Source organism: Sander lucioperca, chromosome 22, assembly GCF_008315115.2.
Source record: "Sander lucioperca isolate FBNREF2018 chromosome 22, SLUC_FBN_1.2, whole genome shotgun sequence".
NCBI lineage: Eukaryota > Metazoa > Chordata > Actinopteri > Perciformes > Percidae > Sander > Sander lucioperca.
In genome coordinates this window covers 4,940,240-5,012,043 of record NC_050194.1, presented here as the reverse complement: position 1 = coordinate 5,012,043, position 71,804 = coordinate 4,940,240, and the positions used below count along the sequence as shown (strand labels likewise).

Genomic DNA, 71,804 nt, shown 5'->3' with positions numbered 1-71,804 from the left:
GTGTGTGTGTGTGTGCTGCTGTGCGTCCGTGTGTGTGTAAAAAGCATAGTGTGCGTGCTGTGCACGAGCCTAGGAGCATTTTACTAATGCTCTGTTAAAATAACAATGAAATGCTGCGTTATTGACTTTAGACCAGGTTTTTGTTGGTCAATGGTGCCATCACTTCCTGCTGCCTCAAGATAGCAATACTCCCAGAATGCACCTGAACACACCTCCCTGTAAGACCAGCATGCCCCGAATGCACCTGAACACACCTCCCTTAAGACCAGCAGGCCCAGAATGCACCTGAACACACCTCCCTGTAAGACCAGCAGGCCCAGAATGCACCTGAACACACCTCCCTGTAAGACCAGCAGGCCCAGAATGCACCTGAACACACCTCACTGTAAGAGCAGCACGCCCAGAATGCACCTGAACACACCTCCCTGTAAGACCAGCACGCCCAGAATGCACCTGAACACACCTCACTGTAAGACCAGCACGCCCAGAATGCACCTGAACACACCTCCCTGTAAGACCAGCACGCCCCGAATGCACCTAAACACACCTCCCTGAAAGACCAGCACTGTCAGGGTTTTGGTATTTTGTTCTGTTTTATTGTGTAGTCTTGTTTCTCTGTTTTGCTTGGTTTCCTGTTTTATTTTGTAGTCTGTCTTGTCTCCCTTGTCCTGTCTAGCTTTCTTCCTGTCTTTGTTTGTTTCCTGCCTTTTTTGATTTGTTCCACCTGTTGTGTCACCTGCCTCTCGTTCCCTCATTACCTTGTATTTAGCCTCTCTGTTTTCCTTTGTCTCTTGTCGGATTGTCTCGTTATTTTTGCTGTGCGTTCTGTTCTGTTTGAGTTCCCTGTCTTGGATTTCCTTGTTTTCTGGATTATTTGCTCCCAGTAAGTGTTGCTTTTGTTTAATTAAAGCTCTTTAAACTGCATTTGGGTCCCAACCTTGCCTGCCTTCGCACCAGCCGTGACAGAACGATCCGACCAGTTATGGACCCAGCAGTTTTTGAGCCTCTCATTCACCCGTTGGATTCTGATGGTGAATTCATGATTGAATTTTTTCGTGGCCTGTATGAGGAGGATCCTGCCCTTGCTAGGCACATCATGGAGGCTCGCTGGCAGGCTACTGAGAGAGAGTTTAGCTTTTCAGTCTCCAAGCCTGTCAGTCTTCCAGAGTTTCAGCAGCCAACTCGCCTCTCTGTCTTCAAGACTGACTGCCTTTCCGAGCCTCATGTGCAGCAGACAACCAGCCTGCCTGTTTCACGGCCTACTAGCTTCCTAGCTACTGGCTCTCTGTTCCTGACCCAGCCTGCCTCCTCGGAACTTTTTTCTGTTTGCTCTACTGCTGCCTGTCGGGCGGGCACCCCCAACAGCAAGCAGTCCTTTGAGGGGACCCGCCTGGCTGTGTTTTCTGGGACTCGTGGAGGCCGAAGACGGAGGAGGGGAAGACATGGCTCCCAGCGCCATGCCCTGCATCTACCTCTTGTCGAACTTGAGCTGACCAGTGTATCTGAGCCTGAGCTGACCTGTGTATCTGAGCCTGAGCTAACCTGTGTACCTGAGCTAACCTGTGTACCTGAGCCTGAGCTAACCTGTGTACCTGAGCCTGAGCTAACCTGTGTACCTGAGCCTGAGCTAACCTGTGTACCTGAGCCTGAGCTAACCTGTGTACCTGAGCCTGAGCTGACCTGTGTACCTGAGCTTGAGCTGACCTGTGTACCTGAGCCTGAGCTAACCTGTGTACCTGAGCCTGAGCTAACCTGTGTACCTGAGCCTGAGCTAACCTGTGTACCTGAGCCTGAGCTAACCTGTGTACCTGAGCCTGAGCTAACCTGTGTACCTGAGCCTGAGCTAACCTGTGTACCTGAGCCCGTGCTGTGCAGCAGACCTAAGCCCGTGTTCAGCGGACCTGAGCCCGTGCTGTCCAGCGGACCAGAGCCCGTGCTGTTCAGCGGACCTGAGCTCGTGCTGTCCAGCGGTCCTGAGTCCGTGCGGACCAGAGTTACTGTTCCTGAGTCTACCAGTGTTCCTGAGTCTGAGTTCACCATTGTTCCTCCGCTGACGTGCAGCCTTCCAGAAGCTTCGCTGACGTGCAGCCTTCCAGAAGCTTCGCTGACGTGCAGCCTTCCAGAAGCTTCGCTGATGTGCAGCCGCCCAGAACCGCTGCTGACGTGCAGCCTTCCAGAGTCTCCGATGACCACTCTGCTAGAGTCTTCCAGTCGTCCAGAGTCTCCGATGACCGCTCTGCTAGAGTCTTCCAGTCGTCCAGAATCTCCGATGACCGCTCAGCTAGAGTCTTCCAGTCGTCCAGAGTCTTCGATGACCGCTCTGCTAGAGTCTTCCAGTCGTCCAGAGTCTTCGATGACCGCTCTGCTAGAGTCATCCAGTCGTCCAGAGTCTTCGATGACCGCTCTGCTAGAGTCTTCCAGTCGTCCAGAGTCTCCGATGACCGCTCAGCTAGAGTCTTCCAGTCGTCCAGAGTCTCCGATGACCGCTCAGCTAGAGTCTTCCAGTCGTCCAGAGTCTTCGATGACCGCTCTGCTAGAGTCTTCCAGTCGTCCAGAGTCTCCGATGACCGCTCTGCTATAGTCTTCCAGTCGTCCAGAGTCTTCGATGACCACTCTCCCAGAGTCTACGTCGACAGATCTCCCAGAGTCTACGTCGACCGCTCTCCCAGGGGGTTCGTCTACAGGTAAGCCAGTGACTTCGCCAGTCACCGGCGCCCCAGAGACTGTCCCTGAGGCCTTGCCGGTCTCCGGCATCCCAGAGACTGCCCCTGAAGCCTTACCGGTCTCCGGCGTCCCAGAGACCTCCCTAGTGACTTTGCCTTTGTTCTGCACCCATGAGACTTTGCCTGTGGCGGTCAGGCCGACTCCGGCCCCTCGTGTCCTGTCGGCGGTCAGGCCGACTCCGGCCCCTTGTGTCCTGTCGGCAGTCAGGCTGACTCCGGCCCCTCGTGTCCTGTCGGCGGTCAGGCCGACTCCGGCCCCTAGTGTCCTGTCGGCAGTCAGGCCGACTCCGGCCCCTCGTGTCCTGTCGGCGGTCAGGGCGACTCCTGCTCCCCGTGTTTTGTCGGTGGTCCGGCCGACTCCTGCCCCCCGTGTTAGGTCGGGGGTCCGGCCAACTTCTGCTCCAGTTACCCTGCCGGTGGATTTGCCGACTTCTGATCCTATTGCCTTGATTCCTGTTCCTGATTCTGTTGCGTTGTTGGCAGACACTGGCCCCGCTGACTCATTGCCTGTCTCCAGCCCAGCTGACCCGTCGCCTGTCTCCAGCCCAGCTGACCCGTCGCCTGTCTTCTGCCCAGCTGACCCGTCGCCTGTCTTCTGCCCAGCTGACCCGTCGCCTGTCTTCTGCCCAGCTGACCCATCGCCTGTCTTCAGCCCAGCTGACCCATTGCCTGCCCGGCCCACAGAGGGGTGTAGCCTTCGCTGGCCCGCCAGGTCTCCAGAGGAATTCAGCCTTAGCTGTCCTGCTTGTCCGCCTGAGGGATGCTGCCTTCGCCGCCGGCCTCCAGAGGGGTTTCGCCTTCGCCGCCGGTCTCCGGAGGGGTTTCGCCTTCGCGGACGGCCTCCAGAGGGGATTTGCCTTCGTGGACAACCTCCAGAGGGGATTCGCCTTCGTGGACGACCTCCAGAAGGGATTCGCCTTCGTGGACGGCCTTCTGATGGGTTTCACCTTCGTGGCCGACCTCCAGAGGGGATTCGCCTTCGTGGATGGTCTGTTGATGGGTTTCGCCTTCGCCACCGGCCTCCAGAAGGATTCTGCTTTCGCCGTCGCCCTCCAGAGGGGTTTCGTCTTCACGGACGTCCTTCAGAGGGGCTCTACCTTCGCCGACCTGTTCGGCCGCCTGAAGGATTCAGCCTTCGCCGCCTGAAGGGTTCTGTCTTCGCTGCTGGTCCAGGTGCCCAAGGGTTACAGCTTGCCCAAGGGTCTTCCTGTCCCCTGTCCCGAGTGGCCTCTCCATTCCCTAGCCCCGTTTGACTTTTTTGTTATCTGTTTGGCCCTCCTCCGGTCCCCCTCCGCCCTCCCTGGGTTGTCTTTTGTTCTGTTTTTGTTTTTGGGTCATCTGGGATCTGTCCCTTGGGGCCCAGAATGCACCTGAACACACCTCCCTGTAAGACCAGCACGCCCAGAATGCACCTGAACACACCTCACTGTAAGACCAGCACGCCCAGAATGCACCTGAACACACCTCCCTGTAAGACCAGCACGCCCAGAATGCACCTGAACACACCTCACTGTAAGACCAGCACGCCCAGAATGCACCTGAACACACCTCCCTGTAAGACCAGCACGCCCCGAATGCACCTAAACACACCTCCCTGTAAGACCAGCACGCCCAGAATGCACCTGAACACACCTCACTGTAAGACCAGCACGCCCAGAATGCACCTGAACACACCTCCCTGTAAGACCAGCACGCCCCGAATGCACCTAAACACACCTCCCTGAAAGACCAGCACTGTCAGGGTTTTGGTATTTTGTTCTGTTTTATTGTGTAGTCTTGTTTCTCTGTTTTGCTTGGTTTCCTGTTTTATTTTGTAGTCTGTCTTGTCTCCCTTGTCTTGTCTAGCTTTCTTCCTGTCTTTGTTTGTTTCCCGCCTTTTTTGATTTGTTCCACCTGTTGTGTCACCTGCCTCTCGTTCCCTCATTACCTTGTGTATTTAGCCTCTCTGTTTTCCTTTGTCTCTTTTCGGATCGTCTCGTTATTTTTGCTGTGCGTTCTGTTCTGTTTGAGTTCCCTGTCTTGGATTTCCTTGTTTTCTGGATTATTTGCTCCCAGTAAGTGTTGCTTTTGTTAAATTAAAGCTCTTTAAACTGCATTTGGGTCCCAACCTTGCCTGCCTTCGCACCAGCCGTGACAAGCACGCCCAGAATGCACCTGAACACACCTCCCTGTAAGACCAGCACGCCCAGAATGCACCTGAACACACCTCCCTGTAAGACCAGCACGCCCAGAATGCACCTGAACACACCTCCCTGTAAGACCAGCACGCCCATGGGCCACAGATGGGCGCAGGTGCATTTGCAATTTAAACGACGCGGGCGCTGGACGGGAAACTGAAAACTGCGTTGGTCAGTTTCCTAACAACGTTGATCTTAAACTAGCAAAGACACTTGCATCAGGCTTTGCGCCGTGCTGCGCCGGGTGCAAGATAGGGCCCAGAGACACACACACACACACACACACACACACACACACACACACACACACACACACACACACAGAGAGAGAATTCTTCAAACGACCACATCGATCGCTTGTTTCTACCTTTCGACACATTGATTCATTTTGGTTTAAGCAACAGACGTTCTTGATTATGTAAATGTAACTATCATGTGACCGGTGGTCGCCGTATTTCGTACGAAACCAAACAACCACACAAAGTGTATCCAAACCAGGGAGCTGGGTGAAAGTGTAATGGAAACATACCAAGAATAGATTACAGGAGAATGGGGAAGTACCGAGAAGGGGAACCTGTCTTAAGACTGAACGGATGATCTGTTCAACCCAGATATGATCCGTTTGCACAAGTGTTTCCAAAGATACAATGAGTTGTTTTTCCTTTAAAATGACCAGATCATCCTTATACTTCATGCATTGCAATCTAACCGTGATGAACGTAAGTTACCCTTGGCAGATTACAGAAGTACAACTTTGAAACTCAACACATACTCACAAACTGGTTCATACAATATTGTACAAAATTTCATGCACACCAATTCGTATGAAATCCAATCAAACACACACACACACACACACACACACACACACAGAGACAGACACACACACACACACACACAGAGACACACACACACACACACAGAGACACACACAGACACACACACACACACACACACACACACACACACACACACACACACACACACACACACACAGAGACACATATACACACACACACACACACACAGAGACACATATACACACACACAGACACACACAGAGGGCCATATTTTAACGATCTAAGTGCACGGCGTGAAGCGCCTGGTGCAGGTGCGTTTAGGGCGTGTCCAAATCCACTTTTGCTAGTTTGACGACTGTTGGATCCAAACAAATGTGCATAAACTGATCTTGTACAAAAGAACACATGTGGCCAACCTGCACTCAGAGACAAAATACTCAGAGACCATGTGAGTAGTAATTACCGGGCGGCATTGGGGGGCAGGGGGGTAGGGGGTGCGCGCTCAGCTTTTTCTAGCGTTCTGATTGGTCGAAAAAAAAAATAAAATAAAATAAAATAAAAATAAAAAGTTGAAATAAATGAAATCGATATACCCCGGTTTGTTGTCCCCCCTGAGCGGAAAGTAAGTATGACGCAGGTGTTAGACCAATGGTTAGGGTTAAAAAGTTATGGGCCCCCTATTACTGTATCACGGTCATAGAGGAGGGGTATGCTGCCCTGCAAAGGCAAAAGACCTTAACTCGCTAGAGTGTGAAACTGAGAAAAATGACTTTAAAGTTTCTGTTTTGTCCAGACAAAAGTATTATAGGTAGGACTCCCAAAATTTGACAACTAGTTGCTATAATGAAGAAATGTTTGTATGCAAAAAATCTTGAGCTCAAAATTGACCTTTGACCCTTGTTTGGCAGTTACTGTACAAAGGCAAAAGGCAGTAACTGACATATAATCAATATTTGCTTGCTGTTCACCATACTTACATCCATTATAAGAACACCTAACCAAGGTCTAGTCATCATGGTATTAGTTTTAAATGATATAGAAGACCTTTGGTTGTTTCTATTTAGTGCAATAATGATCAGGATAGAGCGGCAACACTAACAGTTAAACAATATGACAGATAAGTTACTTTGCATTACAGTATACAATATGAATAAATACAATAAATATTTTCTCAATAAAGATAATTTAATTATAATTGAATACAAAGGTATATTTATTGTTTAACGATAAATATATTATGTTTAACACTAGGCACTGTATCCGTGTCATATTCTTATTAGGGGCTGAGCCCCCCTAAAGGTCTGATCCTAGAATTGCCCCTGGTTAAGGGTTAAGGGCCACCAAACTGCTCACGATGCAGTCAACAAACTCAACTTGGATTTCTACTTTTTAATTCTGAGATAACAAAAAACAGAGTTGACCGACCATTTAGGTTAGCTTACTTTGTACGGACGTTAGTGATAACTAGCTGCTATTATGGATTTGTGTAACATCTAACATGAACACCTGCAAGAAGGAAATATGGTTCAAACACGTATGGATTGTTGTGGATACAGCAATTGACGTGCATTGCTATGGATTATATCTTCCATGGATTATATTGGATTGCATGAAAAGGTAGGATGCCTGTGTATTTAATAATTGGTTTTCGGCGTCTGATGTGAGGCTCCGCCAAGTGAGGAGGTGTGTCAGCATCACCGTTAGCGCTACGTGACACAGATTAAATTTAGCTAGCTCTGGGCTGTCGCTGACGTTGACACATCTGAACCATCGCCACTTTATTTCAAAGATGTGTCGTGTGTATGTTACGTGGTTTGGTGACAATTAAAAGCGGCAAACTTTGACAGTATGACAAAGCCAGAGTACAGTAACATCACGGCGGCACAGTAACATCTCTCTTGATACCTGGCTAAACAAAGTCAGAACACCGTAACTCAACTTCAGCGTGCCGGAACAAAGGCAAAGAGCCGTAACGGCTGTTACGGCGTTCTGCTGTGGTTTCTCGTAGCGTTTTGGATGTTACGGTTGTCATAGCCGTTTATTTTCTCGTTAAAACAATCAAATTGACTCACGATATTTATTCACATGATAAAGGAGGTCTCAAATAACCCAAAAATGACATTAACTCATTTTTGACCAAACATGATGTTACGGCGTTTTGCCTTTGTAGGGCAGTATGTAGGGTCTATGTCTAGGCATGTCTGGTCACTTTTTTACCTACTGTTTTCAGCGAGCTAGCTAGCTTGTCAGTTCGGCTTGCCACCTTCGATCATTTCAAACAGCTCAACGTTGCATTTTTATTTTCAACTCCTTTGGGGAAAAAGCAAGAGGGAAAAACGTCTTACAGTCATGTCTACACGCCTATTTGGACACCAAGCTGGATCATCTGGTGAAGAAGGTACGCTTGATACACGCTCTACCAGTACATTTGAATTGAGACCCAGTACATTTGAATTGAGACCCAGTACATTTGAACTGAGACCCAGTACATTTGAACTGAATCGTGCACCCCGAAAGGGATCATCTAATACTGGAGAATCTGCTGATATTATAGATACCCCTGTTGCTTTGAATTGGGCACCTCAGAAAAAGAGATCCCGTCCAGAGATCTTTACGCCCAGCATGATAGAGTCGTGTACAGCTGATATGGAATGTGATGGTGTCAATGGATATTTCTACTCCATTCGATACAGTGAGGGGTATGTGACATTATCTGTGTACACTAGCGTTGTTGCGGAGTTACATAGCAACGCTAAAACAGAGTGTACAATGTCGGTGAAAGACTGGAAGCTTTTTAGGGATGTTGTCTGTAAGGATCTGGACAACCCTGGATTTCCTGAGATGGTGTATGTGTCCCAGTGGGATAGCAGCAGAGCAAGCAAAATCTACCGTGTGGAAGCAGACCGTTTCACAAGATCTGCTGAGGATTTTATCTTCCTAAGTGTATGCGAGGAAAAAGAGAAAGTTGTTGCAGCCAGAGGTCGTGAAGAATGGTTGTTAAAGCCATATCCTGTTTCTAATGCTGAATGCAACAAGTGGTTTAAAAACGGCTTCTTTATACAATGGTGTAACTGGGAGATTCTGAAGAAGCAGTTTGATTCGGTTGATTATATCATCAGAAGAGCCCAAATAAGGAGGTCTCATGAGACCATAAGAAAAAAGTTGATCTTTGATGACGGCGGACAACCCTCTCTGCCCCTCCCACGACCACTTTATAGACCTAAAATCGTCAGACACAAAGACTAGTAAAACGGTGGGTCTATTTGTATGTGCTATTTAATTTCAAAATAGTTAAAAAAGCTTTTTATTTTGTTAGTGTGTTTTTACTGGGACTGTAATGTGTGGATTTTTTTTCCTTCTCTAGAATGTATGGAGTGGAGCTGTGTATCACCAGGGACGCCTCCGAGCCAACACAGCATATTTGCACCGCTGACTGTCACCGGATCTCCGCAATCACTCTTGTCATCCTCATCATCATCATCATATATAACCCCTGAGCGCTTCCTGGCGCCACCACAGATATCCCCCCCTTTGCCCCCTGCTCTATTGATCTGCTCACCGCCACTACCCCCACACCCCTTTGGACAGGTGTTTTTCCCCAAATCGTCTGATGTTTTACAACTGCCAGATGGACATGTTTGCACAGACATTGTGGGGGATGATCAATCGGATGGAATGGTGTCAACATTGTTTATAGACAGTGTTAAAACAGTGTCTCTACATCTGCTCAATGTAGTACTTTACAAATATTGGGAGGAGGTGTGTCCAGGTTGTCAGATCAACCATCCTAGTCAGAAACAACACGAGTGTTTGGGTAGTATACCCGAGGGCTTCTACGTAAGACATTTTCAACAAATTATGAAAAGACTGTTAACGGATAAATTTATCCCTGTCGTACAGAGCTTTCTGGCTATGAAACAGCTCTGGGCTGATGGTGCAAGAATCCGTGGTGTAGCAGAAACTGTCTTGTATGAGTTGAAATCTGTGGAAGATGTCACAGTCAGAATACGAGAAATGTATGATACTATGATTGGCGAGGACGTCATCAAAGTTGCTGAAATTCGCGAGATTGGAGACTACTGGAGAGATTTATATGAGAGAAAAAAGTAACGTAGTGTGGATATGGGGAATTGTTTACGTGTAATGTATAACCATAGCAGTGAGCGATATATGATAGTTCGTTTATCCTGTATTGTAAATCAAGCCATAGCCAACAATGTGAATGATGTTAAAAAGTACCAGAGTATGTGTAGGGCCAATAGCCTCGATGTGTGTAGGCTGGAGAAAGTGATGGATCCTGTTAGAGGACAGTATAGCAGACCTCCTTGGGATGAGTTGATACAAATGTTGTTATCAATACTAATAACTCGTGAGAGTGTTGCAGACACCTTTTGTACAGTCATAACTAACATCACGCACAATTTCAAGATGCTGAAAGTATATCATATACTGGTTATGTACACTATGCTTATAGATGTGGTGAGTCTGTATGTCAAAGAAAAGCAATGTAACGAGGTCTTACATGATTTGCAAAAACTACATGTATTCATAATCAGTAAAACGGATGTATCCATTTTAGCCAAAACTCTATCTGCAATAGAGGGGGGTTCGTCGCCCGTATAATTGTCATGTGTGTTGTATAATAAAAAAGGATGGCATAAAACTAATGTGCTCACTTGTGTCCTAACTGCATCATGGAGAGGGTTATGCAAAAAATATATTATGACCCCGCACACCCTGGGGGGTTAGGGGGAGTGTATAAGTTGCGCAATGCAGTCAAAGAATGTACGGGAGTCACTCCCCCACTACCTACAGTTAAAAAGTTTCTGTCGTGTCAGGATGCGTATACTCTACACGCTCCGGCTTTGAGACATTTCCCCCGGAACCGGGTACTAGTTAATAGTATCGATAAACAATTTCAGGCCGATCTGGTCGATATGACTGAATATTCTGAGGAAAACTAAAATGTTCGGTATATATTAACCTGTATTGATGTGTTTTCTAAGTATGCATGGAAGATGTCTTAAAGACAAATCTGGCGCCACCGTCACAAGTGCCTTTAAAGAAATATTGTGTCAAGGGCGGGTGCCTACGAAACTTCAAACAGATGAGGGAAAAGAGTTCTATAATAAGGCCTTTCAAGGATTGATGACTAAATACAAAATACATCATTTCTCTACATCAAACGAGACAAAGGCAAGTGTAGTGGAACGTTGCAATCGATCTTTTAAGACTCGTATGTGGAGATATTTAACAGCTGTTAATGCACGTAGATATATTGATGTGGTGCAAGATCTGGTAAGTGCTTACAACGATTCATACCATAGGTCAATAAAAATGGCTCCTTCTGCAGTGAATAAAGACAATGAGAAAACAGTCTTTAACAACCTATACAAACTGAAACACCCCGGAATGGTTGCTTTTAAATTTCAGCAGGGTGACACCGTCAGGTTGTCAAAACATAGGGGGGTTTTTAGGAAAGGTTATGAGCAAACGTTTACAGATGAATTTTTTACCGTAGCTAAATGCATCGGAAGGACACTGGCGGGGAGTTATTGACTGGAACATTTTATGAGGCAGAGTTACAATCCATAACTGTAGACAAAAACAAAGTGTTTAAAATAGAGAAAATAATTGATAGCAAGAAAGTAGGTCGTAAAAAGATAGTACTGGTGAAATGGTTGGGATGGCCTGATAAATTCAATTCATGGATCGCTGAAAAAGACATATTGGATGTGAGATAAAGCTAGCATGACAAACACTTAAACTAGTCATTCTAACTCTGTAGTGAAAGGCGTAGGTACAATGAATAAGAATGGATTTTTTGTTACGCTCCCCAGTAATGCTTCAGCCTTAGTTTATCCAAACAATAAGATATGGCAGTTCAGAACAAAATTGGCAAAACCGTTAATATTTCAGCAGCCCTATGAGGTAGGCCTCATAGAGATTCAGTACCCACAGATATGGACCAGCTTTACCATAGACGATGCAGAGGTTGACATTTTTGACACGAAAACTAAACAGACATACCAAATAGAACTAGCGGTCGGGTGTTATAACTCAGTGGCTAGCATTGTTAAAGAGTATAATATGAGGTGCAAGGCTAGTCTAGGGACAGCAGACATAGCCATGAGCTACAAAAATATTACAAACAGGGTTTACTTTATCGGTGGGGCGGGGTATCATTTAGCCTTTACAGGTCGTTTGGCCGAGATTCTTGGCTTCATTCCTGACACCTCGTGTTAAATGCGTAGCCCCCAGGCCTGCAGACATCCACGCCGGTCGCTATAACATATTTATTTATAGCGACATAGTGGACTACCAGTTAGTTGGCGATAGTCATGTCCCACTACTCAGGTGTATAAATATCTCCGATGAGACCCGACGCATTCCCACTTTGAGTTACGATACGCCGCATTACACATCGTTGTCACACTCAACTATTAAGGACATTCAAATAGATTTACGCGACGACCAGAATAAACACATCCCCTTTTCATACGGAAAAGTCATTGTCAAACTACATTTTAGGCCTGTGAAGCAGCATTAAAAAATGATGCGCAAAGCATACACCTCAGATGATGGAAGATATATAGCCTACTATATAAACCAGGCCGGTGGAGAACTCACTGGCTATATAGGTTCCAGCACATAATACGGCAGTGGCTTAGGAGGACTATTCAGAAACCTGTTCCGAATTGCTGTTCCACTTTTAAAAAAGGGGTTTAATCTAGCCAAACCGCATCTGAAAACTGCTGCCACGGGTATTATTGGGGATGTTGTGTCTAATGTACGGGAGACCATAGTAAACAGACAACAGGGAAATGGTCTCATGGTGTACAGACGCAAACCGTTAAGAAGAAGCCCCCCAGGATGTGGGCGTAACCAGGCGGTGTCTAGAAAACGTAAAACCACCACCAAAAAACGAAGAGTCATCAAAAAGAAGACAGCTTCCATAAGGCGTAGAGCTCCGAGTCGACGCTCTCTGGTCCTGGCAAAAGACATATTCTAAAATAATAGCATGGTGTTCATTCATAATCAGTCGGAAGAGTGTGTTAAGACCGAACTAGATATGTTCACCGTGCCGTATACCCAGACATCTATTGAAAAATCAACTTTCCTAGAAATACCCCCTGTGTCTGCTCTAACAGACAGTGGCCCTATAGAGTTCTTCATATCTGCTAGTGGAGAAGATTATTTAGACCTTAACGATTCATATCTGTATACACATGTAAGGATTACAAATCCTGACGGCACATTGCTGGCTAATGGGGTCGATGTGCGATTTATAAACTACCCTGGATGCAGTCTTTTTTCTCAAGTAGATATAATGCTGGGCGATAGATTGATTACACAGTCTTCAAATACATACCCGTATAGAGGAATTATTGAATGTTTGCTGAACTATGGAAAAGAAACACTAGATACACAGTTTAGCACCGGACTATTCTGTAAAGATACGGGGGGGAAAATGGACGAGACATCCATTGCAGGCGATAATTTGGGGTTAGAGCAACGGGGGGCATACACTGGTGAAAGCCGTATTGTGGAATTAATTTCACCGGTACACGCCGACTTGTTTTTTCAGGAAAAGCTGATGTTAAACGGTGTAGACTTATCGCTTAAATTCATCCGGTCAAAAGATGACTTTGCCCTAATGACCCCAGGAAATGTTCAATTCACTGTGAAAATAATGTCCGCCAGTCTGTTTGTAAAGAAAATATCAGTGGCGCCAACTGTGAGATTAGCCCATAGTAGAGCATTACAGCACACTAATGCAAAATATTCTATTGACAGGGTAGCCATAAAAACATTCTCTATACCTGCTGGAACGAGAGTGTGTAATCAGGAGAATCTATTCATAGGGCAGGTACCTAAATTCGTAGTCTTAGGCTTTGTTGATAATGAAGCATATACTGGATCATACGCACGTAACCCATTTAATTTCGGACACTATGATACAGAATTTATAGGCCTATACGCTGATGGACAGCCTCACCCTGCACGCCCTTTTCAACCTCATTTTCAAAGAGGTCAGTATGTGCGAGAATATTATCAGATGGTTGAATCAACAGGACGCCATTTAAGGGACCGATCATTAGCCATAACACGATCAGATTTCGGGGGTGGTTACACGCTGTTTTGTTTCAATCTTGAGCCCGACGGCGGTGGGGCAGGAAATGTATCACTGATTAAGACAGGCAATGTGAGATTGGAAGCTCGTTTCCGTAACCCACTCCCACAGACGGTGACCCTGATCTGTTATTCTGTTTGTGATTCTGTAATCGAAATATCTAACCGGAGACAAGTCCTATTGGCTCATTACTAGCATGAATACAATAGAGATTACCAGTGTGCTTAGAAAAAGAATGAAAAGGGGCATAAATTTCTTAGGAGTCATGCCATGTGATCAACTTCCAAAAACAATCATTCATAAACTACCCGCAATGTTAGTGGTAAACACTGACACAAGTGATAAACCGGGTCAACATTGGTATACCTTACCGAAAACAAATAAGGCTTGTTCTTTGATAGCTTTGGACACAGCCCAGCTGTTTTTCCACCGGAGATCAGTAATTTCCTCTTAAAAAATTGTGTGGAGATATACCATTCAGGGGTACAAGTGCAAAAATAACTATTCTACAACCTGTGGCCAGCACTGTATCTTCTTTTTATGTAATATTCAGAAAAAAATGTCTTATACAAAAGTGTTGAACATGTACGGTTCTAATCTTATCTGTAACGATGCAATGGTGAGTCATTTTGTCGATAAAATACACCCCAATGTGTGCCACGAGCAGAAGTTTAAATGTGTACAATGCGCCTGTGCAACATATAGGTAGAAGTGTTTGTGTAATAGTGCTTGTTTAGTCAATAAAAAATATGTAAAAAAAAATAATTGTCTTACCCAATTTCTGTAATAGTTTTTTTATTTTTTTATTTAAACCTTTTCAAAAAGAGGGTTATACATTGAAAACAATTAGGGTTAAAACACATGAATAGTTTTGAAAAAACTAATAGAGAAATACAAACAATATTGTCACAGTTTTACATTCAATAATGGCTTTATAGGTTTTCACAGTATGGATAAACACTTTCTTGTGTCACTGCCATGTTTCAATGGGAGAATAATGTAAAAATGTATTAAAAATAAAAAAAACAAAACAAGAAATATGCGAAATAGAAAATAGATTAAAAAAAAAAGAAAAGAAATAAAATCAGAGTGTGCCACATTCAATATTGGCACAGTTACACATTCAATAATGTCTTTTTTAGGCTTTTCACAGTAAAACATTGAGTGTGTCACAACCACAGTCAATAGGAAAATAATGCAAAACTTAGCATTAACAAATAAAAACAATCAATATGTAAAATAGAAAATAGAAAATACAATCATTAAATGCCTAGGGCAACTTTTTGATGATAAAAAACTAGCCTGCATTTTAGGTGTACACAGTAAGTAGAAACATTCTCCTGTGTTACAGTCACAATCAATAGGAAAATAGTGTATAATTTAGCATTAAAAATAAAAAACAACCGATATGTGAAATAGAAAAATAGAAAATACAATCATTAAAGGTCTTTGGGCAACTTTGCCGATAAAAATCAAAAACTAGCCCACCGTGTACTGACCATGGGTGAAGCTATACGCCCTGATCTAGGGGTGAGCGGTGAGCTTGTCCCTGTCAATGAAGGCTGTCTAAGGGGTGTGACAGTACGTACAGACCTAGGTGTGAACATGAGTGGTGAGCGTGTATCAGTCACTGTGTGAGGTCTATTAGGAGTCACAGCGGCCCCTGCTTTAAATCCAGCAATAGCACGACGCAGAGCGCTGTTTGGAATTATGGATAGAGGTATGTTTAAGTGTGCTAATGTCTTTAAAAAACAGTCCACCCATTAGGCCTCAAACGGTCTGAAACATTATTGTGGGTTGTTACGCTTTTCAGTAGATCGTACAGATGACTTCCTGTCACAGTCTTATCTTCAACAATGATTTCCCCACTATTTGTCCACGAGATCTTATCATTATTACGGGCTAGAGAGGTGATTATGTATTCGGCATTGCGTTTATTCCTAGGAGGCATATGAGCCAATACTTCTGATCTCATCACATCGTCTTCTGCGATAGCGTCATGTGACTCAACATTTGAGGCTTCATCCTTTGATGCATCGCTGGGTAGGGATAGTGTAATTACATTTTTCTCACGTTCGCCCTGTTTTACCAGGGTTAGATACTTTTGCAAAACGATTGAATATTTTTTGGCTTTTTCATATACGTTAATGTCAGGCTGACTCAATATAACACTCATGGCCCGGTCCAACTCATTTTGGACAGACTGCCGCAAAGAGGTGTTTTGTGTGTCTGAGGATTGATGCTGCTGTAATGCTGCTAATTGTTGCTGTGGCACCAGAAACATTTTTCTGCGTATGTTCCATGCTAGTTCCTATTGATGAGACTAGCGATGAAGGGGATTGCAGGCCCCAATAGAGGTAACAGAAAACCACCGGTTTGAGTAATTGTTTTTTTTTTTTTTTTTAAATGTTTGACTTTTTTATCCGCAATTAGTCTGATAACCTTCCTCTTCTTTTTCAGCAACCTGTACTGAGTGGTAGACAACGGTATATTGCCTCTTAATACGTTCAGCGCTATTTCGCAAAGTGCATTAATAAAATCTGGGCTAGCATTCTTCACTATAACGCCCCTAGCTCGGGGTGGTGCCTTATGAAGAAGGTCAAGCAGTGTGAAATTACGTTGCATACGGATTGACATTATTAAACCCTTTGCTTTCTTGGGACATATACAACCTGTTGTGTCGATATCACAGCTGTTCTGAGTCGTAAATTATCTGGAGTTTTGGATTTATAATCTATCAGCAGATAGCCAAATGGCGAACTTGTGGCATCGTTAAACGCTTCTAGAAAAAATTGATTATTTCCTGGGAACATCTGACGGCCTATTAAACTCATCTGCATTCGATCTCGAGGATTTTTAAATAATATCATGTAGTTTGTGTTCAAACTGATTGTACGACTGGCCTTGCCTTGAATAAAGAGATTCTGCACCAGGTATATACAGCTAAGGTTTCTGTGGTGAACATACTTTGTGAAAACATTCTGTACCTCTAAATTACCGCTGGCCTGGTTCATAAGGTCATCAATTACTAGCAGATTATTCTAAGTAGGGGGGAGCAGGGTGTCATCACAAAGCGACTCAGGGATACCTTCCACAAAATTTATATTCACTGTTTTAAGCAACTGGTCATACAGGGGTTGCCAGCACAAATGAATGTATACGATGTTATCGATCTTGTGTGATATTACTGTTGATGAATTTTCAATAATATCTTTGACAAAATATGTTTTTCCGCAGTTTGAGGGTCCACTAATAACGGCGCTGAATGGATGTTGGAGCCGGCCATCAAATCCTACAATCAGCTGGTTATTATTATTAGTAGCCATAAGGCAGGGTGGTGTAGTCACGGAGTACGCGTCGTTTACTGTAAACGACTTGTAACTTTTTGGTCACTGTAGCGTTTTTGAGATGAAACTGCTTTTTGTCCCGTGTTATAGTGTCTGCAGTTGTGGACAGATGGATGGTGGCCTGCTGATTGGTCACAAATGATTGTACCAACCCTATTAATGACTGGTGTGTGACAATTTGGGCATTCTGTGCATTGAGAGTTATGCCTTTGCATTTCACCTGTGTATGTCCTTGGGCGGTCTGATATGCGTAGCATTTTGGCCCCCCAGAAACAAACTGAGTTATATAGTCCTCGGTAGGATCACCGCAGAGTTGTGAGGCGTTAATTTCATCGGTCAAATCCACCAAATAGGGTCCGAGCTCGGGTATCCACTCATCGCCTCTGGTGGTGAATATGACGCTATCTGTATCACAGTAGAGAACACGTTCCTGCAGTTTATCGAGCAGTTCATAAAGTTCGAGCTGGGCATAAGCGGTAGTCATAGCACCGATGAAGACATTAACGTCTTTTACACAGGAAGCTTGACTCTCAGTGTGTCGCCACTGCACTATTGCCACCTCTGGTGAAATAAATGAGAATTGTCGAACATCAAAAGCATCGCTGAACATGAGTTGTGTAAAGCGCGCTGGGTCTGTTATGAGTTCCGCATTTGCCATGTTACTGCGCATTGAAAAGCGACCCCAAAGACTATTAAGCAAAAGTTTCTGAATGCTTCTGACTGCCTTGTTAGGGCATATCTTGGCAGGGTCCAGACGTATACCCTCGCGGACATAGTAGTCCTCTACGTACTTTTGTTTCTCGTCTTCCGTTTTGATATGACCCGGGTATCCGGAAGCCTGCTGCTTGAGCTTGAGAAATGTCTTAACATAGCCTTTAAATAGCTGATCCGATTTTTCAGGGAAATGCCAGACTTCGGTGATGCTGACCACTCGATACCCCTTCTCCACGGCTTTCTGTAATTCAAATGACACCCACACACCCGACAATTGTCTCTCATGTTCGCTGTGGTTACATGGGGTTGTCTGATTCAGCTGCTCGGCACAGGTTCCACACAGGGGAAACATTAATTTACCGTGGCATCGATAGGGCAGAACCGGATGATACAGGCCTCTGGGGGGTGCCACAGTGCATTTTACAATACCAAAGTATGTATTTATGTCGTCAAAATCTGTGTGGATTATTTGAGGGTGCCCGAGGGGGTAGTCTCGTTTTGCTTGGACAGTGGGGTACAAACTTGTGAAATCGTAGTATCTGACTTTTTCACCACCTTCTGTCTTGTGATACAACTTCATTGCATTCGTTCTGCCTCCAAAGAGGGCTTGGTGAGACGTTCTGGTTTTTCATATGTGGCCATGAAAGTTTTAATGTCCTGATTATTGCAAACATCCCGTTTCCAATCACATTCCCACTTTACCACCACTGTTAGACCGTACACAGTTTTAGCGCGGCTATTTTGTCACAGAATGCTCTGCGTAATTCACCGTGTGTCTTTTTTTTGTGACAGGGTTGATTTCGGCTTGTGCATAGCACTTCTTACATCCATGAAAGAAGCAACCATTGAATTCATAACACGTATTTGTGGATGCACAGTATCCATCGACGAAGAATGACCCAAATCCTTTCTCCCCTCAGTTGACAGCGTGTTGAATTTCAATGCTCTCTCGGTTTGAAACATACTCCAACCATTGAATCGAAATGTCCGAATAGGCTTTGTTTTGCCTAATGTACGACCCCTCGTATGTCAACGCCACGGTGTCTTTGGGAATGAAAAGCGTTTTATACACGCCCATGCATGATGAGGCCAGTGTTGCGAATACAAAGGGGTCTAACGACGTGCATTCTTTGAAAGCATCTCTGTATATGGTGCAGGCTTTGTGCAATACAGCCACATCGTTAACACAATAGCGAATCAGTTCCGTGCGAAAGTCAAACGTAGTGTCAGAAACTGTCGCGTACCACTCCATGAACGCCTTCTTAGCGTCATCAGACATGGCGACATACCCATAGAGGGACGGATGTGGGTATGGACCGACGTATTGTTCATTCTGCCGTGTATTGAAACGATGGGGAAAATAGCCCTTGAGCACATCTGAAAAGCCCATAGCAGTGGGTGTTTTAGCTAGAGCCATCGGAAGAAAACTGAATGAGTCGATCCACCGTTGATTGCATGTAGCATCAAGCATCATGATCACCCTCGAACCGCGCATGGTAAGCGTTGGACATATGCTTTGATTCACCATGTACTTGAGCACAAGATAGCTATCAAAACCTGATGCATTGTGTGCTATAAAGGTAAAACCTTTATAGGCTGGCTGTCTGTAATGATTGATGAATAATTCCACACATTTTGTTGTTTCGAAGCAGTATTTTTGGCCCTCCATATTCATACTGCATACGAAATTAGCCTCATGACGACCCGCGTAGTATCTAGTCTCGAAATCGTAAAAGATATATTTGTCAGTATGTTTAGTGTTTTTTAGGGGTTGTATATAGCATTCATGCATTGTGTCGGTTTTCGGCTCTCTACAATGTGTGCATTTTGGAGCTTTACATACGTGAGGCTTTTTAGCCACCCTATATGTCATATGACATGCCTCACAATATTTACATCTGTCGCATGGAATGAGTCCATGTTTCACATCCAGCTTTTTATGTTGTTCAAAACAGTGCATCGATTTACATATGCGTTTACAAGTGGTGCACTTAATAGTATTACCTGGACGGCATACTGTGTGACACACATTGCAAAGCAGACTACAACTGTGATCCAACGGGGTGTTGTACGCACTGTAACACCAATCACACACATAGGCCGCTCCAAAAAAAGTTTTGTTTTCGATGAGGTAGTAATGTTCATTATGCAGATACAGCCATGCTGTCTTCACATGTCGTTCGTCGTGTGTTTTGAAGATCTGTGTCTTTTTATGACCGGCTCCGTGATGAAATATTACAATTTTTATGTTCAAATGTTTCTGAAATCTGTCAACATCTGCGAACGAAACCAAATGTGAATATTCAAGCCCTAGATCCTGGTGCAGTTGTTTTGCGTAGTCTATCTTCTCACTTTGAGCCAGCTGGGGATTTACATAGTGAGCCATACAGAGAGCAAAGCAAAGTTTGTCATTGGCATTGGTATTCAGGGGATTGTATAATGCATTACCCTTTGAGGACAATATTTTATCGTAGCATACACTTCCTAGCTTTAGCCGCGCCCTACCCCCTCCCGACATACTATGAGCTATTGTTACCAGTAATTCTAATGAATCCTCGGACAAAGAAGTATCATTACTCTGCATAGCTTGTGAGATTTGCTCCAGAAATGCATCTACATTATATCCATCGCTGGAGTTCAACACTGTCTGGATAGGGGCCGCCACAGATGGCCCCCTTAGCTCGACGCTTAAAACACTGTCCTGTGACGCTGTGTCTAATGCTCTCTCAATTAACCCTGTTAGGGTACTATGCACTCGTGCTGGCACACTGCCAATATCCGTCAAATCAATATTTCGAAAATCAATGGCTTGACGAAATTCTGCTGCATTAAAAACAGGTATCTCTCTGGACGATATTTCCGATGCCGCCCTAGACACCCGACCCTCCCCCCACTGTATTGGTTCCGGTGGATTTATAAGGGGTCCCGTGTATGTACTTGTGGATGGTTGGTGCGCTATATAATCATCTGTACGGATTGGCCCCGGAGGATTTATAGACGGACCCATGTATCTACTTGTGGATGGTTGGGGTTCTATATAATCATCTGTACGGTTTGGCCCCGGAGGATTTATAGATGGGCCCCTGTATGTACTTGTGGACGGTTGGGCACTAGCAACACATGGCTGCCTCGTGCAATTAGGTATTGTTGTCTGTGTGACCACGGTACATTCCACAGGCCTGTCTGGATATACTGATGTTGGAGCATGATTTGATGGCTGTATGGTGACAACGTTGGCTGTTTCTTGGGGAATTGTGCCACTAGGGCCCGCCGTACATATGTTGTCCAGTACATCTTGGAATATTTTTCTCTGTTTCTCACACAACTGCATATATGCATCGTGATTGCACGCAGCCCTGCTATAGTCATCTGCACACAAAACGTCTACATTGTCGTTACGGTCGTATACATGTATTTTATCTGATTTTTTACGTTTTTTGGTGGGTGTTTCCATTTTTGTTATTAACGTTTATTTTATTCTTACATACTCTGATGCCTGCTGTTTTACTTCATTTTTGTTATTGTCTTTTGAAATATGGCTATCAGGGGTGTCAGCAGTGTATTGAGGCCTACCGCTCGCTGAAGATGCTGGGCCTCGGTCCTTGCGAGGTCTCTGCCGTGACTGGCTAACGCCTCACCAAAGGTGGTAACTAGGTCACACAACCTTGTATTAGTGGTCTGCAAGGCGCCCACTGTATTCACCAGACTAGTGATTATTTTTTGTAAATTATCAACTTTGGATTCTACTTGGTCGTGTAGCACATCTAACGCAGTGTGTCGACGTGTAGTTTCGGCACAGAATTCGTAGAGTGCCTCCCCTTCTAATAATGTTATCTCGTCAGGCCGGTTTATGGTAGATGTTTCAAAACTATTGCTAGCACTAAAACAATCCAATATTTGTCCACATTCAAATGCTTCATCAATGTCGTCTGTATTTACAGATACACTTGCTGATTCATGAGCCCTGGGGCACACCTTGTCTGCTCCATACACGGTGTGATTATAGGAAACTCCTGTTCTCTGGTTGATGGGTGTGTCTGAAAGAAAACACATGCAGTCACATTCACCTTCATTCCCACGACACTGGTGGGGCTCCTCATTAGGTGAGATCAATGTGTGATCTGTCTCTGATGATTCTTTGCTTTCTCCTTTAATGGTGTCCTATGGGATAATAAAACACATTTGGTTAAATAATCACACACACACACACACACACACACACACACACACACACACACACACACACACACACACACACACCTTCAAACATTTGCCCACCCCTGCATACAGACTATCATAAATGCAGGGTTACACCCACACCTTCAAACATTTGAGCCCCATGCGTACGTCCTATCATAAATGCAAGGCTACACCCCCACCTTCAAACATTTGAGCCCCCTGCATACAGACTATCATAAATGCAAGGCTACACCCCATCTTCAAACATTTGATGGGGGTTATTGTGAAGAATGCTACAGACCCATAAAACACCCTATCAGGTACTCACCTCTTCTGGCAAGCTGAACGGACAAGCTAGCTAGCTAGCTAAAAACAGTAGGTAAAAAAAAGTGACCAGACATGACTAGACATAGCCACTACATACCCCTCCTCTATGACCGTCATACAGTAATAGGGGGTCCATAACTTTTTAACCCTAACCATTGGTCTAACACCTGCGTCGTACTTACTTTCCGCTCAGGGGGGGACAACAAACTGGGGTATATCGATTTCATTTATTTCAACTTTTTATTTTTATTTTTTTATTTATTTATTTTTTTAGAAAAAGCTGCGCGCACATGCCCTACCCCCCCTGCCCCCCAAAGCCGCCCGGTAATTACTACTCATGTGGTCTTTCAAACAGAGGGTTTCGGACTACATGTAAATTCTACATCCCTTGCTCCAAACTCTAAATGAAGAAAAGGAGATAAGAAGTCCACAAAATGGCTGAATGACCACGAAGGAGTGGCCAAAGTGGTCAAAACTCTAAAAACTACAGCCTTGTAGTTCACACCTCCCAGAGATCTCTGGATCCCCATTCGCTCAACGGCCCCTGAACACAGCATGCAGTCGGGGCCCATAAAACCTTCGGACACACCTTTTTCCAACCCCAACCCCGTTGCTGCAGGGAGCGCGCAAGCGCTTGTGCAAAAATAAATCCACTTCTGGAAAGTGGATTTATTTCTCGGTGTTCTGAAGAACACTACTGGATCCTGGAAACACACGTTGTGTTTCAACGCTGCAGAGAGAACAACACGTTCTCTAGAAGGAAATCGGACACCGTTGTTTCTTCAAAGTCGACTCTGGCTTGTTCCCCGCTGCCCTGGGGTCCAGCAAGTTTCTCCGTTGCCGCTGACGAGCGACACGGACCCGTTCTGTTTTAATGTGGAAAGCTACGGACAGACACGAACGGACAGAACACAGTAAAAAGGGTTAAGGTTTTCTGGGCAGAGGAATAGTGTGTTTATTAATGAGTAATTTGCTATTGTTTATATTTGTGTTTTACCATTAATGTGATCTGATTAATACAGTGCTATGGCTGCACACTTTGATTATAAATCTGTATAAATCGGCTGTGAATATATCTTTGATCAGGGTACTTGTTGATGATGTGTTGAATAATGTAGCTTAGGTGAACTGTAAATGCTACATTGCTAGCTCCTTCCACGGAGTTTAGTTACTGTTCAGCGAGATAATAATCTCCGTCGGTCCGTCTGTTCACAGCCGCGAGGCGAAGAGAACGCCACCATTGTTTCAAAATCGGAAATCAAATGAACGAAAAAGTACACAGGCTGTACAAAAGGCCGTCAATCAGGAGTGATTGTTGTGAGTACGTGTCGGAGAATAGCGCGGACACGCACCTCACACTGACGCACCACCCGGAGAAAAAAGTGAGAGAAATAAAAAAGGAGAGGTCGCAGTTCGGACGATGACTACCCGGTTGAGATTGTGTGTGTGTGTGTGTGTGTCCTCGAGATCTGACCACACACTAACACACGTAGCAGAGCTACCCACACCCATGTTTGTACTGTTGCTTAATTAAATAAAACATCAAAAGAGAGAAGTTGTCTCCGTCCGTGTTTTAACAGACACACCTGGGGCGAAGTTGGAAACCAGAATCAGCTTTAAATCCAGTCCTAATCTAGTCCTCACTAACACGGGCCCAATTATAGTAACTACATGAAAACTTCACTGTTGTTGCATGAAATGTGGTTTGTGTTTAGCCTACATCATCAGTTTCTATCATGTGAAATAAGAGGATAAGCCAGCCTGGTGGCCAAGCTGCAGACAGATGCTCCTCAACAGTGAGCTCCCCAGCAGTCAGCTCCCCCTGCTGGTCATAAGGGGCCTCTGCACCCCTTTAGTTTCAGACCCCCCCCACCAGCCTTTCGGCCAGGCTCATTTACATTGACATGTGTCAAGTCCAAATGAAAAGCCAATGTTAAATGTAAATTCAAAAGCCAAATATTAAATCCAAATTAAAAGCCAATGTTAAATTGAAATTCAAAAGCCAAATATCAAATCCAAATTAAAAGCCAATGTTAAATTGAAATTCAAAAGCCAAATATTAAATCCAAATGGAAAAGCCAAATGGAAAATTAAAAAAAAATAATAATATTTTTAATTTGATCAATGGAAAATTTAAAAAAATAATATTTTTAATTTGATCTCGCTTCCTTTTCTCTTTGGACTTTCAATTTCTCTTTGGACTTTCAATTTGAATTATGAATAAATATTTCCTCCATAGATATCCACTGAAATCAGGCGACACTCCGGCTGCAGAGCTCCGTCAGCCGTCGGCTCGTATCAGCGGCCAGTGCTAGTTGAGTTCACCCGCTTTGACCACAAGACAAAGACCACTATAGACAGAATTTATGTTTCTAATCATTTTAAAATTATGCATTATGGTACAATAATCAATGACTTCTCTGATCATCTATTAGTTAAAACTGTCTTGTCCTCTGAATCCTCAGAAACCAGGGGCTTCTGGGAGTTAAATTCTCTGTGCCTGAAGGATTCAGATTTATTAATAGAATTAAAACAAGAAATTCATAAAATCTTACAATTAAAATGTCTAACTAAATCTAATAATGAATTGTGGGAATTATTAAAACGAAGATTGAAAGATTTCTTCAGATTTAAATGTAGAGAAATAAATAAGATTAAAAATATAAAGTATAAAGCTTTAATGGAAAAATATGTTAACTTAAAACTGATGAAAAAACTCTGATGATGAAATCATGTCGGAATTAAAAACACAAATAGATAACTTTAATTATGAAATATTATATAAAACTTATAAACAAACAAATACAGATGATAGAGGTAATTTAATACACACCCTTAAAGCTGGACAACAGCAAATTCAAAGTAAATGTATCAAATCTATAAAGAAACAGGACGGTGATGTAGTGTTTGATGAAAAACAGAAAAGACAAGTGATCAGAGAATCATGTGCAGGTGCATATAAACAAATATAAATAGATAAAGGCTGTGTAAACATTTTAGGCTTCCCTCATACAGCTCTCTGAACTTTTCAGAGCTTGAGGGAAACATAAGAAAAGATGAAGTTTTGCAGGCCATCAACAACTTAATATTGGTAAAAGCCCCGGCCCTGATGGTCTGCCTACAGAGTTTTATCAGTTAAATATTGATGACGTAACAAATGTCCTTACAGAGATGTATAATGAAGGTCTGAACAGTGGCTGTATGGGGGAATCCTTTTAACAGGGTGTAATGTGTTTGTTGTATAAGAAAGGTGGTGAAAATGACATTGATAACTACAGACATCTGACTATAATGAACACTGATTATAAAATATTAGCCAAAGTAATTATGAATACATTAAATGATATATTAAATGAAATTATAGAAAAAGAACAAATGTGTGCCATAAAAGGCCGTTTAATTTGGGACAACCTCTGCACATTGAAATGATAAATAAACCTGATAAAAAGACTTTTATATAATCGGGCTGGACCAAAAAAAAAAGCCTTTGATTATATTTCCAGAGAGTTTTTATGGGCTGTAATGAAGTCTTATGGTTTTCCAGAAAGTTTTATCCATTTGATCAGATGTCTGTATGTTAAATCTAGTGTGCGTATGAATGTAAATGGTGTTTTAACAGAGCCCTTTAATGTAGAGAGAGGGGTGAAACAGGGCTGCCCTCTGAGTGCTGCTTTATACATTCTGGCCATCAGCCCCCTTATGAAAACCATAAACACAGATAGTCATATCTGGTACACGCATTCTCTGGACAGGCGCGGTGTCGCTGCTATTCATATTCTAATTAGGCCAGACACTCTCTGGCCAGGAGAGGTTTCGTTGCTATTCATATGCTTATTAGAGCCATTAGCACCTCCGCGGGAGCTCTCCACATACGTCAGGGTTCGTTCACGACAATATGTAATAAGCCTGTAAATTGTCGTTAACTACCGAAAATTAGGGAGATATACGGGCGTTTACTGGGAGGAAAATCCCACTTTTCATGCAGTGTAATCAATGGTAAAAATAGTTTTCAATGTTTTTATTGACAATTGTTTGAGCTTTAAATTTGAATGAACTGCATCAAATGTAAACTCATAAAAAATAAATGGGTTTTATGATCTGAAAAATTTGTAATAAAATACATTTATGCTGTTCAAAACATTACTATGAATTTAGATTTTCATAATAGTCTGGTGAGCTCAGCACAGCTCTCCCTCTCTACACTTAAAATTAAATAGAAAGACAAGCACAGGAAGTTACAACTGAACTCATAAGGACACAGTCGAATGTGTTATTGTCTAAAAATAAATCTAACAAACACTCTGAAAAACTATTTCAAACTAAACTAAAATAAAATACAAATGTCAAAAATAATGTATATTTTTGAATTTGAAAATTAGTCCAGACAGAAAGGCACAGGAGACAAAGTGAAGACATGAGATCATCTTAATGCTCAGCTTCTTATTTATTGTCACCGTACAGCAGATAAAGATTCACATTAGAGTTTCAAACCTCCACCAAACATCAACTGGCTGTCCTGAACTACAAAGATGGTTTCATACTTTTCATTTAGTTTTTTCAGACTCTTTTAGAATCATGTTATCAGTTCATGCAGTGATATACACCCGATCAGACTATATATGTATTTCCATTTAAAGATTATGGGCCCTACTTTCCTGCTGCAGCCGCCCAACTGGAGACACAACTGACTTTTCTTCCACGTTGCAGCGAGCTGCCTTAAACTAGGGCTGCACAATATATTGTTTTTTTTTAATCACTATCGCGATATCGACTTGCACAATAAACACATCGCTAAAGGCTGCGACATATCGCGAAAGTAAAATGTAACTTTCATTATTTCTTTAGTGCTGCCGTTTATATTCAATTCAATGCTCAATTTGTTCAATAAAAGAATGTTGGAAATGATTGTTTTTGTTGTTTTAAATCAACAAACTGTTGTATTTTAGTAGAATACTGAAAGCAGCAGAACTGAGAACACTTTAATATCTGTTTATTTATCGCAAGTGATATTGTTATCGCCATATTCAACAACTTATCGCATATTTTTCACATATTGTGCACCTCTAATCCACCACAGACGGTATAAAGAATTACAAACATCAGTTGGTTTTCTTGTGCTGGTGCCCAGTTTCAGGAAAATAAGACATATTGTGAGATTAAATGCTTAATGAGAGAAAGAGAAAGAAATCACAAGAGATGAGCTGATATTGTGCTGTACGTTGGTCCTGGAGAACTACAGCACAGGACGGATCTTCATGCTGATGGTCTTCAGGGAGTAGTTATGACCTTTCCAATGGTACCACTCCACTCCAATAGCATAGAGAGTGCTGTCAGCTCCCCAACGATAAACACCGTTCAGATTTGCATAGTGACAGGCAGCATACCAGAACGCCCCCACGAATGATCTGGCACAGTTCTGAGGCCATGTGTCCTGGTCTTTGTCAAAGGTGGAGAATTTCATTCCGTTGTGATAACTCAGGGAGTCTCCTACAGAAACAGTGTTTGTTGAAAAGTATATGAGACTATTTGAAGCCCTCAAAAAAACGAAAACAAAATATAAATAAATACTATATATGGATGAAAGAAAAAAACATCAACACACTCACCTGCCCCTCCATTAGTGAATCCAGACACACTCAGCACATATCCATCACATTCTGCACCGACAGAGAATGAAGAGTACCGAGCAAACACTTTTTTTCCATCAAAGTCCTCCATGTCGACCAGCAGCTCACTCTTTTTGTTGTTTGTCAGGTAGTGGATGTTGTCAAGACCTGCACACACACACACACACACACACACACACACACACACACACACACACACACACACTTTTATATTTGATGTTTTGTACAGATGTGTAGCTAATTCTATGAAACATTGACATTTAAATTTAGGAAGATAACTAACTGACTGTTTTTTGGTCACAGTTCCATCTCTGGAGTTACACAACAGAGTTTATGCGTGTACTTAATTAACAGTGATTTTCACAGCTGTTAGTTTGGTTTCATTTCTCACCGAACCAGTACTCTCCAGCAGGGTCACCAAAGCCGGTCTTGTATTGATCCCAGCCCCTGTAGAAGTTCACCGTGCCGTCCATCCTCCTCTGGAACACCTGGGGGGACGGGATGGGGGGGTTAACTAGCTAAACACACAAAATATCTGACAGATCATGTTTACAGACAACAAGGTTTGTACTGGAATGTGATTTGTTGTAAAGGTCCAGCAGGTTGACTGAATACTCACCGTCCACCGTCCTCCTTCTGAAGCCATGTCACAGTACACCTACACACAAACACATTCATCAGTAAATGTGATAATTTAGTGGTTTAAATTTGTACATTAATGTACACTAATGAGCACGGCAACACGGAATTTGTGGATGCAGAGTTTTCAGAAATTAAAATAAAACTCAATAACACGAATTACAGTACCTAAACTTAACCAATCAAACTAACCAAAAAAACATATACTAGCCAATGAGATGCAGAGTAGGGCAGGACATTCCTTTGCCATAAAAGGAAACGCATGTTTGCATCCCGGATACTAGGGCTGTGCAATTAATTGTTAGTTTTGACTGTGATTTTGATTTTAGTTCCTAACGATCACAAAGACAATGTAATCTTGCCCAACCAATCATTTGTATAGCAAAAATAACTAATAAAAACAAACATATTAGACAACTGAACACTTGAACAAACATCAGAGAATCAATAATCAAATGTATGCAGATAGTGCAGTCATTTTCTACAAAACACATCCAAGAAGCCGCCTTAATTCTTACATCTGCGATTACCCATGTTCAGGACTGACATACTAAATCAGGTCTATTGTAGAATACCAAAAAGATCTTTGTAAATCTGTGTGTATGACGTTTACAAAACAACCAGTAGAGGTGACACGTAGAGAGGAGGAGCTTAAAATTGTCATTGCGTTCAAACAACCCGTTCTCACTCCGAACTCGTAAAATAGGGATGTTTGGACAGTGGCTGTCAGCATCTGATGCGACGAAAAAGGTGTCTTTCAGCGTGTTTGTGTAACGCACCGGGGTGAGCAGCAGTTAGAGAGGATTAGTATAGAGAGTAGTATGTAAGGAGGTTGGTTGGGGGGTGGATGGGTCAAACACAGGACTTTCACCCAGGAGAGCGGGGTTCACGTGCTGCTTGTCATGCTTGCTATAGTCGTTTTTTTTTTCTTTCTTCCTGCGTGTCACAGAGCCATACACACCCACCCACGACCCTTTCCTAAACCCAATCGTCCCGTAGTTCCCGCGTGTCACAGAACCATAAGCCCACCCACAAACTATTCCTTAACATAACTGCATCTAAAGGGACGGCAATAGTCCCGACCAAGCGCGTTTACTTATAGCGCTAAAGGAGACTTTTAGCGTCAATAATAACGACAAAGGCACCTGACCAAGCGTCCATATTTTATGAGATGGGTGTGAGAACGTGTTGGTTCAAGTATCTTGGTCACATTGGACTCTATACTAACCTTTAAAAGTCACCTGAAGAAAGATTTCAAATATGCTTGTTTTATGTTCAAGGCTCTGTATGGGCTTGCCCCACATCTTTAAAATGATTCAATAAAAAGATGGTTGACAGCAGCATTGGCACCAGGGTGCACCACATTTGGTCAAACTGTGCTGTCCGTAAAGGGAAGTAAATATTGGAATAGCCTCCCACGGGCATTAAGGGAGTGTCCTAAATATTCTACTTGTAAGACTCAGCTCAAAGAATGGCTTAAAGGCAGGGTTGGTAAATTTTTCCATTATACACTTTTTAATATATTGTTTAAAATGATCTTTACACCCCGACAACCCCGAAGTGTACCTCGACAGCAAACCTCTCTCCAGCGGGATAGATGGTGTATACTCCACTGGGTTTGGTTCTGTTTTGCTGATAGATGGCACTGCAGTCCACCGGTCGGAGAAGCTGCTGGCAGCTGGCCAACAGTGGAGCCAGCAGGAGGAGGAAGACTGAAACCAGCTGGAACAGAAGAGATGTCATTTTGACTGAGGTTTGAATCCGACAAAGTGTTTTAACAGTTTGGCCTCTAGCTTTATGACGGTGTTGACAAAGTCAGCTCTTAGAGACAGAAAGGTGGGGCTAATTAACAAAAATGATATGCGTGGGTTGTCCCAGTAGTAGTCTGGATCAACGGAAGTACATTTTCAGGATAAAGCCTGACGTCAGGAACCTGTGTGTTGCGTTCTGAAAATCCCTTCGCTACAAGAAACAACCTTCGAGCTAGCAAGCTTTTCTACATCTTACCATAGTACATTAACTGTAATAACACCACCTTTTCAAGTAGACTTGGGCATGGATGTGTTCACAATTATCAAACAAACTAGACTTTGGGATCAATTTTTGGGATCCAGGTGTTTCCACCATAAATTGGTGCATAAAAGTGTATCAGAATGCAGGAGATGAAGTCTTTGATGCTGAAAATTTCCTTGGTGTGTGGGCCCCCAGACCCTCCACTTTGATATGTCCCCCCTCAAAAGGCCCATTTGGAGCAGAAAAAGAAAGAAAAATGGTACAGCATACCCACTACAACAAATTAGACTACACATCTGCCTGTAAAGAAAATAATCTAATCTACTGACATCAAGCTTCTTTACAGTTTCACAGAACTCTGATATTTGTAAAATATCAGTTCACAAACTTACCTTCATTGTCAGATTTCTGCTGAAATGAATCAACTGCTGATGTGGATTTGTCTGATGCTCTGAAAAACACAATAACAATTAAAGCTGCAAGCAGCGTTGGATGGGCCCTCGCGCCTCTGCGCGCATCGGTGTTACTGGCGGACGCTGCTCCTTGCGACCGTGCATTTGCGCGGCACTCAGACACTGCAAATCGTCCAATGACACCTCACACAAGACTCTACCTTAGACGGGTCATCAGTTATGAAAGGGGGCGTGGCTTAAGCATAGGGGGATGGACCAAACCATCACCAATGAATAAGGAACTATCTGCTGAGTTCAATGATAGCTCACATAAGACTCTACCTTAAACGGTTCAAAAGTCATAAAGGGGCGTGGTCTGAGTAAGTGGGCGTGGTTACAGTATAGGGGGCGGCTCAGTATCACAAGTAGACCACACATTCTAAGTTTCATGTAAATCGGATGATGTTTGTCATATAAGGCGCATTTCCTGTTGCCAGCGGGGGGCGCTATGACCAAAAGACAATATTGGCCTCTAGATGTCCTCAGGCCTGGACTCTTGTTGATTGTGGGAAATTTCAACCAGATATGACAACGTACACTCAAGTTACAACAACTTCTTTGTTCATCGCTAAACACTCAAAATGGCCGTCACACCACGCCCACATCGTTTGACGAAAAGTTTTTCTTTTAATAACTTTTCATCTTTAAGGTGTTGAGATGGTACAGACCAAATTTGAGTTCCGCCGGATGAAATCTCTAGGAGGAGTTTGTTAAAGTATAGCACCTTGACTTTTAGGCCTACTTCCTGTTGCCACTAGGGGGCGCTATGACTTTGAGCCAATATCGGCCTTTATTTGTCCTCAGGGTTGGACTCTTATGAATCCTAAAAAGTTTCGAGCCAATCGGACAATGTACACTTGAGTTACACCCACTTCCTGTTTCGATGGCGAAACGCACAAAATGGCCACCCCGCCACGGCCACGCCCTATGACGAAAAGTTTTTCTTTTAATAACTTTTCATCTTTAACGTCTTAAGATGGCACAGACCGAATTTGAAGTTGATCGGATGAAATCTCTAGGAGGAGTTCGTTAAAGTACGACATGTGGAAATGACCAAAATCGCACTAATTTGGAACTTTCAATTCAAAATGGCGGACTTCCTTTTAAGTTTACAGTATGGCTCTAATGACATTTGTTGTACGTCTTGACATGCTACATATGTGTACCAAGTTTTGTGAGTCTACGTTAAACGTACTGCAGGGGCTAAATTTTTGTAATTTTGTACGGAGTGCTAGCGAGCCATTTTTGTGCGGCTATTCCCGAAACCCCTTAAAATACGTATATTTTCACGAGACTTGATGCGACCGGCAATTTTGGTGAGTTTTTGACTATGTTAAGCCCCTCAAAAAGGCAATTAATTTGCCGGATAAAGAATAATAATTCATTCAGTTTCAATAGGGCCTTCGCCACTGTCGGCGCTCGGGTCCTGATAAATAAAAAATGTTCAGTCAGCAAACTCAGGCAACAGATTGTTTTGTGAATGATAGTCTTTATATAGTATTTCCTCGTGTTGGCGTTCTAAACTCCGGCTGATTTCTGAGGACTATGGTTAGCTGCTCCTCAGATCTCTGCAGGGTAAATCCAGACAGCTAGCTAGACTATCTGTCCAATCTGAGTTTTGAAACAAACTTTTGAACGTACACGTTCCACCAAAACAAGCTTCTTCCCGAGGCTATTTTGCAGCGACACCATGGCTCTGTGCAGTGCCTAGACAAGATAATTGTCATTTATTTAAAGAAATGCCAATAAGCCAGAGCACGTTTTTCTCGCATGCCAGAATGCTGTGTGGACCAGCTAGACCCTTCCTCCTTTGCTGCGAAAACAAAATACTTTCCCCCAGGAAACGAATGTCCGTTCCTTGGGAGTGTTTTAATCATAGTACCTTATTGTCCCACTAGAGCACTGCGCTCCCAGAATGCAGAGTTACTTATGGTTCCTGGAGTCTCTAAAAGTAGAATGGGAGCCAGAGCCTTCAGCTATCAGGCTCCTCTCCTGTGGAACCAGCTCCCAGTCTGGGTTCGGGGTGCTGCAGACAGAGCATCCATTCTCTTCTCAGCTTCTCTTCATAGTCGTCAGATTCATCTACCAACCCTTACAGAACTGGCTCAGGTTTACCTTGCACCAATTCATAATTATGCTGTTATAGTTTTAGACTGCGTTCCTTCCTTTGACACACTGAGCTCTTCTCTCCTCTCTCTTTCCATCTGTGTGCATCCAGGTCCCAGAAATGCTTGTTACTAACCTAGCTCTGGGGAGCTTATTCCCTGGAGTCCTGCTCCGCGCCCTGCTATGCCCTGCTGTGCCCTGCTGTGCCCTGCTACGTCTTGCTACGCCCTGCTATATCCTGCTACACCCTGTAACGCCCTGCAGTGCCCCTGCTACACCATGAACTACTACACTACTATTGTGACAATTATTGCCACTGTTCATCACACCCCCAACCGGCACTGCCAGACACCACCTACCAAGAGCCTGGGTCTGTCCGAGGTTTCTTCCTAAAAGGAAGTTTTCCTCGCCACTAAATGCTTCCGCTTGGGAGAATTACTAGAATTGTTGGGTCTTTGTAAATTATAGAGTGTGGTCTAGGCCTACTCTATCTGTAAAGTGTCTTGACATAACTCTTATTATAATTTTATACTATAAATAAAATTTAATTGAATTAATCCGAATCGAATAATGATAAAAGGATAGGTTTTTCGTTTTTTGATTCTAACACCAAAAACAGCTTTTCCGTTTTGAAACAAATAACAAATATCCATGTTTTTCATCTGCTAATTACAAATGCATTACAGATTATCCAATGATACCCGGGCAGTTGGTGTTGAGGTTCTGGCCTCTCTGCTCCCCTTCAAAAATACACTAAGATCACAACGACAGAGATGAGATTTTAGTGTTCAATTATTTGTTGTAGTTCAGCTTAAAAATAGGACAGTTCTACTTCATCATTCTTCAATAACAGCGAAAGTCAAAGAAGACTGTTATTGGGGAGTGACAATGACACCAGAGGTTGTATACAATCAGTATAGCAAATACACAATCTGTTCACATTAATACAGCCTTAGCTGACATTGATGGCCAAAAATGCCTTTTGTTAGGTGTTTAAGTGTCTTTAGTTTAAGACATAAAAAGTACATAAGTACATAAAAAAATTAGAAATCAATATTCATTTAAAGTAAAGTTAATGTCTCCTGGTTGGATGCTTACCTGTCTTAACTCACCGGCAGGTCAAACTGAAGAGATTTTGTGGCTTCAGAGGAAAACAAGCTGCGGCTTCTCCTTCAGTCTGTCACACCCTTACAACCTCACTGATTATATCTGCAGAAGGCACTGTGATGTCACACCAATCCAACCAATCACAAACCATGTTGTGGCACCGGTGGGGGTTTAGTCTGCCCCAACGTTGTCCGTTCAACTCTTTCCACATACGTATATTCTGTTATATATATCTTTTGTCCTGCAATTATATTGCATATACTCTATCCATTCATTAAAGTCATTAAATCGTGGTAAAAAATTCAAAATTCACAGTGAAGATTTCATTCCCCCCTCCCCCTGTAATGTTCATTCTGTCTCAGTCAAAAAACACTTTGCAACTGTGTGGTGGATCAACCTACTCTGTGGAATTTTCTTGTCCTGTAAATCAGTTTTGCATGTGAACCATGGGCACAAGAAGTATGGGGGCCAAGGGGCCATTGGCAGTGTTGGGAGTAACGGCGTTTAATTATAACGGCGTTACTAACGCCTTTCGTTTTTTCAGTAAGGGGGTAATCTAATTAATTACTTTTCCCATCGTTGCAATGCCGTTATCGTTACTGAGAATGTAAAGTGGCGCTTTACTACAATTTGGTTGAATGAAGCGCGAGGTGTCAGCTGGGTGTCAGGCTTTGGCTACATGTCAGCTGACTGGAGGGGGGGGTGGATGATGACACCGTTGCAAATGCGATGATGATTGGCTGGGTGGGAGGATGCCCTGCTCACGCTGTCTCACTGCACGCTCTGACTACCACTAAACACCAGACAGCGACAATGGTGACGAGCCAGGGAAATTCAAAGGTAGCATTCTGGAACTGGAAGTACCGGCACTACTTCTCGCTCATTGAAATTAAAGGCAAGAATGTTTATATAACATGCACGCTATGCCCAGGAAAAAAGACTTTATCCACGTCTGCCTCAAGCAACTCCAATCTTATGAAGCCCGTCACATCAACACATGCTAACACCACACTTGTTGCTGCTGCTAACCCAACCCCATCAACCATTGTCGTCCACCACGTGCGTGTGTAGACTGGATGTGGTCAGAAACGTTTTTTACTTGCACATCTTCGTGTCTTTAGAGGTGCAAGTAGTTTTAATCTGTGCAGTCTCCACTCAGCTGTCTCTCACGGCATAACAGCAACTTCAACTGAATTGTTTTTTACTCTTCAAGTCTTTTTTTCTGCTTACTGGATGCACAGCAGCTCTGTCCACCATGTGTCTAGCAACAGCCCACACTTCCCATCATGCAATGCTGGACTGACTATTGGGTGAACATTGTCTTTATACGTTCCGAAATGCCAATTACTTTTTGTTAGTGGTAGTTTGTAAAGTGTCTGTTCAGAACATGGTGGTTTATGTTGGTAATTGTTGGGCTTGTTTATAGTTTTAACCATTAGTCGGGTGGCTGTTAACATTTCTTCAGGACAGTTTTTTATACAGACTGCATAACTTCTCAAATGAATCAGGCGACCTAGTTAACCCAAAGTCTCATGACTATGACACATGGGCCCTGGATAAGGTATACATTGTTTGAGAACAGGAAATGTTCTTGATGAAAAGTATTGTGTTTCTTTTGTATCAGAAATGAAGAGTTCATTTTACCTCAGTTAAATACCAGAGGCAATTTGATAATCCGACTCTGACAAAAATCTCTTACAGTATGGTCAAACTTTTAATGCTCAGAAAATGGTACTCAAGACAAAGGTTAGTTTGTAATATGCACACCAGTGGGAAGCAGGTCTCTCTCTTTATACCTTGGCTTGATTCTCCCCTTCTGGTTTGTGTTTTGCATGCCTTTGTTCTCAAGACAAAGGGCTCACCTGCCAGAGATGAGAACAGTCTGATGACATCCAGGTGGCTAATCTGTAAGGTTTCTTCCTTTCTTATTCACCCATGTACCTGTGCCCTTCTCTTCTTATACTTGTTGACTGCTGTCTGTGCTCTCATTACTAATTTTAGTTGTTATTTTAAATTGTATTTTGTCATTTTTAACTGTCTAATGTATTTTTTTTTCCTAGCCCTTCTTCCCTTACCCTAAGTGGCTTTATCGCTTGTCAGGCCGCCACTTGTTCTTAATGACTTGCCTATAAAATAAAAAAACATAAAAAGGTGCAATAAATTAAAAAAAGCAGGCCTGCCTTGTTGCCTTGGCTGTGACTTTAAGTTGTCTTGTGAAAACTCACCGTCCTCCTTCTGAGTCCATGTCACAGTACACCTACACACAAACACACAACCATTAGCAAATGTGATCCAGCTGCAAATACTTCATACAATATATTCAAACATGCTGCAACAAGTACTATAAATACTACTACAAATACAACTACTTGTATCTGTTGTATCAGAACATCAGAACTTGTAACTGTTTTCTGTCAGAGATGATTTCACATTTTTATTATCTAAAGGTCAACCTGTGTCCCAGAGAGGATGAAGTGTACCTGGACAGCAGACGTGGCTCTGATGGGATAGATGGTGTACACTTTATGTTAGGTGAAGTGAGGAATAGTGGACCCAAATGCAGGGAGAGGCAGACAGGCAGGAGATTACGGTGGCCGACAGGGGCAAACGCCCTGCAACTTAAGAAAACACACGCAAATAGACAAAACACAAGCAAATTAAGAAAACAACTTCATTAATTTGACAACATGCGCAGCATTCAGCAAACGCACTGCAAATATCACAACACAACCAAATACATAAACGCGCTGCAAATACACACAACACAACCAAATACATAAACGCACTGCAAATATGAAACGATGCAAAAAGAAAAGCACACAATCCCCGAAAACAAATGCAACAAAAAAACGCAGCATCCAGATTACACAACGGAAGTTCTCCAGGCCTCTAGAGGGAGCAGCTAGTGGAACAGCTGGATTTTAGACCGTTATTAACCGATATTAAATTCATATTATTATTATTATTATTATTAATAACATAATATATTATTAATATACAGTCTATGCTCCCGTCTCATGCCATCCCGGCTGGTGCTGTCCCCGAGCTTCCATCCATCCATCTTCTTCCGCTTATCCGGTAACGGGTCGCGGGGGTAGCAGCTCCAGCAGGGGACCCCAAACTTCCCTTTCCCGAGCCACATTAACCAGCTCCGACTGGGGGATCCCGAGCCACATTAAGTTCCCAGGCCAGGTTGGAGATATAATCCCTCCACCTAGTCCTGGGTCTTCCCCGAGGCCTCCTCCCAGCTGGACGTGCCTGGAACACCTCCCTAGGGAGGCGCCCAGGGGGCATCCTTACCAGATGCCCGAACCACCTCAACTGGCTCCTTTCGACGCGAAGGAGCAGCGGCTCTACTCCGAGCTCCTCACGGATGACTGAGCTTCTCACCCTATCTCTAAGGGAGACGCCAGCCACCCTCCTGAGGAAACCCATTTCGGCCGCTTGTACCCTGGATCTCGTTCTTTCGGTCATGACCCAGCCTTCATGACCATAGGTGAGGGTAGGAACGAAAACTGACCGGTAGATTGAGAGCTTTGCCTTCTGGCTCAGCTCTCTTTTCGTCACAACGGTGCGATAAATTGAGTGTAATACCGCACCCGCTGCGCCGATTCTCCGACCAATCTCCCGCTCCATTGTCCCCTCACTCGCGAACAAGACTCCAAGGTACTTGAACTCCTTCACTTGGGGTAAAGACTCATTCCCTACCCCGAGCTTCGACTTTTCAAAATAAAAGCTGGCGTCTGGTCCGCTATGTGTTTGTACTTTGGTGTGTTGGATGTTTGTGAACTAAACAGTACGGCAATCATTCTAATGAATACAATAACTTTTTCAGCAGATGTCTTACTTACAACACGTTGGAGTTAGCAAAGCAGTTTAGTGTTTATATGTGCGAACGAGATTTATTCAGTTTGATAAATCCCACGGTAATGTTGGTGGTTTACTAACAGGGAGGGACTATAAATCCTGCCTGTTTTTTGTATTTCAAGAGCGAATTGCTCCACAATATGAATACAGATTGATCACTTATTTTGTTGGTAACCGTTGTTGTATAATCACAATATTACACTTGAGGAGGCCTACACTTCAGTAATTTCGGACCTCGAAATTAAACCCTCTCATGTAATATGGCTTAAACAAACGTCAACGTTAAAGCTGATGCAGTTTTAAATGTTTTATCACCACGAGTTTACAGACACGTCTCTGCTGATTGAGTATCACCTGGGACCTGCGCCGAGACACACCCACCAAACCAGAGAAAACATGTCTCAAACATAGATTTAATATTTACAGTCTATGCAGTTTCTCTCTCTCACTCTCTCTCTCTCTCTCTCTCTCTCTCTCTCTCTCTTTCCCTCTCTCCCCGTGAGGTCGAAAATCCAGCTGTTCCACTAGCTGCTCCCTCTAGAGGTCTGGAGAACTTCCGTTGTGTAATCTGGATGCAGCGTTTTTTTGTTGCATTTGTTTTCTGGGTTTGTGTGCTTTTATTTTTGCATCGTTTCATATTTGCAGCGCGTTTATGTATTTGGTTGTGTTGTGTGCATTTGCAGTGCGTTTGCTGAATGCTGCGCATGTGTTGTCAAATGAATGAAGTTGTTTTTCTTTTTGTATCGCTTCTTTTTTCGGGGTTTGCGTGCTTTTCTTTTTGCATCGTTTCATATTTGCAGTGCGCTTATGCATTTGGTTGTGTTGTGGTATTTGCAGTGTGTTTGCTGAATGCTGCACGTGTTGTCAAATTAATGAAGTTGTTTTCTTAATTTGCTTGTGTTTTGTCTATTTTTCGTGTGTTTTCTTAAGTTGCAGGGCGTTTGCCCCTGTCGGCCACCGTAGGAGATGGCTTGAGTTCAGGGATTTAATAGATAACAAAAACCGCAGCTCAGAGGCTGGAAAAACCACACGAGGAAACTCAGAGAAAAATACAAAAGCAACAGGAAAAACACAGGCTGACGGCAACACGGACAGGAAACAAAAGGAGCAAACTTACAGGGACAGGACACAACGGAATACAAAACGATCTGACACCAGACAAAGGAAACACAGGGGCTAAATAAACTAGGTAACGAGAAGACGCAAGACAGGTGACACCAGGGCTGGGGAAAAGGTGGAGCACATCAGACAATCACACAGGCGGGAAAACACAAAGTAAAGCTGGACAAGACAAGACAGAAAACAGACTATCAAAATAAAACAGGAAACAGGAACAACAGACAGGAAACATGAAATAAACTAAACAGAGACTTGACACAACAAGATACAACGACACAACAGGGAACAGAAATATACAGAATAATAATGCAAAAAAACAGAAAATGTACAAAACCATAACACTTTACTGGTTTGCGTGGTCAAATTTTTATAGATGTCGCCACAGTCCACTGGCAGGACAGTCTGCTGGCAGCTGGTCAACAGTTTAATTTAATTTAACCTAATTTAATTGTGTGATGTCAACTGAGGTGAGAAGAGTAGTAGAACACTGTACTCAAGTAAAAGTAAACATTACTGCGTTACATTTCAAAAAGGGAAGGTGGGGTTGGGTTTGATGATATATTGTATTACTAATACAAAAAAAGGCTATATATAAATTGCAATTAATAGTTATATAATATATATAAGTGGAACAACATCAGCTGCAAGACCACTTATGTCCACTTCAACAGTATTACTATGAAGGGCCATTTAAGCCATAGATCAAGAATGCATGCACGTACACCATTTTACAACACACACACACACACACACACACACACACACACACACACACACACACTTTATATTACATTACAAGTTGTGATGGACTAAGAGAGGTAAGAGAAGTAAGAGAAGTAGCAGCTTGTTTCCTCTGAAGCCATGAAGACTTTTCAGTTCGACCTGCAGCTGAGGTCGGACAGGTAAGCATCCAACCAGGAGGCGTTACACGTATCTGGTAAATCAGCTGGATGCAACATTATTTTTTACAAAAAAGTTGAGCTGAAGTTTGTTGCACGTCAACTGTAAGAAAAGCGACAGTTGCTGCAGTTGCTCTGGTTTATTCGCATTTTGCCAATAAACCAGATTTTGGCACCAAACCAGCCAATTTTGGCATCTTTAAACCAGTCGCCGTCTTGGGCGGCGCTAAGTGCAGAGCGTAGTCACGGTGCTTCTGCAAAATAGCCTCGGGAAGGAACTTGTTTTGGTGGAACATGTGTACGTTTAAAAGTTGTTTTAGTCGTGCAAAAGTAAACTCAGATTGGACAGATATAGTGAAACTGTCAGGGTGTGTAGTGGTACTCCCGGCCTCCAGGGGGCGTTGTAGCGGTACGCTGGAGCCGTCAGGGAGGGTTGGGAGGCGTATTTCCTTTCCTCCTTCCTGTGGAACTCTCGTTGTTGTAAAGGTACTGAAGTTGATCGAATATTAGCAATTTCCAGAGAAAGACCTTCCAGACAGATAAGAACAGAACCGATGTAAAACCACCCTTGAAATGCCCACCCATTTTTTAACGTTCAGAGAGCCTATCGTAAACGAGGAAAAACAGCAACTTTTATTCATATTTTAATCATTTTATAGCTATAAGAGCTAGTGAATAATGTATATTACACGTTCTTTAGTAGTGAACCCAGTAGCATAATACCATCAAGAGATGGTTTTCAAAATAAAAGACGGTCTGTCTGTTAACTTACTTGTAGATGTCTTTTGAAATTTGAAGTAGCCTTGATGGAGCCACAGACTGGAGCACTGCAGTGATTGCATATGGCTCTGTGGTTTCCAGGTGTTCTTGTTGGAATTGATTCTTCAAAATGAACTAGTACAGATGACCTTTTAGGCCTGCTATTATTTTCCATGTCGCTGTTATTACAGGTGTCAAATCTATAAATGTATTCTGAAGTTGTAAGGGACTTCTCAAACTTAAAAAGTCCAGCGTTGACCATCAAATTGTGTAGAAAAAAAGCTTTCAAACAAATGTCTACCTCAAATTGTTTGTCAACCATTTTAAATACTTGGTTAAAGTAAAGCATTCTGTTAAAGATGAAAAGTTATTAAAAGAAAAACTTCGTCATAGGGCATGACCGTGGCGAGGCAGCCATTTTGTGCGTTTCGCTATCGAAACAGGAAGTGGGTGTAACTTGCTGTACATTGTCCAATTGGCTCGAACCTTTTCAGTATTCATAAGAGTCCAACCCTAACATCATCTACAGGCCAATATTGGCTCAAAGTCATAGCGCCCCCTAGTGGCAACAGGAAGTAGGCCTAAAAGTCAAGGTGCTATACTTTAACCAACTCCTGCTAGAGATTTCATCAGATCGACTTCAAATTCGGTCTGTGTCATCTTAAGAACGTAACAATGAAAAGTTATTAAAAGGAAAACTTTTTGTCCAACGGTGTGGGCGTGGCGTTGGGGCCATTTTGAGCATTTATCGATGACCGAAGAAGTTGTTGTAACTTTAGTGTACATTGTCCAATTTGGCCGAAATTTCTCATGACAAGGGACAAGGCCTGAGGACATTTACTTAAGCCACGCCCCCTTTCATAACATTTGAACCGTTTAAGGTAGAGTCTTGTGTGAGGTGTCATTGAACTCAGCAGAGAGTTCCTTCTTCATTGGTGATGGTTTGGCCCGCCCCCTATGCTTAAACCACGCCCCCTTTCATAACTGGTGACCCGTTTAAGGTAGAGTCTTATGTGAGGTATCAATGAACTCAGCAGATACTTCCTTTTTAATTGGTAACCCCGACGCGCGCAGAGGCCCGAGGGCCCGTCCAACGCTGCTTGCAGCTTTAATTATGTTTATTTTTGCACTGGATGACTCCAAATATATAGGAGAACTGTTTTAGACAACACAAATGCTTGTGTAGTATTGCTGTGTGTATGATATAAATAAATATGACATTATTATATTGAGTATTGGCATAAGTGAATGTCATGAGGGCAAAAACGTCTGGACTTTTTTTTTATGTAGATATTTTGTCAACTATATACGTTATATTTATTTCTTCACAGTTTGACTCACAGGACATATGAGAAGTGTTTTAGAAAGGAGTTTGGCTTAGCTTGTATTGCTCTATGTGTGATATCAACACATATCTGTGAGATTCATGTTCCGTTTTATTTATTTATTTGTCTTTATGGTCCCACAACCTTTATACATTCAAGTGACATCACTGCAGCACAAGTATTTTCATAGCCCCATTTGTCATGAAAAAAATGATGTTTATAGATTGACTGTGGACAACAGGGTTGATGTTTTACAAACTTTTATAGAAAATAAAACCAGATGGAGCATGAGTTGTCAAAAATACCTAATGGTAGCAGAGGATGAAGCGAATTAATTAAAATACTATCGTTAATGGTGTCAGAAGCCGCAGATAGATCCAACAGCAGTAAAACAGTGTGTTGACCACAATCAACTGACATTATCCTTACATAAAGAGAAACAAACAAGTTTAATGAATCACAAGTAATCCACGGTAAACCTTGTTGTCAATGTTTTGTTGACAATTGTTTGAGCTTCTATTATTATTTATCAAAAATAAATGGGTTTTATAATCTGAAAAATTTGTAATAAAATACATTTATGCTGTTGAAAACATTACTAAGAATTTAGATTTTCATAATAGTCTGGTGAGCTCAGCCCAGCTCTCCCTCTCTACACTTAAAATTAAATAGAAAGACAAGCACAGGAAGTTACAACTGAACTCATAAGGACACAGTCGAATGTGTTATTGTCTAAAAATAAATCTAACAAACACAAACTCTGAAAAACTATTTCAAACTAAAATAAAATAAAATCCAAATGTCAAAAATAATGTATATTTTTGAATTTGAAAATTAGTCCAGACAGAAAGACGCAGGAGACAAAGTGAAGACATGAGATCATCTTAATGCTCAGCTTCTTATTTATTGTCACCGTACAGCAGATAAAGATTCACATTAGAGTTTCAACCCTCCACCAAACATCAACTGGCTGTCCTGAACTACAAAGATGGTTTCATACTTTTCATTTAGTTTTTATTTTAGAATCATGTTATCAGTTCATGCAGTGATATACACCCGATCAGACTATATATGCATTTCCATTTAAAGATTATGGGCCCTACTTTCCTGCTGCAGCCGCCCAACTGGAGACAAATCTGACTTTTCTTCCACGTTGCAGCGAGCTGCGACTGCCTTAAACTAGGGCTGCACAATATATTGCTTTTTTTTAATCGCTTAAACACATTGCTAAAAGCTGCGACATATCGCAAAAGTAAAATGTAACTTTAATTATTTTTTTTAGTGCTGCCGTTTATATTCAATTCAATGTTCAATTTGTTCAATAAAAGAATGTTGGAAATGATTGTTTTTTTGTTTTAAATCAACAAACTGTTGTATTTTAGTAGAATACTGAAAGCAGTAGAACTGAGAACACTTTAATATCTGTTTATTTATCACAAGTGATATTGTTATTGCCATATTCTACAACTTATCGCATATTTTTCACATATTGTGCACCTCTAATCCACCACAGACAGTATAAAGAATTACAAACATCAGTTGGTTTTCTTGTGCTGGTGCCCAGTTTCAGGAAAATAAGACATATTGTGAGATTAAATGCTTAATGAGAGAAAGAGAAAGAAATCACAAGAGATGAGCTGATATTCTGCTGTACGTTGGTCCTGGAGAACTACAGCACAGGACGGACCTTCATACTGATGGTCTTCAGGGAGTAGTTATGACCTTTCCAATGGTACCAATTCACTCCAATAGCAAAGAGAGTGCCGTCAGCTCCCCAACGATAAACACCGTTCGGATTTGCATAGTGACAGGCAGCATACCAGAACGCCCCCACGAATGATCTGGCACAGTTCTGAGGCCATGTGTCCTGGTCTTTGTCAAAGGTGGAGAATTTCATTCCGTTGTGATAACTCAGGGAGTCTCCTACAGAAACAGTGTTTGTTGAAACGTATATGAGACTATTTGAAGCCCTCAAAAAAACGAAAACAAAATATAAATAAATACTATATATGGATGAAAGAAAAAAACATCAACACACTCACCTGCCCCTCCATTAGTGAATCCAGACACACTCAGCACATATCCGTCACATTCTGTACCGACGGAGAACGAAGAGTACCGAGCAAACACTTTTTTTCCATCAAAGTCCTCCGTGTCGACCAGCAGCTCACTCTTTTTGTTGTTTGTCAGGTAGCGGATGTTGTCGAGACCTGCGCACAAACACACACACACACACACACACACACACACACACACACACACACACACACACACACACACACACTTTTATATTTGATGTTTTGTACAGATGTGTAGATAATTCTATGAAACATTGACATTTAAATTTAGGAAGATAACTAACTGACTGTTTTTTGGTCACAGTTCCATTTCTGGAGTTACACAACAGAGTTTATGCGTGTACTTAATTAACAGTGATTTTCATGGCTGTTAGTTTGGTTTAATCTCTCACCGAGCCAGTACTCTCCAGCAGGGTTACCAAAGCCGGTCTTGTATTGATTCCAGCCCCTGTAGAAGTTCACAGAGCCGTCCATCCTCCTCTGGAACACCTGGGGGGACGGGATGGGGGTTAACTAGCTAAACACACAAGATATCTGACAGATCATGTTTACAGACAACAAGGTTTGTACTGGAATGTGATTTGTTGTAAAGGTCCAACAGGTTGACTGAATACTCACCGTCCACCGTCCTCCTTCTGAAGTCATGTCACAGTACACCTACACACAAACACATTCATCAGTAAATGTGATAATTTAGTGGTTTAAATTTGTACAATAAGTTTACACTAATGAGCACGACCACACGGAATCTGCAGATACTGAATTTTCAGCAGATTTTAAACAAATTAAAATAAAACTCCTCATGGTTCATGAGAACAGCCTGCATTCCTTTACTGTATGCCTAAACCTAACCAATCCAACCAATGAAGGCAATAAGTACTAGCCCATCAAAAGCACAGTAGAGCGGGATATTTCTGTGCCATCCAAGGAAACGCAAATTTGCATCGGATAGTAGGGCTGTGCAATTACTCAAATTTTGAACATGATATTGATAACAATCACAAAAGCACTGTTATTGAGGAAAAAAATATTTTGCCGATGCTTCCATCTTGTAATTTTGCAACCAGTCTGTGGTTATTGGCTGGTATCAAAGTCTTGCCCAGCCAATTGTTTTTATAGCATCAAATAACTAATAAAAAACAAACTTATCAGACAAAAGAACACTTGAACAAACCCAAAATGACAGAAACTATCTTCATTCATTACTGCTACTGTTACGTGATTAGTGACAAACTGCCATCATGTTAAGGGAAGTAAATATTGGAGTAGCCTACCACTTGCAATAAGGGAATGTCCTATGTATCCTTCTTTTAATACTTATCTCAAACAATGGCTTCAAAGGCAAGGTTGGTAACTTTTTTCAATATATACTTTTCTCTATTGTTTAAGTTGATCTTTACACCAAGTGTACCTCGACAGCAGACCTCTCTCCAGCGGGATAGATGGTGTACACTCCACTGGGTTTGCTTTTGTCTTGCTGATAGATGGCACTGCAGTCCACCGGTCGGAGGAGCTGCTTGCAGCTGGTCAACAGAGGAGCCAGCAGGAGGAGGAAGACTGAAACCAGCTGGAACAGAAGAGATGTTGTAATGTTGACTAAGGTTTGAATCGTACAATGTGTTTTAACAGTTTGGCCTCTAGCTCCATGGCAGTGTGGACAAAGTCAGCTATTAGAGACAGAAAACGTTCACTGCTTTGAGCAGTTAAACGTTACGCAACTCCAAGCCGAGCCATGTCTTCTATGAATGGTCATCTGCTCCAGTCAGGCAGTACTGGAGTGTTTTTTTAGTTACTAACATTGCCGCATGTAGCTGTATGCTAACAACAGTAAAAGATGTAATGTTGTTAAATTTTCCCCATTTTCTGGGTCACATTACTCCTGAAAGCCTTTATCAGGGATTTTTAACGAAAGAAAGTCCTGCTATATACTCCGTTATAGTCAGTCTTAGGCTCTGGAATGAAAACACAGCCAAGAATCAGAGATTCAAGGACATGCAATGGCCAATCAGAGCAGACTGGGCTTTTTCGGGATGGGGGCATAAAGATACAGGCGCTCCAACAGAGTGTTTCATACAGAGGGTGAATAGAGGTTGTTACTTTACATTACATGTCATTTAGCTGACGCTTTTATCCAAAGTGACTTACAATTGCTATATATGTCAGAGGTCGCACACCTCTGGAGCAACTAGGGGTTAAGTGTCTTGCTCAGGGACACATTGGTTGATGTATCACAGTGGGAATTGAACCCAGGTCTCCCACACCAAAGGCATGTGTCATATCCACTGCGCCATCACCCCCCGTAAAGCATGTAAACATGTTCATGTAAATGACACCTTATTTTGCCTGTAGAGTGTTCTGAGATTTCGCTAGGCACCAAGCTTGTCTCTGCTCTCTTAACCTTTCTGTAAAGGTAGCTGCTATTCAGGGGCGAGTCCAGCACTTTTAAAGTGGGGTGGCACAGGGGGGATTAATTATCTGGCCCCCTCTGTGTCAAGTTTTGAAGAAAGTTTGGAGGGTGCATAAAGGCAGGCCTGCTTGGTTCTTTCTGGGAATGATTGTGAAGATTTACAAAGAATATGTTTAGGGCATTTCCTCTCTAACTGGGACGTTTTTGGAGCGATTGGTGGGGTTGGTGGGGTCACACACAGAGATACACTGGTAAGCGCCAATAAGGTTTAACCATGTATCCAGCTCATTTAAATAGCATTACTGTATTGTGTCAACAGTTAAAGGTGCACTATGAGGTCCTGCATGGTTTCAGCGCAATTTCATTTTTGTCTCAAATCGGGAGACAACACAGGGGTCGTAAACATCAAACAAACACTAGGGGCACAGGCTGTGCACCAAAATACAACAAACCACGTTCCAGCCAAGATACAACTCATGCTACTCAATCAACTATGCTTATCGTCTTACACGATATACATTTAAAAAAAATGCAGTTCTAGACTTTAAACTTTTTTTCTTGTTTTCCACAGCAGCTGATAACTTCATTGTATTTGTATTAGTCCATTTAACTGAGAGGTGTTTTATATATATTCTGTCCAACCGCATCTGTGTGAGGAAGGCTTAACAGGAAATTGTATTGATACCTCTAAGATAACATACATACATATAAATTTTGCCCCTGATGAAATTGGAGTTGTAGTTTGTCTCTGTTGCCACTAGAGTGCAGCGATATATGATTACTTCTGTTTGTGAAAAGGAAGTAAAACTTTTAAACAGAGAGTCCAGACAGAAAGACACAGGAGACAATGAGACTTAATGCTCAGCTTCTTATTTATTGTCACCGTACAGCAGATAAAGATTCACATTAGAGTTTCAAACCTCCACCAAAAATCACCTGGCTGTCCTGAACTACAAAGATGGTTTCATACTTTTCATTTTCTTTACTTTTTTCAGACTCTCTCAGAATCATGTTAGCAGTTCATACAGTGATACAGACTAAATATGTGATTCCATTTAAACATTATAGGCTTTACTTTCTGGCTGCAGCAGCCCATAATCTCACCCAGCAGTAGCGTGTAAATGGAGAATATAAATGGCCCAAAAACGGAGCCCTTTGGAACTCTATATTGTAACGATGATGATCGAGAATTTCCAATGTCCACACAAAATGACCTTCCAGACAGATAAAAACAGAACCAATCTAAAACCACCCCTTTAATGCCCACTCAGTTTTTAAGACGTTCCACGTTGCAGCGAGCTGCTACTGCTTTCAACTAGGGCTGCAAAGTATATTGTTTTTTCATTGTTAAGCGATATCGACTTGCAAGTACACTTTAATATTTCTATATTTATTGCATGTGATATCGTTATTTAACAACCTTATCACGTATTGCATATGTTTCTCATAACGTGCAGCTCTACTTTAAACCACCACAGACGGTATAAAGAATTACAAACGTCAGTTGTTTTTTTGTGCTGGTGCCCAGTTTCAGGACATATAATATAAGGATTATAGGATAAGACCTGTTGTAAGATAAAATGCTTAATGAAAGAAAGAGAAAGAAATCAGAAGAGATGAGCTGATATTCTGCTGGACGTTGGTCCTGGAGAACTACAGCACAGGACGGACCTTCATGCTGATGGTCTTCAGAGAGTAGTCATGACCTTTCCATTGGAACCAATCCACTCCAACAGCATAGATAGTGTTGTCAGCCCCCCAACGATAAACGCCGTTTGGATTTGCATAGTGACAGGCAGCATACCAGAACGCCCCCAGGTATAATCTGGCACAGTTCCCTGCAGCATAGGTGTCCTGGTCTTTGTCAAAGGTGGTGAACTTCATTCCGTTGTGAAAACTCAGGGAGTCTCCTACAGAAACAGTGTTTGTCAAAAAGTATATGATGCTATTTGGGATGCCCTCAAGAAAACAAAAAAAACATAAATAAATACTATATATGGATGAAGCACATACAATGAAAATCAGTGTACTCACCTGCCCCTCCATTAGTGAATCCAGACACAGTCAGCATAAATCCGTCACATTCTGCACCGACAGAGAATGAAGAGTACCGAGCAAACACTTTTTTTCCCTCAAAGTCCTCCATGTCGACCAGCAGCTCACTCTTTCTGTTGTTTGTCAGGTAGCGGATGTTGTCGAGACCTACACACACACACACACACACACACACACAGACACACACACACACACACACACACACACACACACACACACACAGACACACAGACACACACACACACAGACACACACACACACACACACACACACACACACACACACACACACACTTATATTTGATGTTTTGTACAGATGTGTACAGGGGCGGATCTAGAAAAATATTTATGGGGTGGCGAGAGGGGGGCAGGAATTTTTGAGGGGTGGCAACATTTGACAGAATTTTATCACAGTTTGATGAGAAATAGTATGTACACACTACAAAAGGGTACAGGCTGCCATTTACAAACTCAGACAGACAAACTTAATCTCATGCAATCAATATCTTGCATTTGAGCTTTCATGTGAAACAGTTGATATTAGGAATAAGTGACCATACAATGTGATCTCACTTAATAGGAGACAGAAGTATGATAGAAGTAAGGGGCATTATCACAGGAAAGGCATTAAGGTAAGACACAGGTGATGAGTGGCAGATGTGTGAGAGGGGAAGCCAACAGTTTCTGACTGTGTGAGAGAGGCAGCGCTGCAGGCAGCATGTGTACAAGATGATGAACTGTCATTGATTAGTTCTAACCATCAGACTGTGTTAACACACACTAACATGTTAGCCTGGGAGAGTATTTTTACGTTCATTTGTTTATTTTTTTAATTTAATCTGAGCAATAGATCTAAAATACATTCTACACAAAATATAAAAACTCATCTCCCCATCTCATCACACTTTCACACTGACAACTTTCCCTAATTATTCATATTTAAGCAAACATGAATTTTTATATTTATTTGATGTCTAAGCAATGTCTCTTAAATTTTATAAAAATGTCCATCTTTGTCATTTGTTGTTCTTATTCATATGTAACTTAGTATATATGCAGCAACAGTTTCCATACCATGTGGACCAGCTGGACTGGAGATGGTTGGTGATGGCCCAGCTCTCTGCTTTCCCTTTCACTGTCTGAGCCCTGCACGGTATCTCGTCTCTCGCTTTCTCCCTCCTCATCTTGGTGATGCTCTCCCTCCATATCTTCACCGCTGTGGTGTTCTCCACCTCCTCCTGTCCCTGGTCGCCTCGGCCTTGTATTCTCTCTCTGTCACGTTTCTGTTGCCCTTTTCTCTCCACCTCATCTTCATCTTCTCTCTCTCCTTCCACCTCTTTTCTCTCTCCTTCCACCTCATCTTCTCCGTCTACCTTGCTCAGTTGATCATTTTCTATTTCTCTCGCCTTTCTCTTTGGTGAGAAAAAAGTACATATGCTACCTTTCCTCTTAATTTCTGTAAGATTAAAAGTAATTTTACAATGTTTTCCTTGACAGACGTTGAATCAATATTAGCTTTTGTAGCCTACTTTACACAGAACAACCGTCAGACCTCACTAACATTATATGTATAGTTAGCAAAATAATGTTCTTCAACCTGATTTTTATCATCTCAAAATCAGCATCGCAACTATGCTAGCACTGTGCTTTCATTATAATTTCATCTCTTGATAGATAGTTAATCTGTTTTGACCTCTTTCCTCCTGTGTCTCCTTTCCTCACGACTCCTGGCTCCCTCGCTTCGCGCCACTCAGTTTTCCAAACAAATCAGGCTCTTGCCGCTCTGGCATCATCTCGTGCTGCATTCACTGCAGTCGGACATTGGAGATTCGCGCTCATAAATTGTCAAATTGGCCATAACTTTTAATTCATTGCTGCCAAATGGGGTGGCAGCAGGGGTGGCAAGGCTTTCTTTTAGGGTGGCATTTGCCACCCTATGCCACCCTGGTAGATCCGCCCCTGGATGTGTAGATAATTCTATGAAACATTGACATTTAAATTTAGGAAGATAACTGACTGTTTTTTGGTCACAGTTCCATTTCTGGAGTTACACAACAGAGTTTAACATGTGTACTTAATTAACAGTGATTTTCACGGCTGTTAGTTTGGTTTCATTCCTCACCGAGCCAGTACTCTCCAGCAGGGTCACCAAAGCCGGTCTTGTATTGATCCCAGCCCCTGTAGAAGTTCACCGTGCCGTCCATCCTCCCCTGGATCACCTGGGGGGGACGGGATGGGGGGTTAACTAGATAAACACACAAGATATCTGACAGATCATGATTCAAGACAACAAGGTTTTTACTGGAATGTGATTTGATGTAAAGGTCCAACAGGTTGACTGAATACTCACCGTCCACCGTCCTCCTTCTGAAGTCATGTCACAGTACACCTACACACAAACACATTCATCAGTAAATGTGATAATTTAGTGGTTTAAATTTGTATATTAACTTTACACAAATGAGCATGGCCACATGGAATCTGCGGAGGCTGAATTTTCAGCAGATTTTAAACAAATTAAAATAAAATTTCATAACACGAATTACAGTGCTTTTTCATAGCAATAAGTACAAATGGTTCATGAGAACAGCCTGCATGCTAAACCTAACCAATCCAACTAACGAAGGCAACATACTAGCCCATCAGATGTAGAGTGGGATATTTCTGTGCCATCCAAGGAAATGCACATTTGCATCCAGATACTAGGGCTGTGCAATTACTCAAATTTTGATCGTGATATTGATAACAATCACAAAAGCACTGTTATTGAGAAAAAAAATATTTTGCAGATGCTTCCATCTTGTAAGTTTGCAACCATAGTCTGCGCAGTAGTGATCGGGTGGTATTGAAGTCTTGCCCAGCCAATTGTTTTTATAGCATCAAATAAATAATAAAAAACATACTAATCAGACAAAAGAACACTTGAACAAATATCAGGGTGATCAGAAATACCCAAAATGACAGAAACTATCTTCATTCATTACTGCTACTGTTACCTGACACCTGTGCCATCATGTAAAGAGAAGTAAATATTGGAATAGCCTACCACGTGCAATCTCAAACAATTGCTTAAAGGCAAGGTTGGTATCTTTTTTCAATATACACTTTTTTATATATTGTTTAATTTGTGTTGTCTTCGGGTCACATTGACCCGTTTTCAATTTATGTTTTATATATCAGGGAATATGGGACGTAGAAATAACCGCTGAAACAATTTAAAACGTTGGAAAAAGCAAAAACAAACTGTGAAAAAAAGGCGTCAAAAACGTCAAAAAAAAAAACAGTGTTTTTTTCAAGGTTGATGGGAGGACAACACAAGGGTTAAAATGATCTTTACACCACGACAACCCGAAGTGTACCTCAACAGCAGACCTCTCTCCAGCGGGATAGATGGTGTACACTCCACTGGGTTTGGTTCTGTTTTGCTGATAGATGGCACTGCAGTCCACCGGTCGGCGGAGCTGCTGGCAGCTGGCCAACAGAGGAGCCAGCAGGAGGAGGAAGACTGAAACCAGCTGGAACAGAAGAGATGTCATTTTGACTAAGGTTTGAATCCGACAAAGTGTTTTAACAGTTTGGCCTCTAGCTTCATGGCAGTGTGGTCAAAGTCAGCTCTAAGACACAGAAAACAAGTGCTTTGAGCGGCTAAACATTATGCAACTCCAAGCTGAGCCATGTCTTCTATGAATGGTCATCTGCTCCAGTCAGGCAGGACTGGAGTGTTTTTTTTAGCTACTAACATTGTAGCATGTAGCTGTATGCTAACAACAGTAAAAGATGTAATGTTGATAAATTCTCTCCATTCCTGGGTCACATTACTCCTGAAAGCCTTTATCGGGGATATTTCACGGAAGAAAGTCCTGCTATATACTCCGTTATAGTCAGTCTTAGGCTCTGGAATGGAAACACAGTGGGGAATCAGGGATTCAAGGACGTGCAATGGCCAATCAGAGCAAGCTGGACTTTTTCGGGATGGGGGCATAAGGAGACAGGCGCTCCAACAGAGTGTTTCATACAGAGGGTGAATACACGTTGTGTTTTTTGAACAGTAAAGCATGTAAACATGTTCATGTAAATGGCACCTCATTCTGCCTGTAGTGTTCTGAGATTTTGCTAGGCACCGAGCACGTCTCTGCTGTCTTAACCTTTCTGTAAAGGTAGCTGCTATTCAGGGGGTAGTCCAGCACTTTTTACGTTCTGGCCCCCCCTGTGTCAAGTTTTGAATAAAGTTTGGATGAAGAATAAAGGCAGGCCTGCTTGGTTCTTTCATGGAATGATTGTGAAGATTTACAAAGGATATGTTTAGGGCATTTCCTCTCTAACTGGGACGTTTTTGGACTGATTGGTGGGATTGCTGTGGACGAAGTACACACAGAGATACACTGGTCTGAGCCAATGAGGTTTAAACATGTATCCAGCTAATTTCAATAGCTCGCCTTACTGTATTGTGTCAACAGTCAACTTCATATAATATTCTATGTGGTGTTTTCTTTTGCTTGGTGCAAAACAAGTTCCTCCCTGAGACTATTTAGCATGGCATGAAGCTTAGCGCTGGCCAAGACTATTGTGATTGGTTTAAAGAAATGCAAACAACCCAGAGCATTTCTTTCTCTTATCCCATAATGCCTCTGTGGTTTAGCCAGACCTAACTTCACAACGCTGTGGAGATAGAGTTGGCAATGCCAGACTAGAGTTTAACAACCATCTAATCTACTGATATCAAGCTTCTTTACAGTTTCGAGAACTTTGAGATTTGTAAAATATCAGTTCACAAACTTACCTTCATTGTCAGATTTCTGCTGAAATGAATAAACTGCTGATGTAGATCTGTCTGATGCTCTGAAGAGTAAATTAAAAATGTTCAGTCAGCAAACTCACAGGCAACAGATTGTTAAGTGAATGAAGAAAAAAAAGGGTTGGTGTTCAGGGTATCATTGGATAATCCATAATTAATTTGTAATTAGAAAATTAAAAACATTTATAGTTAATTCTTTCAACCAAAAAAAAATGCAAAAACGTTTCTGGTATCAGAATCAAAAATCAAAAAATAAATAAAGAAAAAGATCAGAAAAAAAGACGAAGATTTTCTTTTCCCAAAATACGATCCAACTGAAATGTTAATACATTAATATTACCTTAAAGACTCAACTAAAGTTAAAATTAAACAAATGTATCACACACGATTACCAGAAAGTTTATTAAACTGTCGCTCTTTGTTCCTAATAGTTGACGTGCAACAAACTGAACCTTTTTGTAAATTCAGTAATTTTCTTTTCCCAAAAGACGATCCAACTGGAACAAAGTTAACACACTGTTACCTTAAATTTTAACAGTTGACGTGACATTTTTAAATATTATTGCAATGTTACAAACTTCACCTCAACTTCTTTTTAAATTCTGTCATTTTGGGTTAAAAAAAATCTCCAAAAGACGGTCATGTTGCCACAGCTGATCTACCGGTCACGTCTCTGTAATGTCTCTGGTTGGATGCTTACCTGTCTGAACTCAGCTGCAGGTCGAACTGAAGAGTCTTCGTGTCTTCAGAGGAAACAAGATGCTGCTTTCTGCTTCAGTCTGTCACAGCTTCACTACTTATATCTGCAGAAGGCTGTGATGTCACATCGCCTGCCCTGTTACCAATACTTATTCAATAAAGACATACGTTGTGTATTCAGTTTAAAACAAATATTTAAACATCAGCACAGCTAGATATTAAACTAATAGTGTTCCTCTTTAACAAACAGAGTTCTGCACCACTGGACTTCTGTGTAGTTTAGTCAACAGACCGTGACACCAGGCTCTCTATCTGATGATGTCTGTTTGTTCTGGTGACAAAGCATGACTCTAACAGGACATCATTATTAATAAAAATCACCCGCTCCAGCTTCTCTCCCAAAATGGGATTATTAAAAGGGGAGAGGGAAAGGGGCACTAGGGATTTATAGACACAGGACCACAGAAGAAGAAATAAAGGAGGAGGGACTCTGAACTTCAACACATACATCAAGCACACTGAGGTAATGGACTCACAGAAGCACAACTCTCTCAGATCACTTCCAAATAAAACAGGTTTATTTGCACCAAAGGCAAAAACACATTGGCGACAGTATCAAAAAAATCACGAGGCAAGGTAGTGATCAGAAAACAGGCAGAGGTCAAAGACGCGGAGTTACTCGGGAATATATTGTACGTGGAAGAAGCCAGAGAGCCAGAGCTATTGAAATCTAAGGTAGTTTATTCACGTTCTACACACACTCAATACACAGAGGTCATCAACCTAACCCAGTGTCTCAGTCATGGTAAACCAACAAATGTAAATAAACATGAACACTAAATCAAGACCCAGGTAACATAAATGCATAACGAAAACACTAACAAAACATCAAACATCATTTACACACTTTAACCAGGACAGGAACCGTTAATAACACAGTCCCATGATCCTTTGCACTGCAGTGTAGAACAGTCAACACAACGGCATCCTGCCAGCCGTTACATAGCCTGAGGGGCCAGTCGTCCTTGGCGACCCCATCCCCCAAAACATAGTCCCTTAAATGTCCAGGATGTCGTCGCTGACAAGCAGGTCTCCCAGGACTCACAATGGACACAACTGGGGGCGTCCCATTCAGGTTGAGGTGTGTAGTGCTGCCATCACCAACCCCACCATGCACAGATGGAGCGAGAGGGTGGTATGGTGCAAGTCTGTCTTGGTGTAGCACCACCATGCTCCCCCGGCCAGGCATGTGCAACCGGTACACCACCTCTGACAGCTGACTCACAATCTCGCCGGGCCCCTGTCAGTGACTGCGAAGCTTAGGAGAAACCCCCTTCTTACGGACACCCATACCTTGCCCGCTGGTTTGAAGACCTTTCCCCGGCAACGTGTGTCATAGGCCCTTTTCTGCCGCACCCCTGAGTTGGCTTGGGCCTGGTGGGTCTAGTCGTGCACCACCTGTAGGCATTATTTTAGCCTACGGTAGTAGTCCATTTCTTTTCCTCCAGCAATCTCAGCCTCAGGTGGGGCCCAGAATGCCAAGTCCAACGGTGCACGAGTTTGCGTCCAAATATGAGGACCGCAGGTGTGTGGACAGCAGTCCAGTAGGACCGCAGGACCAGGGGCAGGTGGCCGTGGCTCATAGGCAGCAGGGGCATTGACAGGCAGTAGATCGGCATCTGTCATTGGCAGCAGAGTATCACCAGCAGGGGTCCTCCTAGTCACTAGGGGAGGAGGCAAACAGCAAATGTTAGTGCCTAGTAACACTCTCAACCTCTAGGGGTTGATGGCGTGCTGCGCTGAAACTGTCTATAGCCAGCGGCAGTGGGTCAGCGGTCTGCTGACGTTAGATCCAGCAGCAGTGGGTTGATGGACTGCTAACATTAGACCCAGCAGCAGTGGGTTAGTGTACCGCTAACATTAGACCCAGCAGCAGTGGGTCAGCAGACCGCTAACATTAGACCCAGCAGCAGTGGGTCAGCGCACCGCTAACGTTAGACCCAGCAGCAGTGGGTCGACGGACCTCTAACGTTAGACCCAGCAGCAGTGGGTAAGCAGACCGCTAACGTTAGACCCAGCAGCAGTGGGTAAGCAGACCGCTAACGTTAGACCCAGCAGCAGTGGGTAAGCAGACCGCTAACGTTAGACCCAGCAGCAGTGGGTAAGCAGACCGCTAACGTTAGACCCAGCAGCAGTGGGTAAGCAGACCGCTAACGTTAGACCCAGCAGCAGTGGGTAAGCAGACCGCTAACGTTAGACCCAGCCCGCTGTTCAACTCCTTCTCTGTAACCGATGCAGCCTAAAAGCATGGCAGAGCAAGCCAGCTAGCTGGTGTTAGTTGGCTAACATTATCTTTCTAACTCCACCTTAATGTTAACCCCTCGCCACATTGTTCACAGAAAACGAGCCGAATAAGGCCGTCACATGTGGCGATAGCAATGTGCTTTGTGTGGATGAAGCATGATGATGATCATTAATTTGACTCATTTAGCGGCTGTCTCTCTGCCTCGTAACGTTACTACTCCACTGCTCGTTTGTCAGTTACTGTAAAACCTCAGCTCCGCGACTCGCCGGAAGTCGGCTCATTATCAGAAATGTATACGTTACCATGACAACGGTACACATAAAAATGCCTGCTGCTCTGACCATTCTGCTATGTTGATTTGAATGGAAATGGCCTTTCAATCCATTTTATTTCAATCCATTTTGTTTTATTTCTATGGTACTGTCACTTGGCTGCCTGCCGAACGGCCACAGGCAGAGAGGAGGGGTGGTGGCTGAGTTAATCATGTGCCTGTGAATGTTGAAATTAGTCGATACATATGTCCATGAACATATGAAGTGACGGATAAATAATTGGATGTTATTATAACCCACATCTATCTCTAAGAGTTTTCTCTCATTTACGTTTCACTAGAATTAAGAACTGACAAACAAGAAACATGTCATAATAAATTAAACTACATACACACTTGTATGCCTTTGACAATGTGTATTTAGTGAGCAGGAGCAGATCCCTCCTTTATATAAATATTTGAGTTGATATCAAATTGCGTTCCTCTGCAGGATGCATCCGTCTGGGAGACATCCGACACTACCAGCTGAATGCTGTGTAAATGTTTTCTTAATGCTGGGAAGGAAATAACGAAAGCCATAATTACAAGAAATAAAAAATAAGTTATATAAAACTAAAGAACTTAAGAATGTAAAATAAAACTAAACAAAAATTAAAAAAAGTATAAAAGAGTAAATGGAAACAGAATTGCAGGGTAAAGTTAGTGATTAATAGCAGCACTTGGTGTGTGTGTGTGTGTGTGTGTGTGTGTGTGTGTGTGTGTGTGGCAGAACTTGTTGCTATGGTGATATATGCAGCGAGGGAGTAGAGAAGGGAGGGGTAGGCAGACAAACATGTCCATTTAACGATGATTATATCCCTCAATTAGCTTTTTTAATTTAAAAACCGTGAGTCCAGACAACAAATTATTACATGATCTGTTATTAATTACAAGCAGACGGTGCCAGGAGACTTTTTCTGGGCGTACGGCCTCAGACAGAGAGGTTGCTGACCTTGCGAGGAGGGTTGGTGTCTGAGTAAATCATGTGCCTGTGAATAAACTTGTCTCATATCTGTTGCATGAATAAATGGATATTATTATAACCCACATCTATCTTTAAGAGTTTTCTCTCATTTACGTTTCACTAGTATTAAGAACTGACAAACAAGAAACATGTCATAATAAATTAAACTACATACACACTTGTATGCCTTTGACAATGTGTATTTAGGAATGCAGGAGCAGATCCCTCCTTTATATAAATATTTGAGTTGATATCAAATTGCGTTCCTCTGCAGGATGCATCCGTCTGGTAGACATCCGACACTACCAGCTGAATGCTGTGTAAATGTTTGCTTAATGCTGGGAAGGAAGTAACGAAAGCCATAATTACAAGAAATAAAAAATAAGTTATATAAAACTAAAGAACTTAAGAATGTAAAATAAAACTAAACAAAAATTAAAAAAAGTATAAAAGAGTAAATGGAAACAGAATTGCAGGGTAAAGTTAGTGATTAATAGCAGCACTTGGTGTGTGTGTGTGTGTGTGTGTGTGTGTGTGTGTGTGTGTGTGGCAGAACTTGTTGCTATGGTGATATATGCAGCGAGGGAGTAGAGAAGGGAGGGGTAGGCAGACAAACATGTCCATTTAACGATGATTATATCCCTCAATTAGCTTTTTTAATTTAAAAACCGTGAGTCCAGACAACAAATTATTACATGATCTGTTATTAATTACAAGCAGACGGTGCCAGGAGACTTTTTCTGGGCGTACGGCCTCAGACAGAGAGGTTGCTGACCTTGCGAGGAGGGTTGGTGTCTGAGTAAATCATGTGCCTGTGAATAAACTTGTCTCATATCTGTTGCATGAATAAATGGATATTATTATAACCCACATCTATCTTTAAGAGTTTTCTCTCATTTACGTTTCACTAGTATTAAGAACTGACAAACAAGAAACATGTCATAATAAATTAAACTAGATACACACTTGTATGCCTTTGACAATGTGTATTTAGTGAGCAGGAGCAGATCCCTCCTTTATATAAATATTTGAATTGATATCGAATTGCGTCCCTCTGCAGGATGCATCCGTCTGGTAGACATCCGACACTACCAGCTGAATGCTGTGTAAATGTATGCTTAATGCTGGGAAGGAAATAACGACAAGAATAATTACGAGACATAAATAATAAGTTGTATAAAACTAAATTGAGAATGTAAAATAAAACTAAACAAAAATGTAAAAGTATAAAAGAGTAAATGGAAACAGAATTGCAAGGTAAAGTAAGAGTAGCGATTAATAGCAGCACTACTAGGAGGGGTAGACAGTCAAACATGTCCATTTAATGATTATGATATCCCTCAGTTAGCTTTTTTAATTTAAAAAACATGAGTCCAAACTCCAAAATAGTCTGCCGAACGCATTGATGTTTTTTACGTTTGTGGTGTCAAATATATACAACACAGAGCAGGTTGTAAAAAGGGGAACCATCTGCATCCTTCTAAATATTTCTTCACCTTCTACTTCTATCTATTGGGGCCTAATCGGCAGTTAATACCACAGAGCCAAAAGTTTAAGTCCGGTGTGTCCACCAGAGTGATGTGATGTGATTAATGAGAGAATTAGTGTTTGTTTGTACGAATGTAGATTTGTTACAAACATAATTTAGAATATGATGCAAAAGCCTGTAACATATTTACTTGTCACAAACCGGCTCAAAGCTTGTGACAAAGAGGGCAGTGTGTGGAGTGTTTGGATGAGTGAGGAATGTATGGATGCATGGTAACTTCCACAGAAGTGTCAAAACAAAGCCAAAACCAGAAGATGTTGATCCTAGGAGAGAGAGACAAAAACTATGGTCCAATCCCAAAGTGAGCCCTGAGGACTAAGGACTAAAGACTCACAGACTTAACTGATCTCAGGTGCTAAGTGAGTGAGTGTGTGAGGCCACATGGGCTCAGATAGGTAGAAATGGGATTGGGACAGCACTTCATGAGATCACGTTACCTTGGCGACATTTAATAACAAAGATGTTGCTGACACTTGCCGGTTTGAGAATTTTCATTTTAAGTTTGTTGCTTTCCACACGGCCAAGGCATAGGAGACGGCTGCCTGATTCCAAATTTTTTCAAACTCTTGTTTTACAAGCTGGACAACAGTTTGGTCTGTGTTCTGTGGTTGTGTGTCGTGCTGTTGTTTACCTTTGTAATTTCTGGATTTCCCTACGGCAGTTAACGTCACAATGCTTTGAACTGTGGGTAATTCCCTTTGGTGCAGTCTGCATCGATGCAGACTCACGGAAAGGGCTTGGTAAGTGTGAAATTCGACATTGGGACAACCCTAAGCCCTTATGAATTTTCGCGAGAACGTGTGCCTGGTCATGAATTCAACACTAAACGTGTGTTAAGTCTTTTCTTACACGATATCATACATTTTAAAAATGCAGTTGTAGACTTTAAACTACTTTTCTTATTTTCCACGGCAGCTGATAACTTCATTATGTTTGTATTAGAGTCCATTTAACTGAGAGGTGTTTTTAATATTCTGTCCAACCGCATCTGTGTGAGGGGGGCTGAACAGGAAATTGTATTGATACCTCTAAGAATACTAACGGTTGGAGCCATTACAGAACTTTGTTTTGTTTATACACCACATTGGTTATGCTAATTAATCTGCAGTTTTATGTTTGAGCACTGGGTGGAGCATTGCCTTTGGGAAGGCAATGCTCCACCCAGGTAATTAACAGCCAGGGATACACAGGTGTGTGGCTAGGGGGAAAAGCAGACAGCTTTTGTGTGTCAGGTTTGCGTGTCATTGTTTTATTTGTGTGAAAAAGAAAATGAATGGAACTAAACCAGAAACAAAAATGAAATTGACTGTATTGCTTGTGCTATGGTGAGCAGGCCGTCAAGAAAACAAATGGGTCACAGCAATACAGAAATACAGACAGATTGTGGACATTGATTATTGGCATGCAGAACACGTGTCCATGCAAGTTCTTTCCTGGTCCCACCTCATTGGCCTAAAGTAGGAGTTTGTAAAAGACTCTACACTAATACCAAATAATAATATGTATATTTTGCCACCTGAAGAAGTTGGAGTTGTAGTTTGTCTCTGTGGCCACTAGAGTGCAGCGATTTACTTCTGTTTTTGAACAGGAAGTAAAACTTTTGAACAGCGAGAGTCCAGACAGAAAGACACAGGAGACAAAGTGAAGACATGAGATCATCTTAATGCTCAGCTTCTTATTTATTGTCACCGTACAGCAGATAAAGACTCACATTAGAGTTTCAAACCTCCACCAAACATCAACTGGCTGTCCTGAACTACAAAGATGGCTTCATACTTTTCATTTAGTTTTTCAGACTCTTTTAGAATCATGTTAGCAGTTCATGCAGTGATATACACCCGATCAGACTATATATGTGTTTCCATTAAAAGATTATGGGCCCTACTTTCCTGCTGCAGCCGCCCAACTGGAGACACATCTGACTTTTCTTCCACGTTGTAGCGAGCTGCGACTGCTTTAAACTAGGGCTGCAGAATATATTGGTTTTTTTTAATCACTATCGCGATATCAACTTGCACAATAAACACATCGCTAAAGGCTGCGACATATCGCGAAAGTAAAATGTAACTTTCATTATGTTTTTAGTGCGCCTTTTATATTCAATTCAATGTTCAATTTGTTCAATAAAAGAATGTTGGAAATGATTGTTTTGTTGTTTTAAATCAACAATCTGTTGTATTTTAGTAGAATACTGAAAGCAGCAGAACTGACAACACTTTAATATCCGTTTATTTATCACAAGTGATATCGTTATCGCCATATTCAACAACTTATCGCATATTTTTCTCATATTGTGCAGCTCTACTTTACACCACCACAGACAGTAACAAGAATTACAGACGTCAGTTTTCTTGTGCTGGTGCTAGGGTTGTGTACCGAAACGCGGTGCTAATAGGGCACCGGTACTGACGTAAACGGTAGTAACGAGACCAAATAAGAACGAAAATTTCGGTGCCTCATTTCGGTGCCTGACTTTACACTACACTCGATAGCAGGTAAAGTTAGCCTACCTTTAGCTAGCAGCTGGATTAAACACAATTAAAAGTCAAAGATATTGTAAAATACCCTTTTCCTATCTGGTGGTTGTTTTTGTCGTTCAACAGCAATTTACTGGTGAAATAAGTTATTGTTATGAGTTATAGTTATTACATTATTATTAAATCTTTAATTTTGACCTTATGGTCTTAGCAATAAACAAGCCGTTCTTTGTCGCCGACTGTTTAGTACCCTTCTTTTTTCTTTCTTTTTTTAACTAAAAGTATCGGTTCAGGCACCGTTTCGGCACCGGCACCGTTTTAAAAGTATCGCTTTAGCACCGGTATAGAAAAAAACCCAAACGATACCCAACCCTAGCTGGTGCCCAGTTTCAGGAAAATAAGACCTGCTGTAAGATAAAATGCTTAATGAGAGAAAGAAATCAGAAGAGATGAGCTGATATTCTGCTGTACGTTGGTCCTGGAGAACTACAGCACAGGACGGATCTTCATGCTGATGGTCTTCAGGGAGAAGTTATGACCTTTCCAATGGTCCCAATCCATTCCAACTTCAACGAGAGTGGTGTTAACCCCCCACTGATAAACGCCGTTCGGATTTGTATCGTGACAGTCGTGGTACCAGAACGCCCCCAGGTGTGAACTGGCACAGTTCTCTTCAGAGATATCCTGGTCTTTGTCAAAGGTGGAGAACTTCATTCCGTTGTGATAACTCAGGGAGTCTCCTACAGAAACAGTGTTTGTCAAAAAGTATATGAGACTATTTGTGATGCCCATAAATTAATAAATACTATATATGGATGATAGAAAAAACATCAACACACTCACCTGCCCCTCCATTAATGAATCCAGACACACTCAGCACAAATCCGTCACCTGCACCGACGGAGAATGAAGTGTACCGAGCGAACGCTTTATTCCCCTCAAAGTCCTCCATGTCGACCAGCAGCTCAATTGTTTTGTTCTTTGTCAGGTAGTGGATGTTGTCAAGACCTGCACATACACACACACAGATTCTCGGTATGTGGCTGTTTGACAGAACACACATTTTGTTTCAAGAGAAGCTGGAGACAGCAAAAAAAAACACAGCTGGCTAAAACTATTTAAAAATGGCGGGTTTGTTCAGGACACCCCCGTCTGTCACTAGCAATGATGACACAGTGATTAGTGACGATTCTCTCCGACCAATCAGTAGTCTGCAGGTTTCCACGTCACTTTTTGGTATCGCCTCAGCTCACTTGGAACCTCGGCGGAGGTGATACTAAAAAAAGTACCTGTTGGCAGGTACCAGGGACTTTGTTTCATAATGGAAAACCAAAAAATGCGAGTAGAGTCGAGGCGAGTAGAGCAGGTACCATGTAATGGAAAAACGCCATTATACGTGTGTGCAAATTAGTACCAGTTTAATATCTTGTACAGATGTGTAGTAAATTCAGGAAGATAACTAACTGATCTAAGAACTAAAGATTTTTGGTGAAAGTTCCATTTCGGGAGTTACACAACAGAATTTAACGTGTGAACTTAATGAACAGTTACTTCTATGAAGTCATGACTTAGTTTGGTTTCATTTCTCACCGAGCCAGTACTCTCCAGCAGCACTACCAAAGCCGGCCTTGTATTGATCCCAGCCCCTGTAGAAGTTCACCGTGCCGTCCATCCTCCTCTGGAACACCTGGGGTGACGGGATGGGGGGTTAACTAGCTAAACACACAAGATATCTGACAGCTCATGTTTCCAGACAACAAGGTTTTTACTAGAATGTGATTTATTGTGAAGGTCCAACAGGTTGACTGAATACTCACCGTCCACCGTCCTCCTTCTGAAGCCATGTCACAGTACACCTACACACAAACACATTCATCAGTAAATGTGATAATTTAGTGGTTTAAATTTGTACATTAAGTTTACACTAATGGCCACACTGAATCTGTGGATGTAGAATTTTCAGCAGAATTCACAGAAATTCAAATAAATCTCAAAAACACGAATTACTGTGCCTACACCTAACCAATACAACTAATGAAGCCAACAAATACTAGCCGATCAGATGCTGAGTAGGGCAGGACATTCCTTTGCCATCCTAGGAAACGCATGTTTGCATCCTGGGTACTAGGGCTGTGTAATTAATCGAAAATTCGATATTGGTCACACACTGTAATCTTGCCCAACCAATCATTTTTATAGCAAAATAACTAATAAAAATACGTATTAGACAACTGAACACAAACATCAGAGAATCAATAATCAAATGTATGCCGATGGTGCAGTAATCTTTACAAAAGACATCCAAGAAGCAAATTCTTACATCTGCAATTACCCATGTTCAGGATTGGCTTACTAAATCAGGTGTTTCATAGTATACCAAAAAAATCTTTGTAAATCTGTGTGTATGATGTTTACAAAACAACCAGTAGAGGTGACACGTAGAGGGGAGGAGCTTGACATTGTAATTGCGTTCAAGTATCTTGGTCACATTGGACTCTATATTAACCTTTAAAGGGATGACAGAATGATTATATAGGGTATTTCACACTGTTCCTTAAGGTCTCCTAATAGGGTATGTAACATTGGTTGGGCTGAAAATGGCCCAAATGCTTTTCTGTGGGCCACTAACTACCTTGTGAAAATGGCTCTATTTTGAACAAGAGCTTTTCTTTCAAATATATTATGCTTATGAATATTTCGATGAGCTGCGCGCTGATTGGTTGAGCGACCCACATACAAATACATTGGAGAGAGTAGTGGAGTAGTTATACATTGTTTGTCTGCTATTTCGTTATTAAATTCACTTCTGAGACTTTTATGCGAGAAATCAACTATATAAAGCTCAAATATGGGCCGTTTTACGAAAATTGATGGCTAATTGCAAATTTGGTAAGGACTTCAGGAACTCCACACAGTCTGACGAGCCCAGGGCAAAGTCACCGTTTCTGGATTAGTGGATACCGGGGCTCGGGGGTCCGCGGAGCTTGCTGGCTGTCGGCATAACTAGAGTATATTTACAGTTAGAATTTCATCACGCCACTTATATTACAGCTACCCCAAGGTCTTACAAAACTAACAATTGTGTCCGATTTCAATTTAATGCATTTTTGTGAATATGAGAGGTTTCGGTAGCTGCTAGTGTCCCTTCAATCCTATGGTTAAAGATCGCGGCTAGTTAGCTAGCTACACTTTCAGCATAACTAGAGTATATTTACAGTTTGAATTTCGTCACACCACTTATATTACAGGTACCCCAAGGTCTTACAAAGCTAACAATTGTGTCCGATTTCAATTTAATGCATTTTTGTGAATATGAGGGGTTTCGTTAGCTGCTAGTGTCTCTTCAATCCAATGGGTAAAGATAGCGGCTAGCTAGCTACACTTTCGGCATACTATAGTATATTTACACTTTGAATTTCGTCACGGCATGTATATCACAGCTACCAAAAGGTCTTACAAAGCTTAGCTAACACTTGTCTGATTTCAATTTAATGCATTTTTGTGAATTTCAGAGGTCTCGTTAGGAGGAGGCTAGCTAGCTCTCATTGATGGACTCCAGCTCACCGCGGGCTCTATCAATGAGACTCGCGGACAAGAGGCGTTTATTTCCCCAATCGTTTGTTTAAATAACTCAACACACATATCCATTATAAGATTAACTGGAACCTGTGGAAAGAGATTGCGGGCGTAACAAGCTCGCTGACCGCGCTCTCAGTCACACACTGGCCATTTAGCAGGAAGAGGGGAGCTGCAGGCCCTGGACCTCTGTCAGGGCAGCGGCATTTGGTAGTCCAGTAACCCAAAAAGGGTGACTTTGCGTGGGTATTGAGCACAGCGGGCTGCCGGCCATGACGGAGCTCCATCTTTCTCACAGCAGGCCGGGGTCTGTAAAGGAGGACAGGCCGGGTGGCGATGTAGCAACCCAGGCAGCACCGGCCGCTGAACTCCGACACACAGTCTGACAAAATTTGCAATTAGCCATCAATTTTCGTAAAACAGCCCATATTTGAGCTTTACATAGTTGATTTCTCGATAAAAAAGTCTCAGAATTGAATTTTGTAATGGAATAGCAGAGATCTGCACGACCTAGATTCAGAAGACTACCTGATCTCAGGTCAGTTGTGTAGCCTATGTAAATGTTGGGGCGTGACAAAGACTAGAGCCAAATGTTGCCCGTTTTCAGAGGCAGTTTCAAATTGTGAGATTTGCAGAGGAAAGCGGTGTCAATGGGATTTTGAGGGTCTATGTATGTCCTATTTACCCTCCAAACTGTCATTATTCAACTATGACAAGGTAAAATCGGGTTTGCATTCTATCACCCCTTTAAAGTCACCTGAAGAAAGGTTTCAAATAAGCTTGTTTTATGTACAAGGCTCTGTATGGGCTTGCCCCATGTCCTTTATATTAATTCAATAAAAAGATTGCTGACAGCAGCATTGGCACCAGGGTGCACCACCTTTGGACAAACTGTGCTGTCTGTATAAGGGCAGTAAGTATTGGAATCTACCACGTGCAATAAGGCACTTTAAGTATTCCACTTTTAAGACTCATCTCAAACAATGGTTAAAAGTCAGGGCTGGTAACATTTTCCAATATACACATTTTTATATATTGTTTAAAATGATCTTTACACCCTGACAACCCGGAAGTGTACCTTGACAGCAGACCTCTTTCCAGCAGGATAGATGGTGTACACTCCACTGGGTTTGGTTCTGTCTTGCTGATAGATGGCACTGCAGTCCACCGGTCGGAGGAGCTGCTGGCAGCTGGCCAACAGTGGAGCCAGCAGGAGGAGGAAGACTGAAACCAGCTGGAACAGAAGAGATGTCATTTTGACTAAGGTTTGAATCCTACAAAGTGTTTTAACAGTTTGGCCTCTAGCTTCATGACAATGTTGACAAAGTCAGCTCTTATAGACAGAAAGGTGGGGCTAATTAACAAAAATGATATGCGTGGGTTGTCCCTGTAGTAATCTGGATCAACGGAAGTACATTTTCAGGATAAAGCCTGACGTCAGGCACCTTTCCGTTCTATGTATGTTGCGTTCTGAAAATCCCTTCGCTACAAGAAACAACAACAACCTTTGAGCTAGCAAGCTTTTTTTCCAGCTTACCAGAGTATATTAACTGTAATAACACCACCTTTTCAAGTAGACTTGGGCATGGATGTGTTCACACTTATCAAACAAACTGGACTTTAGGTGAGGCGGGTATGGCTGCAGCCTGGAGCGTCCCATGTCAAGCCGTCCCGTCTCATGCCGTCTCGTCTCATGCCGAGGCGTGTCCAACGGTAAGTTCAGAGGGTCAAAAATACGAAATCGAATTATTTTCCAGATGGAGATACGGGTAAGTTCATGGGCGTCAGTTTGGTTTGAAATGTGTTGGTGACAGAGACGCAAATTTGGAAGTACATTTCCAGAAGTGCTGGGTACAATGACGCATTAATTTTTTTTTTCTCTTTCGAGCAGGTCATGTTTGAAAGACGCTGTCCTGTAGCTAATGAATAAAAACGTGGTTTAATGTACGTAAACAATGATCAATGATTACCAAATGTCTCTCTCATATTGCTCCTCATAACCACTGAAAACTGTCAAAAAATCCAACCCAAAGTGCAATTATTATGGACGTTATCTGACATCTGACGCGTTTCTGCTTCACATTTTCAGCAGGGCAGCGGAGCCGCTGTGGGTTGACTCCCCACGGTTCTCATGGGCTTTATAAGTCATAATGTGAAAAAGCTTAACGTGGTTTAATGTACCTAAACAACGATCAATCATCACCACATTTCTGGTTAGATTTGATTTTTTGACAGTTTTCAGTGGTTATGAGCAATATGAGAGAGACATTTGGTAATCATTGATCATTGTTTAGGTACAAGCTTTTTCCTCGCCATAGGCACCAATGAAGAAGAAAATGTTAATGTGAGAACTTAATCGTTGGATTTCGGTTTAGTTCTTTTGACAGGCTTAAGTGTTCATTATAAGATGTGGTCAGGAGAAATTTGGTGATGATTGATCGTTGTTTAGGTACATTAAACCACGTTAAGCTTTTTCACGTTAAGCAGAATGTCCCGAGAGAGAGAGAGAGAGAGAGAGAGAGAGAGAGAGAGAGAGAGAGAGAGAGAGAGAGAGAGAGAGATTTTTTTTTGCATCTGTCGCTCAAGAATTATATGTGTTATGGACTTTTTTGGAGGTTTTCAAAAAAAAGTGGTGGGTACAAAATGACTCATGATGAAATCTGGTAGGTACGCGCCCCCACTGTCCCCACACCGAAATCGACGCCTATGGCACGTTTGTTGCAATCAATTGAAAAACGTTTAAACTGTTAAAGTAACAATTTTAGCCATACATATAGTTTGCTGATTTCTGGATGTTATTGTTGTGTCCCTGATGTTAACGTACATTTGATGAAACCTGCATCAGCATTGGTTGACATTTGTTAGCGAATATTATAACTCTATACCTAGAGCAATTTATGGTTGCAGACAAATATGGTTTCTTTGTGTGATTTTCCTTAAGGTACACTCAGTGTCTTTAAAAAAATAAAGTATTAAAGTAGTAAACGCCAGCTTTTTAAAAAAAGTAGTAAACGCCAGCTTTTATTTTGAAAAGTAGAAGCTCGGTGACGGCACCAGACGGGACGGCATGAGACAGGACGGCATGAGATGGGACGCTCCAGGCTGCAGCCATACAGTCTTGCTTTAGGTTCAACTTTTGGGATCCAGGTATTTCCACCATAAATTGGTGCATAAAAGTGTATCAGAATGCAGGAAATGAAGTCTTCGATGCTGAACATGTCCTTGGGGGAGGGCCCCCAGACCCTCCACTTTGATATGTCCCCCCTCGAAAGGCCCATTCAGAGCAAAAACACAACAAATTTGGTACAGTATACCCACTACAACAAATTAGACTAAACAACTGCCTGTAACAGAAATCTAATCTACTGATATCAAGCTTCTTTACAGTTTCAAAGAACTTTGAGATTTGTAAAATATCAGTTCACAAACTTACCTTCATTGTCAGAATTCTGCTGAAATGAATCAACTGCTGATGTAGATCTGTCTGATGCTCTGAAAACACAATAACAATAAATAAAAAATGTTCAGTCAGAAAACTCACAGACAAAAGATTTTTATGTGAATGATAAGTCTTTCTATAGTAGTTCTTTGTGTTGGCGTTCTAAACTCTGGTGGATTTGTGAGGACTATGGTTAACTGCTCCTCAGATCTCTGCAGGGTAAATCCAGACAGCTAGCTAGACTATCTGTCCAATCTGAGTTTTCTGTTGCACGACTAAAACTACTTTTGAACGTACACGTTCCAGCAAAACAAGTTCCTTCCCGAGACTATTTGCAGTGACACTGGGGCTCAGTGTGGCGCCTAGACAAGACGATTGCATTGGTTTAAAGAAATTCCAATAAACTAGAGCACGTTTTTCTCGCATGCCGGAATGCTGTGTGGACTAGCCAGACCCTCCTCCTTCGCTGCGAAAACAAAGTGTTTTAATCCGAATCCGAATAACGATAAAAGGACAGCTTTTTCTTTTTTGATTCTAACACCAAAAACAGCTTTTCCGTTTTGAAACAAATAACAAATATATATGTTTTTCATTTACTAATTACAAATGCATTACAGATTATCCAATGATACCCAGGCCGTTGGTGTTCTGGCCTTGCTGCTTCCCTTAAAAAATACACTAAGATCACAACGACAGAGATGAGATTTTAGTGTTCAATTATTTGTTGTAGTTCAGCTTAAAAATAGGACAGTTCTACTTCATCATTCTTCAATAACAGCGAAAGTCAAAGAAGACTGTTATTGGGGAGTGACAATGACACCAGAGGTTGTATACAATCAGTATAGCAAATACACAATCTGTTGACATTAATACAGCCTTAGCTTGGTGATATTGATGGCCAAAATGTCTTTAGTTAGGTGTTTAAGTGTCTTTAGAACATAAAAAGTACATGAGTACATAAAAAAAAAAAAAAAAAAAATCACAAATCAATATTCATTTAAAGTAAAGTTAATGTCTCCTGGTTGGATGCTTACCTGTCTTAACTTACCGGCACGTCGAACTGAAGAGATTTTTGTGGCTTCAGAGGAATACAAGCTGATTATATCTGCAGAAGGCACTGTGATGTCACACCAATCCAACCAATCACAAACCAGGCGGTGGCACCGGTGGGGGTTTAGTCTGCCCCAACGTTGTCCGTTCAACTCTTTCCACATACGTATATTATGTTTTATCTTTTGCTTTTGTCCTGCTGAATGTCCAATTCTATTGCATACCGTATCCTGTCATTTAATCGTGGTAAAAAAATTCTGACGATGAGTTCAATTACCTGCAAACAGTGACAGTGAAGATTTCATTCTCCCCTCCCCCTGTAGTGTTCATTCTGTCTGAATCAATATACACTTTGCAAGTGTAGTGGTGTATCAACCTACCCTAGTTTAAGGCCCTGTCTTTCTAACACGGTTAAAAGTTTCAACAATTGTCGTCCACCACGTGCATGTGTAGACTGGATGTGGTCAGAAACGTTTTTTACTTGCACGTAGTTTTAATCTGTGCAGTCTCCACTCAGCTGTCTCTCACGGCATAACAGCAACTTCAACTGAATTGTTTTTTACTCTTCAAGTCTTTTTTTCTGCTTACTGGATGCACAGCAGCTCTGTCCACCATGTGTCTAGCAACAGCCCACACTTCCCATCATGCAGCATGCTGGACTGCCTATTGGGTGAACATTGTCTTTATACGTTCCGAAATGCCAATTACTTTTTGTTAGTGGTAGTTTGTAAAGTGTCTGTTCAGAACATGGTGGTTTATGTTGGTAATTGTTGGGCTTGTTTATAGTTTTAACCATTAGTCGGGTGGCTGTTAACATTTCTTCAGGACAGTTTTTTATACCGACTGCGTAACTACCCCCCTTCTGAAATGAATCAGGCGACCTAGTAAACCCAAAGTCTCATGACTACGTGATACATGTACCCTAGATAGGGTGGACATTGTTTGAAAACAGGAAAAGTATTGTGTTTCTTTTGTATCAGAAATGAAGAGTGTTAATTTTACCTCAGGTAAGTACCAGAGGCAATTTGATAATCCAACTCTGACAATGAGGAACGAGACAAAAATCTCTTACAGTATTGTCAGACTTTTAAGGCTCCGAAAATGGTACTCAAGACAAAGGTTAGTTTGTAATATGCACACCAGTGGGAAGCAGGTCTCTCTCTTTATACCTTGGCTTGATTCTCCCCTTCTGGTTTGTGTTTTGCATGCCTTTGTTCTCAAGACAAAGGGCTCACCTGCCAGAGATGAGAACAGTCTGATGACATCCAGGTGGGTAATCTGTAAGCTCTTCTTATACTTGTTGACTGCTGTCTTTGCTCTCATTACCAATTTTAGTTGTTATTGTTACGTTTAGGGAAATGGCAGACCCAGACAGCAGGGCAGTGGTGAGCTTGAGGATTTAATAAAATAAAAAAGCGATACAACAAAAGAAGTCCTGAAGACAGCAGGCAAAAATAGTTCCAAAACGTTGAGGAAACCAAAAGACCAGGCATTCAAAAAACTGGAACACCGAGACAAAGGGGGTGTAGACTTACATACACTGACACACAATACAACAATCTGACAACAGACAAAGACAACACAGAGACTAAATACACAAGGTAACGAGGTGAAACAAGGGACAGGTGACACGAGGGCTCAGGAACAGGAGAAACACATCAGAGTGGGACAGACAATCACAAAGGCTGGAAAACACAAGACAGGAAGTAAAACAAGACATGACATATTAGAAATCAGACTACTAAATAAAACAGGAAACTGAAGCAAAAAACATACACAACCATGAC

General features: G+C 42.1%; 4 protein-coding genes and 1 long non-coding RNA gene across 6 annotated transcripts; all 5 read right to left on the bottom strand.

The window, feature by feature from the left end:
* Window positions 1-409: 409 nt before the first annotated feature.
* On the bottom strand, window positions 410-4,999 carry LOC116058536. Its single transcript, XR_004107070.2, has 3 exons — window positions 4,930-4,999; window positions 4,314-4,439; window positions 410-547 (listed from the first exon to the last, which is right to left on the bottom strand). It is a non-coding gene; the product is annotated as an uncharacterized LOC116058536 (long non-coding RNA).
* Window positions 5,000-27,166: 22,167 nt separating this feature from the next.
* Window positions 27,167-54,408, bottom strand: LOC116058534 (microfibril-associated glycoprotein 4-like). 2 transcript variants are annotated; one of them, XM_035997294.1, is made up of 7 exons: window positions 54,349-54,408; window positions 31,073-31,131; window positions 30,234-30,389; window positions 28,648-28,686; window positions 28,420-28,516; window positions 28,008-28,175; window positions 27,167-27,888 (listed from the first exon to the last, which is right to left on the bottom strand). In XM_035997294.1, exons 2-7 carry the CDS (start codon window positions 31,076-31,078, stop codon window positions 27,635-27,637), a joined length of 720 nt encoding a protein of 239 aa, XP_035853187.1. In that variant the 5' UTR covers window positions 31,079-31,131; window positions 54,349-54,408; the 3' UTR covers window positions 27,167-27,634. The 2 variants fall into 2 exon arrangements, with proteins under 2 accessions (XP_035853187.1, XP_031167236.1); XM_031311376.2 differs by lacking the exons at window positions 31,073-31,131; window positions 54,349-54,408 and having other exon boundaries at window positions 30,234-30,410.
* On the bottom strand, window positions 43,845-52,389 carry LOC116058523 (microfibril-associated glycoprotein 4-like). Its single transcript, XM_035997292.1, has 6 exons — window positions 52,213-52,389; window positions 51,204-51,242; window positions 50,976-51,072; window positions 48,834-49,001; window positions 48,365-48,709; window positions 43,845-43,895 (listed from the first exon to the last, which is right to left on the bottom strand). Exons 1-5 carry the CDS (start codon window positions 52,387-52,389, stop codon window positions 48,453-48,455), a joined length of 738 nt encoding a protein of 245 aa, XP_035853185.1. The 3' UTR covers window positions 43,845-43,895; window positions 48,365-48,452.
* On the bottom strand, window positions 43,866-54,417 carry LOC116058531 (microfibril-associated glycoprotein 4-like). Its single transcript, XM_031311371.2, has 7 exons — window positions 54,349-54,417; window positions 53,634-53,692; window positions 45,804-45,959; window positions 45,011-45,049; window positions 44,785-44,881; window positions 44,357-44,524; window positions 43,866-44,237 (listed from the first exon to the last, which is right to left on the bottom strand). Exons 2-7 carry the CDS (start codon window positions 53,637-53,639, stop codon window positions 43,984-43,986), a joined length of 720 nt encoding a protein of 239 aa, XP_031167231.1. The 5' UTR covers window positions 53,640-53,692; window positions 54,349-54,417; the 3' UTR covers window positions 43,866-43,983.
* A 7,912-nt stretch (window positions 54,418-62,329) lies between these two features.
* LOC116058526 (microfibril-associated glycoprotein 4-like) lies at window positions 62,330-66,783 on the bottom strand. Its single transcript, XM_031311367.1, has 5 exons — window positions 66,607-66,783; window positions 63,770-63,808; window positions 63,543-63,639; window positions 62,796-62,960; window positions 62,330-62,692 (listed from the first exon to the last, which is right to left on the bottom strand). Exons 1-5 carry the CDS (start codon window positions 66,781-66,783, stop codon window positions 62,439-62,441), a joined length of 732 nt encoding a protein of 243 aa, XP_031167227.1. The 3' UTR covers window positions 62,330-62,438.
* Between the last annotated feature and the right edge of the window lie 5,021 nt (window positions 66,784-71,804).

Coding starts and splice junctions, on each gene's coding strand:
- LOC116058534 (XM_031311376.2), bottom strand. CDS start 30,410: ATGACATCTCTTCTGTTCCAGCTGGTTTCAGTCTTCCTCCTCCTGCTG. Junction 28,687..30,233: donor GAGAGAGGTTTGCTGTCGAG/GTACACTTCGGG, acceptor GTTTGTGTGTAG/GTGTACTGTGACATGGCTTC. Junction 28,517..28,647: donor CAGAAGGAGGACGGTGGACG/GTGAGTATTCAG, acceptor CCGTCCCCCCAG/GTGTTCCAGAGGAGGATGGA.
- LOC116058523 (XM_035997292.1), bottom strand. CDS start 52,389: ATGACATCTCTTCTGTTCCAGCTGGTTTCAGTCTTCCTCCTCCTGCTG. Junction 51,243..52,212: donor GAGAGAGGTCTGCTGTTGAG/GTACACTTCGGG, acceptor GTTTGTGTGTAG/GTGTACTGTGACATGACTTC. Junction 51,073..51,203: donor CAGAAGGAGGACGGTGGACG/GTGAGTATTCAG, acceptor CGTCCCCCCCAG/GTGATCCAGGGGAGGATGGA.
- LOC116058531 (XM_031311371.2), bottom strand. Junction 44,882..45,010: donor CAGAAGGAGGACGGTGGACG/GTGAGTATTCAG, acceptor CCGTCCCCCCAG/GTGTTCCAGAGGAGGATGGA. Junction 44,238..44,356: donor ATTCACTAATGGAGGGGCAG/GTGAGTGTGTTG, acceptor CTGTTTCTGTAG/GAGACTCCCTGAGTTATCAC.
- LOC116058526 (XM_031311367.1), bottom strand. CDS start 66,783: ATGACATCTCTTCTGTTCCAGCTGGTTTCAGTCTTCCTCCTCCTGCTG. Junction 63,809..66,606: donor GAAAGAGGTCTGCTGTCAAG/GTACACTTCCGG, acceptor GTTTGTGTGTAG/GTGTACTGTGACATGGCTTC. Junction 62,961..63,542: donor TGCTGGAGAGTACTGGCTCG/GTGAGAAATGAA, acceptor GTGTATGTGCAG/GTCTTGACAACATCCACTAC.